General features: G+C 45.0%; 1 protein-coding gene across 1 annotated transcript; it reads left to right on the forward strand.

Moving 5' to 3' along the window:
* Positions 1–23,767: 23,767 nt before the first annotated feature.
* Positions 23,768–30,416, forward strand: LOC140064455 (keratin, type I cytoskeletal 19-like). Its single transcript, XM_072111383.1, has 8 exons — positions 23,768–24,481; positions 25,837–25,919; positions 26,274–26,430; positions 26,514–26,675; positions 27,190–27,315; positions 28,753–28,973; positions 29,932–29,984; positions 30,221–30,416. Exons 1-8 carry the CDS (start codon positions 23,852–23,854, stop codon positions 30,238–30,240), a joined length of 1,452 nt encoding a protein of 483 aa, XP_071967484.1. The 5' UTR covers positions 23,768–23,851; the 3' UTR covers positions 30,241–30,416.
* The last annotated feature ends 41,673 nt before the right edge of the window (positions 30,417–72,089 follow it).

Genomic DNA, 72,089 nt, shown 5'->3' on the forward strand with positions numbered 1-72,089 from the left:
ATCTCGGATTCTGTGTTATCTACAGGTATTAGAGGGGAGATTATTCTCCTGACAGTGACACTAGAACTGTGTTTCTAGATGCCATGGTCACAAGTCACAGTGTCCCCTATAGTAGCCAAATCACATCCCCCACAGTAGCCAAGTCACAGTGTGGGCACATTGGCGCTCATTTACTTACCCGGTCCAGACGCGATCCTGCGTCGTGTTGTCCAACGAGGACTCGGGTCTGCCGGGATTCACTAAGGTTGTGCGCCCCATATCCAGCAGGTCCGCCGGAGTTCACCTTCTTCTTCCCGGTGCATGTAAGTGCTTGATCTTGCGACACAAATCGTTTTTTAAATTCTGTGTTTTTTCAGAATCCGTCGGGTTGTTCGATGGCCATGCCCCCCGTTTTCTGTCCCGTGAAAGCTGGCGCCGGTGCGCCAAAATCTCAGGGCAATTCGTTGCAAAACGAAAATATTTGGGAAACCCGACGAAAGTGCGGTGTTCGGACCCTCAGTAAATGAGCCCAGTGGGGCAGATTTACTTACCTGGCCCATTCACGATCGAGCGGCGCATTCTCTGCGGTGGATTCAGGTCTTCCGGCGATTCACTAAGGTAGTTCCTCCGACGTCCACCAGGTGGTGCTGCTGCGCTGAAGTTCCCCGAGGCCCGCCGGAATGCCCTGAAGTTCACCGGCCTATACCTGGTGAAGGTAAGCGCGAGTCCCGCGACACTTTTTTTTTTTTTAATGCGGCGGTTTATGCGAATCCATCGGGTTTCGTTTGGCCACGCCCCCCGATTTCCTTGCCACAATCCGATTGCGTGCGCCAAAATCCCGGGGCAATACAGGGAAAATCGCCGCAAATCGGAAATATTCGGCTAACACGTCGGGAAAACGCGAATCGGGCCCTTAGTAAATGACCCCCATTGTCTTCTATACCAGCCATATCAGACTGTCCCTCACAGTAGCCAATTCACATTTTCACTACAATAGCCAACTGATATTGCCCCCCACAATAGCCAGAGGTCACTTTGGCCCCCAAAGTAGTAAGTCACATTGCCCCAAGCCCCACTTCTTCTACGCCAGGTCTTGCCTGAATTTTCAGGCCTGCATGTTTGTAGGCCATAGATAGTGTGTAGGTGCTCCTCCATGACTACTTATCATGGAGATGGGGTGAAGGTGAAAATAAACTGCTAGTTACTACAAATAGTTAAGGAATTGTATGCAGAAAAACAGGCGTACAAGTCATGGTAAATTCCCCCCAGTGTTTTACTATTATTGAAAACTGTGGATTAGGACTGTACATGGTGCATGGTGGCTCAGTGGTTAGCACTACAGCCTTGCAGAGCTGAGTCCTGAGTTCAAGTTCAAACCAGGTCAACATCTGCAAAGAGTTTGTATGTTCTCTCTGTGTATGTGTGGGTTTTCTCCAGGTCCTCTGGTTTCCCCCCACACTCCAAAACATACTGGTAGGTTGCTTAGATTGTGAGCCCCATTGGGGACAGGGACTGATTTGGCAATCTCAGCGTAATCTGTGTGCACTATATAAATAAAGAATTATTATTATTAACTGACTGCTACATGTACAAATTATAAAAGGGAATGAGATATATGTAAAAAGTCATGCTTGGTCTGTGGTCTAAAGTATTCTGGAAATGAGTAGTAATAGGTTCATTAATTACACTTGGTAACCATTGCTGATGTCATTGTCAGTGCCGCTGGCAGAGCACATGGACGCGTCTTGTCACGTTCTGTTACCAGTGAAGAGTAGAAAGAAGAGGAGCTGAGTGGGGCATCAGAAGGTGAGTATGTAAATTTATTTTTTTATACAATATATGGCTGCAGTGCATTACATTACTGGGGGAGACTGCTGCATGTGGCATTACATTACTGGGGGAGGCTGCTGCATGGGGCATTACATTACTGGGGGAGACTGCTGCATGGGGCATTACATTACTGGGGGAGACTGCTGCATGGGGCGAAACATTACTGGGGGAGGCAGCTGCATGGGGCATTACATTACTGGGGGAGGCTGTTGCATGGGGCATAACATTACTGGGGGAGGATGCTGCATGGGGCATTACATTACTGGGGGAGGCTGCTGCATGGGGCGAAACAGTACTGGGGGAGACTGTTGCATGTGGTATTACTTTACTGGGGGAGACTGCTGTATCGGACATTACATTACTGGGGGAGACTGCTGCATGGGACATTACATTACTGGGGAGGCTGCTGCATGACACATTACATTACTATGGGAGGCTGCTGCATGTGGCATTACATTACTGGGGGAGGCTGCTGCATGATGCATTACATTACTGTGGGAGACTGCTGCATGGGGCATTATATTAGTGGGGAGGCTGCTGCATGTGGCATTACTTTACTGGGGGACACTGCTGCATGGGACATTACATTACAGGGGGAGACTGTTGCATGTGGCATTACATCACTGGGGGAGGCTGCTGCATGGGGCATTACATTACTCTGGGGAGACTGCTGCATGGGACATTACATTACAGGGGGAGACTGCTGCATGTGGCATTACATTACTGGGGGAGACTGCTTCTTGTGGCATTACATTACTGGGGGAGGCTGCTGCGCCTGCAATGGCATTACATTACTGGGGGAGGCTGCTGCATGGGGAAAAACATAAAATAACTGGGGGAGACTGCTGCATGTGGCATTACATTACTCTGGGGAGACTGCTTCTTGGGGCATTACATTACTGGGGGAGACTGCTGCATGGGGCATTACATTACTGGGGAGGCTGCTGCATGGGACATTACATTACTGTGGGAGGCTGCTGCATGTGGCATTACATTACTGGGGGAGGCTGCTGCATGATGCATTACATTACTGTGGGAGACTGCTGCATGGGGCATTACTTTACTGGGGGAGACTGCTGCATGGGACATTACATCACTGGGGGAGGCTGCTGCATGTGGCATTACATTACTCTGGGGAGACTGCTTCTTGTGGCATTACATTACTGGGGGAGACTGCTTCTTGGGGCATTACATTACTGGGGGAGACTGCTGCATGAGACATTACATTACTGTGGGAGGCTGCTGCATGTGGCATTACATTACTGGGGGAGGCTGCTGTATGATGCATTACATTACTGGGGGAGGCTGCTGCGCCTTCATGGCATTACATTACTGGGGGAGGCTGCTGCATGGGGAAAAACATATAAAGTAACTGGGGGAGACTGCTGCATGTGGCATTACATTACTCTGGGGAGACTGCTTCTTGGGGCATTACATTACTGGGGGAGACTGCTGCATGGGGCATTACATTACTGTGGGAGGCTGCTGCATGGGACATTACATTACTGTGGGAGACTGCTGTATGGGGCATTACATTACTGGGGGAGACTGCTGTATGGGGCATTACATTACTGGGGGAGGCCGCTGCATGTGGCATTACTTTACTGGGGGAGACTGCTGCATGGGACATTACATTACTTGGGGAGACTGCTTCATGGGACATTACATCACTGGGGTAGGCTGCTGCATGTGGCATTACATTACTGGGGGAGGCTGCTGCATGGGGCGATACAGTACTGAGGGAGACTGCTGCATGGTGAATAACCTTACTGGGGGAGACTGCTTTTTGGGGCATTACATTGCTGGGGAAGGCTGCTCCATGGGGCATTACATTACTGGGGGAGGCTGCTGCATGGGGAGAAACAGTACTGGGGGAGACTGCTGCATGTGGTATTACTTTACTGGGGGAGACTGCTGCATGGGACATTACATTACTGAGGGAGACTGCTGCATGGGACATTACATTACTGGGGGAGACTGCTGCATGAGACATTACATTACTGTGGGAGGCTGCTGCATGTGGCATTACATTACTGGGGGAGGCTGCTGTATGATGCATTACATTACTGTGGGAGACTGCTGCATGGGGCGATACAGTACTGAGGGAGACTGCTGCATGGTGAATAACCTTACTGGGGGAGACTGCTTCTTGGGGCATTACATTGCTGGGGGAGGCTGCTCCATGGGGCATTACATTACTGGGGGAGGCTGCTGCATGGGGAGAAACAGTACTGGGGGAGACTGCTGCATGTGGTATTACTTTACTGGGGGAGACTGCTGCATGGGACATTACATTACTGAGGGAGACTGCTGCATGGGACATTACATTACTGGCGGAGACTGCTGCATGAGACATTACATTACTGTGGGAGGCTGCTGCATGTGGCATTACATTACTGGGGGAGGCTGCTGTATGATGCATTACATTACTGTGGGAGACTGCTGCATGGGGCATTACATTAGTGGGGGAGGCTGCTGCATGGGACATAACATTACTGAGGGAGACTGCTGCATTGTGAATAACCTTACTGGGGGAGACTGCTTCTTTGGGCATTACATTACTGGGGAGGCTGCTGCATGGGACATTACATTACTGTGGGAGGCTGCTGCATGTGGCATTACATTACTGGGGGAGGCTGCTGCATGATGCATTACATTACTGGGGGAGACTGCTGTATGGGGCATTACATTACTGGGGGAGGCCGCTGCATGTGGCATTACTTTACTGGGGGAGACTGCTGCATGGGACATTACATTACTGGGGGAGACTGCTGCATGGGACATTACATTACTGGGGGAGACTGCTGCATGGGACATTACATCACTGGGGGAGGCTGCTGCATGTGGCATTACATTACTGGGGGAGGCTGCTGCATGGGGCGATACAGTACTGAGGGAGACTGCTGCATGGTGAATTACCTTACTGGGGGAGACTGCTTCTTGGGGCATTACATTGCTGGGGGAGGCTACTCCATGGGGCATTACATTACTGGGGGAGGCTGCTGCATGGGGCGAAACAGTACTGGGGGAGACTGCTGCATGTGGTATTACTTTACTGGGGGAGACTGCTGCATGGGACATTACATTACTGAGGGAGACTGCTGCATGGGACATTACATTACTGGCGGAGACTGCTGCATGAGACATTACATTACTGTGGGAGGCTGCTGCATGTGGCATTACATTACTGGGGGAGGCTGCTGTATGATGCATTACATTACTGTGGGAGACTGCTGCATGGGGCATTACATTAGTGGGGGAGGCTGCTGCATGGGACATAACATTACTGAGGGAGACTGCTGCATTGTGAATAACCTTACTGGGGGAGACTGCTTCTTTGGGCATTACATTACTGGGGAGGCTGCTGCATGGGACATTACATTACTGTGGGAGGCTGCTGCATGTGGCATTACATTACTGGGGGAGGCTGCTGCATGATGCATTACATTACTGGGGGAGACTGCTGTATGGGGCATTACATTACTGGGGGAGGCCGCTGCATGTGGCATTACTTTACTGGGGGAGACTGCTGCATGGGACATTACATTACTGGGGGAGACTGCTGCATGGGACATTACATTACTGGGGGAGACTGCTGCATGGGACATTACATCACTGGGGGAGGCTGCTGCATGTGGCATTACATTACTGGGGGAGGCTGCTGCATGGGGCGATACAGTACTGAGGGAGACTGCTGCATGGTGAATTACCTTACTGGGGGAGACTGCTTCTTGGGGCATTACATTGCTGGGGGAGGCTACTCCATGGGGCATTACATTACTGGGGGAGGCTGCTGCATGGGGCGAAACAGTACTGGGGGAGACTGCTGCATGTGGTATTACTTTACTGGGGGAGACTGCTGCATGGGACATTACATTACTGGGGGAGACTGCTGCATGAGACATTACATTACTGTGGGAGGCTGCTGCATGTGGCATTACATTACAGGGGGAGACTGTTGCATGTGGCATTACATTACTGGGGGAGACTGCTGCATGGGGCATTACATTACTGGGGAGGCTGCTGCATGGGACATTACATTACTGTGGGAGGCTGCTGCATGTGGCATTACATTACTGGGGGAGGCTGCTGCATGATGCATTACATTACTGTGGGAGACTGCTGCATGGGGCATTACTTTACTGGGGGACACTGCTGCATGGGACATTACGTCACTGGGGGAGGCTGCTGCATGTGGCATTACATTACTCTGGGGAGACTGCTTCTTGTGGCATTACATTACTGGGGGAGATTGCTTCTTGGGGCATTACATTACTGGGGGAGACTGCTGCATGAGACATTACATTACTGTGGGAGGCTGCTGCATGTGGCATTACATTACTGGGGGAGGCTGCTGTATGATGCATTACAATACTAGGGGAGGCTGCTAAGCCTTCATGGCATTACATTACTGGGGGAGGCTGCTGCATGGGGAAAAACATATAAAGTCACTGGGGGAGACTGCTGCATGTGGCATTACATTACTCTGGGGAGACTGCTTCTTGGGGCATTACATTACTGGGGGAGACTGCTGCATGGGGCATTACATTACTGGGGAGGCTGCTGCATGGGACATTACATTACTGTGGGAGGCTGCTGCATGTGGCATTACATTACTGGGGGAGGCTGCTGCATGATGCATTACATTACTGGGGGAGACTGCTGTATGGGGCATTACATTACTGGGGGAGGCCGCTGCATGTGGCATTACTTTACTGGGGGAGACTGCTGCATGGGACATTACATTACTGGTGGAGACTGCTGCATGGGACATTACATCACTGGGGGAGGCTGCGGCATGTGGCATGACATTACTGGGGGAGGCTGCTGCATGGGGCGATACAGTACTGAGGGAGACTGCTGCATGGTGAATAACCTTACTGGGGGAGACTGCTTCTTGGGGCATTACATTGCTGGGGGAGGCTACTCCATGGGGCATTACATTACTGGGGGAGGCTGCTGCATGGGGCGAAACAGTACTGGGGGAGACTGCTGCATGTGGTATTACTTTACTGGGGGAGACTGCTGCATGGGACATTACATTACTGAGGGAGACTGCTGCATGGGACATTACATTACTGGGGGAGAGTGCTGCATGAGACATTACATTACTGTGGGAGGCTGCTGCATGTGGCATGACATTACAGGGGGAGACTGTTGCATGTGGCATTACATCACTGGCGGAGGCTGCTGCATGTGGCATTACATTACTCTGGGGAGACTGCTGCATGGGACATTACATTACAGGGGGAGACTGCTGCATGTGGCATTACATTACTGGGGGAGACTGTTGCATGGGGCATTACATTACTGGGGAGGCTGCTGCATGGGACATTACATTACTGTGGGAGGCTGCTGCATGTGGCATTACATTACTGGGGGAGGCTGCTGCATGATGCATTACATTGCTGTGGGAGACTGCTGCATGGGGCATTACTTTACTGGGGGACACTGCTGCATGGGACATTACATCACTGGGGGAGGCTGCTGCATGTGGCATTACATTACTCTGGGGAGACTGCTTCTTGTGGCATTACATTACTGGGGGAGACTGCTTCTTGGGGCATTACATTACTGGGGGAGACTGCTGCATGAGACATTACATTACTGTGGGAGGCTGCTGCATGTGGCATTACATTACTGGGGGAGGCTGCTGTATGATGCATTACATTACTGGGGGAGGCTGCTACGCCTTCATGGCATTACATTACTGGGGGAGGCTGCTGCATGGGGAAAAACATATAAAGTCACTGGGGGAGACTGCTGCATGTGGCATTACATTACTCTGGGGAGACTGCTTCTTGGGGCATTACATTACTGGGGGAGACTGCTGCATGGGGCATTACATTACTGGGGAGGCTGCTGCATGGGACATTACATTACTGTGGGAGACTGCTGTATGGGGCATTACATTACTGGGGGAGACTGCTGTATGGGGCATTACATTACTGGGGGAGGCCGCTGCATGTGGCATTACTTTACTGGGGGAGACTGCTGCATGGGACATTACATTACTGGGGGAGACTGCTTCATGGGACATTACATCACTGGGGTAGGCTGCTGCATGTGGCATTACATTACTGGGGGAGGCTGCTGCATGGGGCGATACAGTACTGAGGGAGACTGCTGCATGGTGAATAACCTTACTGGGGGAGACTGCTTCTTGGGGCATTACATTGCTGGGGGAGGCTGCTCCATGGGGCATTACATTACTGGGGGAGGCTGCTGCATGGGGAGAAACAGTAGTGGGGGAGACTGCTGCATGTGGTATTACTTTACTGGGGGAGACTGCTGCATGGGACATTACATTACTGAGGGAGACTGCTGCATGGGACATTACATTACTGGGGGAGAATGCTGCATGAGACATTACATTACTGTGGGAGGCTGCTGCATGTGGCATTACATTACTGGGGGAGGCTGCTGTATGATGCATTACATTACTGTGGGAGACTGCTGCATGGGGCATTACATTAGTGGGGGAGGCTGCTGCATGGGACATAACATTACTGAGGGAGACTGCTGCATTGTGAATAACCTTACTGGGGGAGACTGCTTCTTTGGGCATTACATTACTGGGGAGGCTGCTGCATGGGACATTACATTACTGTGGGAGGCTGCTGCATGTGGCATTACATTACTGGGGGAGACTGCTGTATGGGGCATTACATTACTGGGGGAGGCCGCTGCATGTGGCATTACTTTACTGGGGGAGACTGCTGCATGGGACATTACATTTTTGGGGGAGACTGCTGCATGGGACATTACATTACAGGGGGAGACTGTTGCATGTGGCATTACATTACTGGGGGAGACTGCTTCTTGTGGCATTACATTACTGGGGGAGACTGCTTCTTGGGGCATTACATTACTGGGGGAGACTGCTGCATGAGACAATACATTACTGTGGGAGGCTGCTGCATGTGGCATTACATTACTGGGGGAGGCTGCTGTATGATGCATTACATTACTGGGGGAGGCTGCTACGCCTTCATGGCATTACATTACTGGGGGAGGCTGCTGCATGGGGAAAAACATATAAAGTCACTGGGGGAGACTGCTGCATGTGGCATTACATTACTCTGGGGAGACTGCTTCTTGGGGCATTCCATTACTGGGGGAGACTGCTGCATGGGGCATTACATTACTGGGGAGGCTGCTGCATGGGACATTACATTACTGTGGGAGACTGCTGTATGGGGCATTACATTACTGGGGGAGACTGCTGTATGGGGCATTACATTACTGGGGGGGCCGCTGCATGTGGCATTACTTTACTGGGGGAGACTGCTGCATGGGACATTACATTACTGGGGGAGACTGCTTCATGGGACATTACATCACTGGGGTAGGCTGCTGCATGTGGCATTTCATTACTGGGGGAGGCTGCTGCATGGGGCGATACAGTACTGAGGGAGACTGCTGCATGGTGAATAACCTTACTGGGGGAGACTGCTTCTTGGGGCATTACATTGCTGGGGGAGGCTGCTCCATGGGGCATTACATTACTGGGGGAGGCTGCTGCATGGGGAGAAACAGTACTGGGGGAGACTGCTGCATGTGGTATTACTTTACTGGGGGAGACTGCTGCATGGGACATTACATTACTGAGGGAGACTGCTGCATGGGATATTACATTACTGGGGGAGACTGCTGCATGAGACATTACATTACTGTGGGAGGCTGCTGCATGTGGCATTACATTATTGGGGGAGGCTGCTGTATGATGCATTACATTACTGTGGGAGACTGCTGCATGGGGCATTACATCAGTGGGGGAGGCTGCTGCATGGGACATAACATTACTGAGGGAGACTGCTGCATTGTGAATAAACTTACTGGGGGAGACTGCTTCTTTGGGCATTACATTACTGGGGAGGCTGCTGCATGGGACATTACATTACTGTGGGAGGCTGCTGCATGTGGCATTACATTACCGGGGGAGACTGCTGTATGGGGCATTACATTACTGGGGGAGGCCGCTGCATGTGGCATTACTTTACTGGGGGAGACTGCTGCATGGGACATTACATTACTGGGGGAGACTGCTGCATGGGACATTACATCACTGGGGGAGGCTGCTGCATGTGGCATTACATTACTGGGGGAGACTGCTGCATGGGGCGATACAGTACTGAGGGAGACTGCTGCATGGTGAATAACCTTATTGGGGGAGACTGCTTCTTGGGGCATTACATTGCTGGGGGAGGCTACTCCATGGGGCATTACATTACTGGGGGAGGCTGCTGCATGGGGCGAAACAGTACTAGGGGAGACTGCTGCATGTGGTATTACTTTACTGGGGGAGACTGCTGCATGGGACATTACGTTACTGAGGGAGACTGCTGCATGGAACATTACATTACTGGGGGAGACTGCTGCATGAGACATTACATTACTGTGGGAGGTTGCTGCATGTGGCATTACATTACTGGGGGAGGCTGCTGTATGATGCATTACATTACTGTGGGGACTGCTGCATGGGGCATTACATTAGTGGGGGAGGCTGCTGCATGGGACATAACATTACTGAGGGAGACTGCTGCATTGTGAATTACCTTACTGGGGGAGACTGCTTCTTTGGGCATTACATTACTGAGGGAGACTGCTGCATGGTGAATAACCTTACTGGGGGAGACTACTTCTTGGGACATTACATTACTGGGGGAGAATGCTGCATGGGACATTACATTACCGGGGGAGGCTGCTGCATGGGACATTGCATCACTGGGGGAGGCTGCTGCATGTGGCATTACATTACTGGGGGAGACTGCGGCATGTGGCATTACATAACTCTGGGGAGACTGCTTCTTGGGGCATTACATTACTGGGGGAGACTGCAGCATGGGGCATTACATTACTGGGGGAGGCAGCTGTGCCTGCATGGCATTACATTACTGGGGGAGGCTGCTGCATGGGGAAAAACATATAAAATTACTAGGGGAGACTGCTGCATGTGGCATTACATTACTCTGGGGAGACTGCTTCTTGGGGCACTACATTACTGGGGGAGACTGCTGCATGGGGCAATACATTACTGGGGGAGACTGCTTCTTGGGGCATTACATTACTGGGGGAGGCTGCTTTGCCTGCATGGCATTACATTACTGGGGGAGGCTGCTGTATGATGCATTACATTACTGTGGGAGACTGCTGCATGGGGCATTACATTAGTGGGGGAGGCTGCTGCATGGGACATAACATTACTGAGGGAGACTGCTGCATTGTGAACAACCTTACTGGGGGAGACTGCTTCTTTGGGCATTACATTACTGAGGGAGACTGCTGAATGGTGAATAACCTTACTGGGGGAGACTACTTCTTGGGACATTACATTACTGGGGGAGAATGCTGCATGGGACATTACATTACCAGGGGAGGCTGCTGCATGGGACATTACATCACTGGGGGAGGCTGCTGCATGTGGCATTACATTACTGGGGGAGGCTGCGGCATGTGGCATTACATAACTCTGGGGAGACTGCTTCTTGGGGCATTACATTACTGGGGGAGACTGCAGCATGGGGCATTACATTACTGGGGGAGGCAGCTGTGCCTGCATGGCATTACATTACTGGGGGCGGCTGCTGCATGGGGAAAACATATAAAATTACTAGGGGAGACTGCTGCATGTGGCATTACATTACTCTGGGGAGACTGCTTCTTGGGGCACTACATTACTGTGGGAGACTGCTGCATGGGGCATTACATTACTGGGGGAGACTGCTTCTTGGGGCATTACATTACTGGGGGAGGCTGCTTTGCCTGCATGGCATTACATTACTGGGGGAGGCTGCTGTATGATGCATTACATTACTGTGGGAGACTGCTGCATGGGGCATTACATTAGTGGGGGAGGCTCCTGCATGGGACATAACATTACTGAGGGAGACTGCTGCATTGTGAATAACCTTACTGGGGGAGACTGCTTCTTTGGGCATTACATTACTGAGGGAGACTGCTGCATGGTGAATAACCTTACTGGGGGAGACTACTTCTTGGGACATTACATTACTGGGGGAGAATGCTGCATGGGACATTACATTACCGGGGGAGGCTGCTGCATGGGACATTACATCACTGGGGGAGGCTGCTGCATGGGAAAAAACATATTAAATTACTAGGGGAGACTGCTGCATGTGGCATTACATTACTCAGGGGAGACTGCTTCTTGGGGCACTACATTACTGGGGGAGACTGCTGCATGGGGCATTACATTACTGGGGGAGACTGCTTCTTGGGGCATTACATTACTGGGGGAGGCTGCTTTGCCTGCACGGCATTACATTACTGGGGGAGGCTGCTGCATGTGGCATTACATTATTGGGGAGGCTGATGGGGCAATGCATTACTGGGGGAGGCTGCACAGGGCACAATATTACTTGGGGAAGCTGCAGGGCATTACTCAGGAGGCTTGGACCAATGCATTTCCCATACTAGTTTTATACTCGAGTCAAGAGGTTTTCCCAGTTATTTGTGGTAAAATTAGGGGCCTCGACTTATACTCGGGTCAGCTTATACTTGAATATATACAGTAGCAGCATGCTATACTTCCCTCCGGTCCAGCAGAGTACCCCCCATCACTGCTAGCCCCTGTGGGTATGCAGAGGTTCAGTGTGCTCCCACTACAGCCTAATACAGACCACAACTACAGGCGATAGTCTCTGAGATGTCACCACGCCTCTCCTAACCAACAGTGACAGGATGCTCCACACGTGACGGGAGAAAAGACCAATGTAAGTATAGGTCCTTTAATATTTTGACACCACTTGGGGTCCATAGTAAAAAAAATATATGACCCCAGACATCCCCTATAAAGCCACAACCTTTCATATTGTCACAATGCTGCCTCTCTACATCTCTGCCTCTGACTCCTAAACTGGAGACGTGAATAAACAATGGACCGGTCACACCTTCCTTATGTCATGGGTGTCATTCTTGCCTATTAGTATTAGACACTCCCTACCCACAGCTCAGAATGAGTAATTCTGTATAGAAACTGGATTATATCATTGAGTATACTGATAACACTATATATATATATATATACAGCATGAAGTGGAACGCACAAAAGCTTTAATGTAAAATGAACCGAAACCAGATCCAAACATGGCCTTTGGACCCATGCTGTGCTGATCCGTGTAGCATCCAGAAAAATAACCATATACTCCTTTTAAGGAGAACTGTCCCACATTTATCAAAAAAACTCTATGAAACTTATGAATTGTGCCGCACGTTCTTCATGAATCTGTCGTAAGACATGTAAGCAATTTTTTTATAAGCCATATAAGAGCTTGTTTTTGTCGGTTGAGTTGAATTTTTGACTCTTTGTTGAGGTATACATAATGGGGCACATTTACTTACCTGTCCACGTTGCGATCCCTGATCCGGAATCTCAGACAAACATGGATTGTGCCGCCATTCACTGCGAGTGTGCACCCAATATCGTGCATGTGTTGCTTCCCCGCTCAGGTCCGCCGGAGTTCACCTTCTTCTTCCTGGTGTAAGTAAGTGCTTGGCTTGCGACACAATTTTAAAGTTAAATCCCGTGGTTTGTCCGAATCCGTTGGGTCGTCCAACGGCACCCCAACTCAATTTGTGTTGCATGAAAGCCGGCGCCAAAATCCGATCATGTGCGACACATGGCCCTTCTAAATCGCTGTCCCCCGCGATCCCCGAAAAGTCAGAAAACCCGACAGAAATGTGGCCTCAGGACCCTTAGTAAATAAAATGTATTGATGAACTTTTGATGAACCCAATGTATTGATGAACTTTTAGCAACCCTTATTTGTGGGGATAAGGAAAAATTCTGGTGTTCTTTGCAGTGGTTAAAGAAAATCTACCATCAAAATCAAGCATAATAAGCCAAAGACCATTACTTATAGATCCAGGCAACATGACTGTGGTAATCTTCTAATATTTGTTATCCATGACCTCATTTCTTCTGAAATTAACTTTTATTATTATTCTAATGAGACGCTCTGGTGGGGAAGGGGGGTTTCCTAAACTCCTCCGTGCTGTAGCTTCACAGGCTGTTACATTGAGCAGAACATATCTCTCTCATCTTGCTCACCCTGTACACAGGCAGAGGGAGGAGGGGGAGAACATTGGGTTGGGTGAAAATTTTTCTGCTCATTGTAACAGCCTGTGAAACTACAGCACGGAGAGGCTCTGGTAACGACTCCAGAGCCCTTCAGGCACATAAGCATAATTTAAAGTTGATTTTAGAAGGGAGGATGTCATACATAACAAATATAAGAAGATTACCACAGTCACAGTACCTGGATCTATGAGTAAGTGTCTCTGGTTTATCCTGCTCGATTTTGATGGTAGATTTCCTTTAATCACAAACCAGTGGTTAGACACAACGGGGTACATCTGCTAAGGGTCCGCAGACCGCATTTTCGTAGGGTTTCACGACTACTTTTGTTTTGCGGCGCATTTCACAGGGGTTTTTGGTGCATGCGCTCTGCAATGTAATGTGTGAGTCTTTATCAGGGCAGTACATGTAGAACCAGTGTTGGACCGGGGTTCATTAGGCCCGTCAGAAAAAATAATCTAGGGGCGCACTCTTATTCTTATCCCAACGTAATAGACCTTAGCAGCCTCCAAATTGGGTGGTTTTCTGCTGGACCTCCTGGGTTTCATGTTACTCTGGTGTGCCAGTCCGCCACTGTGTAGAACTGCGATCAGGCAAACACAGCATACTCATTACAATCTTTTACATATATATAGGGGCTTATTTACGAAGGGTCCTGCGGCCGCATTTTTGTCGGTTTTCATTACTTTTCGGAGATCGCTGGCAATTGTGTCGCACGCGATCGTTTTGTGCCGCAATCGTGCCGACTTTCACGCAACACAAATCGGGCAGTCCAGTTTGGGGATCGCGCAGGGATCGGGTAAGCAAATGTGCCCCATAGTTTTTTCTTATATTGCACATACACATTTGGAAACCTTCAGGCAATTGGATTCACTCTAACCAGCAACCACTGTTTACCCATCGATCACTCTGATTTTCACATACAATGAAAGGTCCTTACATTTTGGATATTAATGGGCAAGATTGGCCAATATGTTTCCCAATAAGATGCCCTTTATTTCACATAAATGTTAATTACCTGGCAACTATCAGTTTTTGGATGTCTCCAATTTTTGTGTCCACATTATTGCTCTTGATTTAGAAGTACGTAGGTTACTCAGGTGCCCACTGGATTATGTAAAAAGTAACAGGGTGGAGGTTAAAGGACATCTACCACCGGGATGGAGATGAGCCTAAGAGGCACCAGGCAATCCATTAACATCTATTGAACCTGGAGCTCCTCAGGCTCATTTGTATAATTTTTCAAATTTTTTTTTCATAAAAACAAGGGCATTTCAAGCTAAAAGAAGAACATATACTACCAGAGGGAGCACACACCAGTATGTCAGTGTGATTGGTTTACAATCCTTCATCCGGGTGGTAGATGTCCTTTAATGTGCACATTAGGAATTCAGGGGGCATCATTTGCCCATATGGTTCCTAATACTTTTAAGACCAAAATAAATATTGCCATACTATCCATCCAAAAAGCTCATAATTATTACCCTATAAAAATGATTACGTATTTTTTCTAGTTTTGCTTACATGAAGCGCATTGCTGCATATATTACCGCACTGAGTACATCAATAAATGACAATCATCTCTCTATGCTGCAATTAGTGGTGATTGAAATATTCCTTATAAAATAGATGACAGCTGAAAATAGCTGATTCTTTGATTTAATAAAAATCTAAACTCAGATTGTTTAGACATGTTGTTGAGTCATAGACCATCCATGGTGCAAGAGAACACTGTAAGCCTTAAACATCTGCCCCTGGGAGCTCATCTCTCCTATGGCATAAAGAGCGTGACTCACAGGGATGATTCTGTGTCCTGTCAATTAATTCATCTTCTAAAATACTTGCACTGGCATCTCATCCCTGACACCTCGGTGCTAGCGTCATACAAGAAACTAATGGATTCATTTAGGGTATATCCATCACCCTGACTATCTCCAGTAAGGTTCCTATCAACTTGTAAGGATTTTAGAGCCAAAGGTACAGGTCTCTCTCCTGGTGTTACTTAGTCTCAATTTCTATTATATGATGGCCAACCGATGTAAAGATAAGCTGAGAGAACAGTTTTAACAAAGGTCCTTTCAGAGTTGACAAAAAAGCAAATTCATGAGGAATGTGATATGGATCTATTGAGAAATGGGCAGCAACTATGGGAAAACCTTAGGCTCTACCTATCAGTGGATTAAAACAAAAAAAATGGAATCAAGAGATAAGTTAAAGGCAAAGGTAAAGGTCCTTTATAGAGATCAGCCAGGTCCGGCACCAGCACTGGGCATACCTAGGCAAGTGCCGGGGCCCAGAGCTGCTGGGGGGCCCACATAAAGCTGTACATAAGGATCCATGGGGGGGGGGATCATATAGAAAAACCATGAGGGGGCTGTTTGGGATAATAAACTAGGGAATATTTTAGAGAACAGGGGACTGTTTTAGTTACTGAATTTTTAATGCCTCCACTTGAGTTTGCTGCAAGGGGACCCACTGATGCTCTGCTGCCCAGGGGCCTACTGAAACCTGAAGCCGACATTGTGATTATTCAAACTTTTTTTGTTAGTGCCATGGCTGAAAGTTTTGGCCGTTGTGATGTGCCACTATGGTTTAGTAGCAGGGCCCTTTACTCTGTAATATAAAGATTATTTTTTTGTTAATATCATCAAGCTGGATTAAGGTTGGTGGGGCCAGTGGCCACAAAATCTGGTGGAAGCCCCCACTGAATGTAGCATACATACATGTCCTAATGCACACTATTCACTAGTCATGTGACCCTGGGAGCGTGGCTTCACTGAAGGGACAGGGCCTCCTGCTCACTATCCACTAGTCATGCGACCCTGGGAGTGTGCCACGGCGCATCGCTCACAGTTGACCCTCTCTTTAAGAGCGATTCATGTTGGCTGTAAGCTGACTATTTCTGTTAGCGATGTGCAGCCATAGGGCCGCCTCCCACAAGAATAAGATTTTGCTGCTGGTGGAAGACCCCTTTGTTGGAATTTGGTGAGGGCCCAGGGCCACACACTGGGAGCCCACCCAATAACCGGGCCCTGATTATTGTTTTTAGTTTTCTATTGATGTAAGCAACTGAGGGTTTGCCATGACTTTGGATTTTTTTTGGAGGGGGATGAATGAAAATAATGACAAAAGTGTGTTATTGTAGTATCATTATGGGGCTTCACTTTAACAATTTGGACATAAAACAATTCTTGTAATTTAAAATATTTCGTATACCATAGTATGTATTAGGTCTTATTTTGTTGCAGGACAAACTATAGTTTTTATTGGTTTTAATTTTGCGAACATATGACTTACTAATTGCTTTTTAATTGTGAGGTAAGATGGATAAAATCAGCAATTATTTTATAGTATACCGTAATTAAAAATTCATGATTGTTATTAAAGTTTTACAACATTCACTGTGCGGGTTGGTTAACAAGAAAACAGTATTAATTATGTGCGTTTATTTATATACTGATTCAGGATGATGTTTGGTCATTTTTATAAAATATATTTTTATATTATAGTTCTGCTAAGGGATTTAAGGCTGCGATATCTTGATTCCTTCTATACAACACTACACTATGATGACTGTAAGGAGTTACATGGCCACTATGGCAAGTCCCACTACAGATGGAACCATTAATGTATACAAGCTTCCCATATGTCCCTGGTGTCACTGTTGTAGATGTATAGTGTTTGGTGTTAAGGATTTAAAGATGATCAAAATTATATACAATATTATCAGTTTTTTTTACAAACATTCCCTGCTAGTACTGGAATATCAGTGGTGTAACAAGACTCCAGTGGGCCCAGGTGCAAACTATGGATGGGGATCCAATATATCTTAATCAGTAATGCTGCATCCGTCCCCCACACTGTACTTTACTCATATGTCATTTATATACTGCACACACATATACACACTATATACAGGTGGTTCCCTACTGAAGGACACCCGACTTACAGATGACCTCTAGCTACAGACTAAGCTCTGTTGTCAGGCTCCAGGGTTACCAGACCCACTGGACCACCGCAGACAATGACGTAAGCCAACACCTGGGACCGGAGTCTAAGAGGCACCCGGTTTTCACCAGAGCCCGTTGCAAAGCGGGTTGGACTTGCTGCAGCAGGGTACCACCAGGTTGTTTCACAGGTGCGACTTTGTCTGTGGTGGCAGCCAAGGAGAGGTACAGAAACAAAAGGCAGATTCGTGGTCGGGGACAGGCTGGAGGTCAGGACACGTGGGAACAGGTCCGGGGTCACAACGGGAAATCAATACGCTGGTGCAAGGCAAGGAAACAAGCTTTCTCGACGGCATAGTGCATGAAGATCCAGTAGGGAATGCTGGGAGGGACCGGCTTTTAAACAATTTCCAGGGGACGGGGATCAGTGGTGCAATGGTCCTTTAAAACTTCGAGTGCCGGCGCGCACGTCCCCGCCTCCTAGGGTGAATGCAGTAACAGGAGTGTGGACATGTGCGTGGTGCCAGTGGGCAGTGAAGGGCACGAGTGGGCCAGCGACCCGCTACATAGGTCGCGGCAGCACCCGTGACACCTCTGACCTCTGGTTAACCTCTCTGGATGCTTCTCTTTAGTTCCAGGCTGCAATGATCAGCTGTAAGGTGTCTGTAATGAAGTTTTGTTGATAATCCTTGTTCCCATTACAGCAAAACATTTTTAAAACCTAATTGTCACTGGGACAAAATTTTGCCTGGACAATTATAAAATATACAGTTCCAACTTACATACAAATTCAACTTAAGAACAAACCTACAGAACCTATCCTGTACGTAACCCGGAGACTCCCTGTATACATTACATACACATATACATCATACTTATGAGATATATATGCCATATGTATGCTACACATAATCATACATAAATATACTATAAAAGTTTTACCATACATACTAACACATATCCTTTATATTCATACATCCATGTAGCATCCATACAGCAATGAGATCTCCTAATGAATGTATGTACAGCAAAGGCACCCCTGAATAATTAATATTAGTGATGTCACAGAACAGAGATAAAGAACATTATACTACAGTAGTAGACTTGAAGGTCCTCAGAAGTGGATGTACCCTTCATCTGTGTTGGTCTAATACATTTGTCTGTAGCTGTCACAGTAGTATACCTGGAGCAGATACATACTCATCTGATCCTACAAGTAGAATAATGCTCAGACTGTGAGAACATACATTAACCAAAGTATTGGGGATCCTAGATGCCATGAAAATGCAGATTTATGAGTTCTGTGATGTATCTTATAACACAAAAGAATAGTATGATATGGTTTATATATGATAATTCACAACACTGTCCTCTTGGAGACCTCACAGTTCTTGAGGGAAGAAGCCAAATTGAGGTTCTATCAAAGAAAATCAGAGGTTTGGGTGTAGAAATTCCTTTAGGTTGATGCAACATGATTAATGCTCGTCCAGCTGCCAGACACACACCTGTGGGGAACCTCTCCCTCATTGTCTTCAGTTTTGCTAAAGCCTGTCAACTCTTCCTCAACATGGGAACACAAATTGGGTGAAAGAGAGCTTTAGGGTAAACCCAGTCCTATTGTGTAGCAGAATTTCCATCTTGAGAGCACTCATCATTCTCAGAGCTACTGTTTATTTTGTTAATGTACCAAGATAATGTTAAACTGATATGTATTTCACTACATGAGAAGATCACAGTAACAAATATAGGCTTTTAATGGGAACGATAATCCATTGTTGTGAAGGCATCTCAAAAACTTCTGGTGGAGAAGATGAGGGTGCGGTAATGATGAGGTAAGAGCATAGGGAAGTTTGGATGCAAAGGACTAGCACTTCAGTTCAGATATAAAAAGAGTCCAACAACATAACAAACATGGGGTCATCCTGGCAATCTTCTAAACCACCGTCAGTAGCCGACTTCATAGGAACATTCTTGTATTTCTTAATGTTTTAATCTACTTTAGTTTAGCCAAAAAGAGCAGTCACCTGGCTCATTTCCATTTAATTGTCTGTGGTGATAATTCTGGTGCATATATTCAGGATGGATGGGGCCAACCTAAGCAAGGAACCCATAGCTACCATAGAAGTTAAACATGCTGAATCCAAATATTAACATTTCCGTACATTTATCTTTGTCACTTTCCATATTACCTGTGTAGATATTATTCCAAAAATTTTGAGGGAGAACCTTAATATTAGATTGGAAATTCCTACTTTTGGTTGGGGAGTTGTCATCAAACCTTCTTCAATAATTTGTCCGTTGTCCAGGAGTGTAACTAGAATGTGTGTGAATATACTATAATATATTTATTGCCCCACCAAACCAACTATTGCTCCCACAAAGCATGTGAAACTTTCTGGATACATATACTTATCTTTTCCCATTACAATGCAGCAGTTCTTTCTTCTTCTCTGCTGCTGCTGCTATATGGCACGCATCATCACATCCCACATTCAAGCCGCAGCAGAGGCTCATTGATGGAGAAGAGGGCTTATGGCCACAGCTGCTGAGCTGTCTGGGACCAACACTGTGCAGGCCACGTGGCTGCCACTAAGGCAGAAGTTCTGCCAAGGAGCAGCATTTTAATACTGTGCACTTTTTATGGGATTTGTCTTTGTAGCTATTATATCAAGCAGAATGAACAGTATTGCAACACAATGGCCTCATTGACAGTCGTCTGACCACAGTCAACTCAGCACAGGATAGATACAAGGAAGGTCTGGGCTTAGGATGGGCTGAGAAGAAATGTTCTTTGTACCCATCAAAAGCAGGAATAAGAACTTCGGCCCCTTTCACACAAACATTTTTACAGTCTATTTTCTCGTACCTCTATTTGTAGATAACCTAGGTCTCTGATTTTTTTGTTTTTAGCCTTCCCTGTGTCTGTGAGTCTCAAGTTTTTTATTTGCATTCTGGTAAAAATGTTTCTGTGGACCACATTTCCAGAAAATCATCATCATCCTCAAAAATGGAAGATGTGAATGACATATTGATGACACTCGGACCTCTTGGACACTTGCGCAAGGGAAGAGAAAACAGGCTGAAAATAGATGAAAAACAGAATGTAAAAATGGATCTACAAGCCCTAGTTTGTGAACAGAGAGAAAAAAAGCACTATGTCAAGGGGGTTTTAGGGTCACATATATACTGTACGAAGTTTGTTTGTAGCTTTGGATGTGTATAAAGTATAAGTCAACCAGGCAAGTTGATGCCTTGTCTTTTAAGGTTCAAGCTTCAAGATGTGCCATAGTTAATACTTCCATGCATCATTCGATAGGATAACCAGAGCTTTCACCGCACATTATCCATGTGCTTCCTCCTATTCATGGTGAACGTAATGTGAAATGAGATGAAAGAAGGAAATTATCTGATTATGACACTTAGTAACAGCCAGGAGGCAAATAAGAGACTGAAAGTCTTGTTCCTTCTTATAGCTGAAGAATTCCAAGATTAAATTTAGGAAGAATAGACACCCTGCCCTGCTGCAGTGACAATTGTAGAGAAGGAGGTACCCAACCTATGGATCTTCAGTTCTGGCAGGACATCACTATGTGACATCCCTGATAAAGACTCTGTTATTGTCAAACATTTGTTACCGGGTCTCATTTACTTGAGAAATCAGTATGTGTAGGTCACAGAATGAGGAAATAAGGGAAGGTTCACACTACCATCTGCACTATTCTGATCTGTCACAACAACAGATATTTCTTTAGTATCAGCCCTGGTAGACTTAACACATCAGGCCCCTTTCATCTCCCATTGGATTCTCCAAACGGGACATCTTTACTTAAAGGGAACCTGTCATCAGAAATTGACCTACCTAGCCATTACTAATATGTTGTGAAGCAGATTAACACCTACCAGATCAGGTTTATTTCATGGTCCAGTGTGGTGGCATCATTCAGAAAATCAACTTTGAAGTGAGATGTAGATTGTTTGTAAAAAGTCATGGAGATGGAGAGCTCAGCATTGATGTCAAGCTCTCCTCATCCGAGATCTGGAGATCTGGTCTGTGACTTGTCTGGATGCAAGACCATCAATTAAAGTAAAAAGGGCTTTCTGTAGTGAGGAAAGCTTGTTGTAAACGCGTTACACTCTCAGTCTCCTTGACTTTATATAGCCAAATTACATCTCACATAGAAGTTTTGTTTTTGGACGATGCCACCGTGCTGTCCCATGGAATAGACATTATTGAGAAGCTGTTCAGCTGCTTGATGACACATTGATAATGGTTTATTATGTCAATTTCTGCTGACAGTTTCCCTGTCAGGTAATCTGGATCTCTTCTTTTTTTTACATTTTGCTGATGAACAGATTCCCATTGTTCGCTGACATTATCATAATGGTATAATTGATAGTGTATTCTTTTTGGATGGAGTGGTTCCATGTAGAGCAGTTATGGAGATTACTATAGGTGATACCACTGTATGGTGGAATTTTTACACCCTGTACTCACTGATAAGTAAACACTTTGTGCTACAGATTTTTTACATTACACAACTGTATTTTGGTAAAAAAAAATACCTCTATCTATGATTTGTACCTGTTGTGAATGCCTATTATACTAAAAACATGGAAAAAAAAGCCCAATGGAGCATCCAGTGTAAAACACTTTGTTTGGTCTGACTGTAATCTTCCAAATTCCAAAAAGAGTTAGTAACAAAAGCTAACAATAGAGGAGGTCTGTAAAAGCTGTAATGCTAGCCATGGACCACCATTATTCAGAAATGAGGTATAGAAGTTAGTGCAGTATACACTTCTTACATGACAAGGAAATCAACTGGTCCGGTATGGTGAATATAATGCTATGTGTTGGACAAATAGAACTGATTTGCTATGTTCAGTCCAATTGAGTAGAGAGTAGTTTTCAAAATGCTAGCTGACACATGGACTCAGTTTCCCAATGCAAACGTGGTTATGTGAATGTAACCTTAGTTTGGAGAACCACTTACATCATCAAGGTACAAAGGACCTTGTTCATGTGACTGATCCCTGGTAAATCCATTGTCTCCTTATTGGATTTACCATTGACTCCTTATTATTTCTCAGTGAAAACATTTGAATTAAACTAATTCTTCAGTTTTATTCTCATGAAAGTAAGTTGTCTGGACTCCAAATTATAACGTAGTTATATTAGTTAGTTGAAATAAGACATATGTCCATCTAGTTTAAACAAGGAGTATATGGGAACATCAGTCTGTGTGTGGGTACAGAAATTGCATGGATTGTCTACTTTGGACATTTCTTTTTTTTTTTTTGGTTGAAAAGGTCCTTGGTTGATAAACTGATGCTTGGACTCCATCAAAGACCATCTGTAGTATAAAGGGGGAAAATTAAGTATTACACGGTTTCTATTCAATTTGATGTAATGCATGTTGTGATGCATGGATATTCTGGGTTCTCTGAAAGGCCAACTACTTAATGTCATGAAAAAGCTAGGAGCAATTACTGTCATATGCATATAATAGTGTATGCCTAATAACAGTGCACCTACTATATAAATGTATACATCTGGATCTACAAAATGTAAAACTTTTTAGACTGCATGAGCTTATTCCGCTCTCTGCTAAATTACTGATGTGGGTGGATTGATTCCTCTGAAAAGTTCAGTGAGATGTCATTGTCTGATACATACCTGAAGGCATCCTCCCTGCCTAAATTATAGGTTTGTGAACATAAACAAAAGAAAAAAAAACATTGACTGTGAAAGTTGTGTGTCAACTGTATCCAAGAAGGAAAATAATGCCGAAAAAAACAGGAGTGTAATCAATCCATTATTGGCATGTATTCACTCCTGGCAGACACGTAGTGAATATTAATTAGGTTCTGAAAGGTGACACCCATTAAAAAGTATTTATAAGGAGACTAGTAGGGTGCAGGATAAGCACCTTCAGTACTAGAACAGGCTTTGCTAGTGACTAGCTGATTGGCTTGAGATCATCTCCACCTTGTCAACATGGCTTATCAATCTTCATCATCTTCTTATAGGGCATCAACTGGGTCTGTAGCTGGTGGAAGAGGAGTTGGCTCAAGGAATTCTGTGTCTTTTTCTAAATATGCTGCAAGTGGAGTAGGAGGAAATTATGGTGGCAATCTAGGGTTCTCCCAGGTTGGAGATTTTGGTGGCAACTTAGGTGCTGGTTTTGATGGTGGTTTTGGTGCAGCAGGAGCTGGCTTTGGAGGTGCAGCAGGAGCTGGCTATGGTGGTGGAGCTGGCTATGGTGGTGGAGCTGGATTTGGAAGTGGAGCAGGCTTTGGTAGTGGAGCTGGCTTTGGTGGAGGATCTGGCTTTGGTAGCGGAGCAGGCTTTGGTAGTGGAGCTGGCTTTGGAGGAGGATCTGGCTTTGGTGCTAGCTTCAACCAAGGGGGTGGATTTGGAGATGGCCTTCTTTCTGGAAATGAGAAGATGACCATGCAGAACCTAAATGACCGTTTGGCCAACTATCTAGACAAGGTGCGCGCATTGGAAGACTCTAATGCAGTACTGGAGAAGAAGATTCGGGAATGGTATGATAAGCAGAGCCCCGTTAGTAAGGAAGCAGACTATAGTCAATACTATAAGATCATTGCAGATCTGCGTGCTAAGGTATGGCTTCTGGTTAACCTTGTAATATCTGGTTTTTGTTGAATTTTCATGTCATGTATGTATAATGTACTGATTATATGTAGGTAAAGAAACATAATACTGTATATTGTATACATAGTAGGTGTAGCTTAGTTCCACATTTAGCATACAATAAATGTGCAATGGCAGAAAATGTCCTAGATGAGCTTTTAGACAGCAGTGAATAGGTTAAACACAGAGTTGTTATGCTTATGATTTCATGCTTATAATTAATAATGATCCTGGGAGCTAATAACTCTTTCATTGCTGCATCACTATGTTGTTGTCTATAATACATTAACGTAAAATTGAAAAATGTGGTCGACTCTCATGGTCAATGACCATCATTATATTTTAGTGGTTATTGTGGGTCAAAATAGCAAGAGCTGTAATAGTAAAAGCTTTGATAGATACTGGCATTTGCTGGAACCCTTTTACATCTTTAGTGAGTCTTAGTAATGTAGTTTGGAATACCGTAATCTAACTGATCAGAGCCATCATTTACAAACCCTCGAAGGAACAAAGTTAAATACAGACATTGTTAATAGAACATAAAGAGTCCACACCTTTGTATATATTAACTGCAACAGTCTGAAACAAGATGGAACACAGCCTAATATGGCAGATAACATTTCATACTTGCAGGTTGCAGTATCAAACACACCTTGTTTAAATGCATTGCGATAGGTTAGTACTCAAGTGCCATGTTTTTATGTAGATTTTTAACCTTACTTATGTGCTTGGGTTAACCTCTTTACTAAGAAGCCTCTTCAGGTTTATATCACCAATAAGTAAGGGGTTGGGACTCGCCCCTTACTCTCTATGGGCTCTCTTTTTATGAAAATAGGGGTGTCTAAGCACTTTAAGTGGATTATTAAATTGTGCCTATTTAAGGCTGCAGCTAGGGTTAATATTCCCCTGCCGATTTCCTCTGCCTTGATGAGGTTGTTTCGATTAGGGCAGGAACTAAAAGAAAGAAGAATCTAGGCTCAGTTGATTGACTGTGGTTTACAATTTTCATAGTACGAAATAAAGTCCTACTAAGTCAAGGTATAAAGTGTTATAGTTGCAGAATACAAATAAAAAATACGATGAAATATGACACTGGACTTCTGGTCCATGATATAGAAGAGAATAAGGCTGATCGTTTGACAAGCTGTAACTCATTCCCTTAAGGCAGTAAAATGGTATAGCAGTTACAGGCAATCTAGATAAGCATAAGCATCCTAAGAACTTTTTTCCATGAAAGAGATCATTGTATAAAAAGTAGTTGTAGTAGGTTGTCCTAAAATAAGTACTCACATTTGTAATAATGGTTATTATTCATCAATCTACAGATTCTTGCTGCCCAAATTGATAACCACAAAGTGATCTTGGCCATAGACAACACCAGACTAACCACAGATGACTTCAGATTGAAGTAAGTTCCTAAGGGATCATGTTCTCCTGGACATCATGGTGTGAAGCTTGTTGGCATTTGAAAGATCTTTCATTTGAAATCTTATTTAAAGTTTTCATTACCTCCCTTTCAATTTGTCAGAAGGAATAGCTTTAAATATAAGCTAAGCTAAGATCAGATATACATCTATATATTTTGGTTTAACCAAGCTCCAAGCAAGGTTATGACTCCGGCTTATCTAATGCACAGCTCCAGCGCCCAAAATTTGCATGGGTGACTTTTTGGGCAGATTCATCCCTCTGTTAAGCTCTGCTATAGATTAGAAATACCTGTTGTACTTGTAAATCCCTTCTCAACTCATATGTTTGTTTGCAGGTATGAAAATGAACTGGCTCTCCGCCAGAGTGTGGAAGCTGATATCAATGGCCTCCGCAGGGTCCTTGATGAGCTGACCTTGTCCAAGGCTGACCTTGAGAGCCAGATTGAAAGCTTGACTGAAGAACTGGCCTACTTGAAGAAGAACCATGAGGAGGTGGGATCATGTACATTTACCACATTTGTTTTTCTATGTAAACATGTAAACCAATTTATGGAATTTATATAATTATCTTGTAGGAGATGAAGGGATTGCACGGTCAAGTCAGTGGAACCGTCAATGTGGAGATGAACGCTGCTCCTGGCATTGACCTGAGCAAGACTCTAGCTGACATGAGGGCTGATTACGAGAAGTTGGCTGCTAAATATCAACAAGAAGCAGAAGAAAGATTCCAGGCCCAGGTGCGTTTAAAGAATTGTATAGTCTTGATTGTATGGTGACCATGTGCTACCACTCAGCCACAGTACTATACTAAACTACCCAACCCAAACATTGAGAAAAGTAGGCCATATCTAAATAATTTTACAGACCTGGCTGTTTTTCAATAGACTGTTGTCGGTTGTTTTGAGTGATACAATAGTCATGTAAACAACGTTGAGCCAAAATTGTTCATTTCCGTAAACTTTTATCATCATCTCTCATTAGTGGCTTTCTTTATCTATTACAATTGACTGAAAAGTTAAATAAAATATATAATTTATGATAAATATTTACATTACAATTACAATTTTAAGTGATTTTGACACAAGTTGATGAACAATTATTAAAAGCTGCATATCAAGTTTATCATTCTCTATAGATGGAAATAGCAACCTCAAAGTCTTTTGTTATAATATTATAATAATTTCTACTTGTCTTCATCCATGAACAGTGCAGATTGCTAATAATTCTCCTGTGTGCTTCTGTTTGTTTTAGACCAGGGAATTACAAGCACAGGTTGTCACCGGAAGTCAAGAGGTCCAAACTTCTAAATCAGAAATCACAAGCCTGAAGCACACTCTACAGAGTCTAGAGATAGAGTTGCAGTCTCAGCTCAGTATGGTAAGGGACCGGAGCCTGTGACAACGACTTCCTACATGAAATTAGCCAAAATCTATGATATGACCTATACCTGTAGCAGGTAGAAGTTACACAAAGACCCGGGTGCATCTACCGGGGACATATCCATAATTTGACATCTTTCCAATAAAGCACTACACAATAGTGTCATAGAATGCTTCACCATCACTTTAAAATGCACATGGGCAAGAAACAAGAAGGAAAAGTGGAAAGGCAGAGTGGGTGACAGTAACCAGGTAGGGAGAAGGGAAGTGAAAATCACTTGTTTTGGCACCCTTGGCTATTGCAGGTGGCAAGGAGTGGGGTGACCATGGCTAATCCTTTGTGGGTCTGTTCCTCATCTAATTGAGGCAGGTTAAATATGTGAAACAAAGCCAGTAGCGTGGAGGGGTTGTCAAAGGATGGCGGTTGTGGATGTACAGAATGGACTCGCCATGACAGAGGGGGTAACACTCCGGATTACAGGGCCACATACAAAATTTAAGGAGACCTATCCAAAAAATAAAATGTAGCTTAAAGATGTTTGCCCAAAGAAACTTCTCAAATTTCAATTCCCTAGTAATGTTAACCCCTTACTTTACAATTTTACTCCACCCTTACAATTACAGTTTTATTGTTGTTTTAGCTCCTATCACTTAGTGATGGTCAGAGTGTGGGAGGGGACTCTCTAAGGAGGCAATTTATGATCCCTCTTGTTCTGTGAAATGCTGACAATGTGGTTAGATTTTCAGGGTACAGGCTTAAATACGTTCATTTAGCTTCTAAACATTCACTAGTATCTGACAAAATAGAAAAAGAGAGATGAGATACTTAAGAGATAAGAGAGGATGAGATCCATGAGATGGATAAAACGCAATGACACTCTCAGCTCAGCTAACTCACCTTTAACACACAGAGAGTCAGCTTTGCTTTATACCTCCCTCCTCGATAAAGACGTTATTTGTCTGTAGCTAGTAGAGTAAGTCTCTGCACTCTGCTTGCTGGCAGGAAGTGCCTCTGTCTGAGCTGGTCTTATAATTCAAGGGGGAGGGGCAGGAGGCAGAGAGCACTGCAGTGGGCAGACAAGAGAAGCTATTCATGAGAAGATCTTACCATAGTCAGAAGATTTACGGTCAGATCCAGGGACAACCAAATTGTGTACAGCAGGACTGATAGAGGCAGGTTAGACTTATATCTGTGAAATGCCGTATTTTTGTTAATAACAGTGAATTAAAGAATGTGTTATTTTGTTAAATTTAAGAATCTTGTCTTCATGGGAATAGCCCTTTAAGGGTTAGGCTCGCCAACTGTTGAATTGTGAATAAATGCAACTGAAGCTATAACTTACAAAGGTCAAACTTTAAACTATTGGATCATTTTTAGAAGATATTGCTATTATAAAATGTTATTCTGTTAACCAACCATTTTCGTCATATGCAGAAAGCAGCACTCGAGTCCTCATTGGCAGAAACAGAAGGCCGCTACTGTGCACAGCTGTCACAACTCCAGGAAGTTATAGCCAAGGTCCAGTGTGAGCTCCAAGACATCAGGAACCAGCTGGAACTCCAGAGCAGCGAATATAAGATGCTTCTGGATGTGAAGACCCGCCTGGAACAAGAGATTGCCAAATACAGAGACTTGTTGGATGGACAAGACATGATGTGAGTCATTGAAGACAAGGAGCAAATGTTTTTCTAATGTTAGCAATGGATTCATCTTTGATCCTATACTAGCCACCATATTGGGGTCTACAGGTGCCTATAGCTTACTTTAGCTTGGGAATGGTAGAAATCAAAGATAAATAATTTAACACTAAAGCCTACAAATTGTTAATTTAGACCAGTTTAAAGTAAATTTACCATCAAAATCAAGTATGATAAATCAGGGACACTTACTCATAGATCCACTGTGATAGGCACTGTGACTTTGGTAATCTTCTTATATTTGTTATCCTTGGCCTCCTTCCTTCTAAAATCCTCTTTTAAAATTGTGCTACCCCCCTTCCTCTGACTGATGTTATCATACACAGTAGGAGGGGGAAGTTCTCCTACACAGTGTAACAGCCTATGAAGCTGCAGCATGGATGGGATCTGTAACAACCCCAGGAGCCCTTCAGCATCATTAGCATAATTTTAAAAGTTTATTTTAGAAGGAAGGAGGCCATGGATAACAAATATAAGAAGATTATCACAGTCACTGTACGTGGATCTATAAGTACCGGAAGATTTTGATGGTAGATTTCCTTTAAACCCAGAAAGATGCGACTGATGTAACCTTTCTCCTGTACACATTCTCCGTAGAACCAGCAAAAATGTATGTGCAACTAGGACCTAAAACAAGTAGCAGTTTAATGATTTCATAAAGTACAGTATACGGACGAGGAAAGAAGCAAATTTACCTAACCTGATCCATTTATATATGTGCTCACTGGCTCATCCTTCAGTCTTTCTCCTATATCTTACCCTATAGTCTGAGCAGAACATCAGTACCAGCCCAGTCTCTATTAAGCACTAATATAGAATTTGTGTTATAGAAACAATGTATACATCTGATGTATAATAACTATACAATATACATTTTCCATGTACATGAATGTAACAATAATTTTTTGTGTTCTAGGATCCCTGCAGGAAGATCTTCATCAACTACAGTCACAACCACATCCACTTCATGTGAGTAACACTCCATAGTCATTGCATATAGCATTTATGGACAGCAGTAATGGTTCTCTATAGGTACCAAAAATGTTCTTTCTTAAAGGGGGTTTCAAATTTTAGAAAAAAAGGTTTTTCCATATATTTCTATGTGTTGTCAGGATCTTATTAAGTGACTGGGGCACAATACAATATAAACTGTGCAAATGTATATAATAACAAGGGATAACTGAACTCCTTTTTTTTCACCACAGCTACCACAAGAGTGCGCTGATCCTGAACCCACAGAACGCAGCCACCTCATGGCGTTGTCACATGGCCTGTTTTATACTGTATCCTCTCTGTGTACCCCCCCCCCCCCCTATGTCTCTTCACATGCAAGGACACTAGTTACAAGGTGTTTCTCCGGCTTTTATGGTGGTCAATAAATCTTTTCTTTTCTGCAAGGTACTCTTGTCTCTTATGTATTATTCTTCATTCACTTCTCAGATGAATTGTTTCTCGAGTTATATCTTGCTATTTCAGCACTAGCCTTGCAGTTGAAGGGGTATTTTCATATTTAATATCTACAACATATCCACAGACTGTGACCTCAACACATTCGGGCACATTTACTAAGGGTCAGAACAGCGCATTTTCGACGGGTTTTGCATTTTTTCGTTTTGCGCTGAATTGCCCCGGGTTTTTGGCGCATGCGATCGGATTGTGGCACATGTGCGCTGGCCTGCATAAAACACAAATCAGGGGGGTGCGTGGACGTCAGACAACCCGACTGATTCGAACAAACCGCGGAATTTAAAAAGCAAATTGTGTCGCAAGATCAGCACTTACATGCACCGGGAAGATGAAGGTGAACTCCAAGCTCGGGAAGCGACACATGCAGGAAATTGGACACATGATCTTAGTGAATCGCGGCAGACCCGAATCCTCGTCGGACAACGCACAGTGGAGATTACGACGGGACGGGTAAGTAAATGTGCCCCATTGAGGGTGATTTATTACCTGTGTCATTGAACACAACTTTGATGTTTCCGATTAGTTGTCAGCTTCTACACTGCAATAGAGTAATGTGGCGCACTGAAGTAACTTATTTGGTGCAGTACTATATTTTTTGCACAATGTCATATGAAATGAGATGGAAGTTCTGGATTGTTGGTGTTTAAGCCAGTAAGCCGCATTGAATTCCCCGCATTGTTTTACTCAAATGTGTAACAACTGAGTACAGATATTGCACCTATATCAACCTCCTGTATATATATCAGGAAAGCAAAAAAATCCTAGGCGTGGCCCATTTAATAAACAAAAAGAAAAAAGTAGCAGCACTCCAAGGATTTCAATAACCAAATGTTAAGATGCTTTATTCCACATGCCGACAGGCAATGTATAGGCTGTTTGTGAGCCAAAAAGTTGACTGTCCTATATCCTCCGAAAAGTGATAATAAACATTAATAATCCAGTTTTTAATGCCGGTAGTAAAGACAGATTATTCCTTTAATATTTATATGACAAAGTATGCCACGTCCTGGAGCTTGCATGTACCTCTACATAAGATCAGCAGAGAAGGGGAAGATGCTTTCCCACCAGTCCAGTTAGAAAGTAACAACCCTACTCAGTTGGGAGAATCAGTCAATAGCATGATTGAGGCTGATCCTCCATCCAGGATGTGGACAAAGTTCCACCTTGGTGAGCACCTTCAGAGGATTCAAGAAGAAAGGTATCCACGTATAGTAGTGTTAGTGTAGTTGTATCTATGGTGTAATGTGTGTTCTTCACAGGTGTATCAAGCTGTGAGAGTAACCTGAGTAGAAAGTTGGTGAAAATACATAGAAAACTGTACATTATGTATGACTACCTAAAGGGGTTCACCTAAACCCTATTCATAGGTAATGTCATAAATTATAGGACATTTTTGTTTTGACGCCATGGGGGGAGACTGATGCAGCAGCTTGTGTACCCTTGTCTCAATCTCCTCTTGTCAACACTCATCCAGCTCCCTCCCCACTTCCTGTGGATTGAGCAGGGGGGGGGGGTAGTGGAGTAGAGGAAGAATGCATGAGGAGACTGAGACACAGGCTGCAGCCACCCCTCCACCCAGAACTCACTATATGCCGCTTGCAGAGATCCAGGTAATGTAAAATAAATTATTATAAATTACTAAAATGATTCAAAATTCTGAAAAAGGCATTTTAAAAAACAGCATAGCATAAGCTATTGGAATCAGTCACTAGTAAAAATTGGCATTCCTGGGGACATGTTCGCTTTAACTGTATGACTTGTCAAAGTCAAAAGTTTACATACACTGAGATTACAATGCCTTTAACCCCTCAGTTACCACCCATATGCGTTTCTACGTTAGACACTAAGGGGCCTTGGGCTAGGCCGAAGAGTTTCTCTGTCGGCCTATCCTAAGTTCTGTACGGGCCCCCCGTGCAGGGAGGAGTGGCTTCCTACTTGCTATTTTGAACAGTTTAAGGGTTGAAGTTAATAGAACAGGGTGGACTGTAGGGACCTGTAGACCAGCACCCTCAAAACCGATGCTCTTGACCCGGGGGATTTGCTATGCTCCAAAAACAAATCTTTATTGAACGACAGGGACCATTAAATTGTTGTGGGTATGTGGGTAGGCCACAGCATTTATTTTTTGGAAAAAACCTTAGTTCATAAATAACAAAACATTTAAAGTGCAAAACAGTTGAAAAACAAGAAAAAACTATTCTTCGTAGAAAAAACCTTCGCCCGAAATGTCGGCTGCTGGACGGCAGACGTCATGTGGGGGCCTTCCTTTTGCCTACAGGCATGTGAAACTCCGCCACAGGAGCAGCCGCTTTAAAAATTTTATTAACGCCGGCTGCGACCCCCCACATATGCCAAAGCCATAGCTTTCTCCGCCAACTTCTGAAGGCCCAACAAAAAAATATCCATACCGATAGCATTCAGATGAACTCCGTCCCCAATTAACAAATGCCGGTTGTCCCCTTCCAAGTCTTTATGCCGAAAAGACACTCCTCCTAGCGAAGCTACATGTTTTGAAATCCTAATATTTAGGATTTTCCTGGCCCTTTCAATTCCTTCGTGATCCCTGGCTCCTCTCCAGTGGCATCGGGGTATAAGCTCAGACCACGCCAAAGACATTGACCTAAATAGCGAAGGGAAGCGAGAGAGGTCCTGCTTCATAAGGGAGATCAATTCCCCTACTTTTACCCGGCCGAGGTCATTACCTCCAGCATGCAAAATGACGACTGCCTGTTCCTGACAGTTTCTACTGATCTCTGCTACCTCTGCCAGGACCTGTGACCACATCATGCCGCGAGTGCCAGTGCACCTTTGAATTAGATAGGCCTAAATTCCGTCCGCATGGCCGCACCGCAGCTCTCCGCTCCGCCCAATGAATATATGAGTGGCCCACTATCCAAACATGCCTGACAGCACCTGAAAAGAGGAAGGCTAATTAAAACAAGGGGTTTAAGCCGAATGTAGAATTTAAAGCAATCGGATTTCCAACGGCCGAGTGATTTTATGGGATCGGAACTCATTCCACAAGAGTGGGCGGTAGTCGCCGTACCAATGCGGAATGAGTGGGTTCCGAATTCTTTTGGGTCCAAGCCTAAAAGGGTGAGAGTTTTTTTGAAAACAGAATAAAATTGGAAACGTGTAAGAGGGGCACCCGATTTGTGTACTAGGAAATTATTTGAACCCGCTGGGCGAAGCTGCGCAAAATTCCATACATGGAAGACGGGGCAGGGGTCAGAACCCAAAGGCAAGATGGACAACCAAGTGCTTCTGCCAAATATGTCTGTTTTGGAGTAGCAAATGCGTATTTTAATGGAGGATGGGGAGGGAATAACGTCCGACTGAAGTAACCCACCCTTTTTAGTGCTGCTAAAGGGGACTAACTCGCCGATACGAAGGGCCCCGAAAAAAGATATGGAGAAAGCCGCTTTGAATAAGGAAGCCTCAAAGGCTGAGCTGCAAACCCCATCCAAAGCCCCGATGATCCGTTTTAGCAGGGGAAATGATACCGGTCTACGGGAATCTTGTGTTGACCCCATCCGTTTCTATCCTTTTAAGCAAATCACAGGGTGAAATCAAAATTATTTAAAACCTAACTTTTATTATCCTTAATAAAAAACGTGTCCTAAAAACCAAACTTAAGGACCAAAATACGGCAAGTTAAACAATAATTGCCATAAACACTGGCCATCCAATCCACTTATCCACTCTACTTATTAGAGCTGGAACCAAACAGGGAAAGTATGAAACGGTCTTACCAGTGGCTGAGTCGTATACAGATGCAGGAGCAGGGTCAGGAGAGGACAGAGGTGGACCCCAGGTCAGGAACAGATGACAGCACTGCACCTAGAAGTCCCTATTGCTGTCTCTCCCTATACCCAGTAAATTAGCTCCTGCCCTAACAAGGGCAGTCCCAAGGTCGCCCTATCCTAGGGGTTAACCCTGGTAAGCCCTTATATGTTCCCGACGCGTTTCTGGAACCTGGGATGTCCAAGGTCCGTCATCAGGGGAAATGCAGCTTTTGTAAAAGTAGATCCAAAGTAGGGCCTGATGATTGCTTCACTACTTGTATCTACGGCGTGCACATGGACAGTGGTCCCTAGAGTTGGTATAGTGCCGCCGCAAGTTTGGGATGCATCGCATTATATCTGGGTTAAGGGTGAATGAGGTGGCCAATGGGAGGGGGGGGGAGGGGGCGCCGCGCCGCCCAATGCATAGCGGCTACCCAATACATACCCAGGTGAGGATCATCAAGTCCTTTGCTCCCCGTTAGGTCCCACCTTTTCCCGAAAACAATACAGTAGCCGGTAGTACTCAAATGGTAACCGGTTGTGGCCGCCTGCAGCCCGGAATGGCCGCAAACCGGAAGTGTTAACAGCGTCACTTCCGGTTGTGCGTCACAGGTGGAACGCATCGGGGGCGTCGTGGAACGCAAGACCGGAAGTGACGTATCCTCGGTCTAATACAGCCCACGGCTCGCCCCATATGGACATCAGACCTATCGTTAGGTATCTCAATGGGACTAGGTCTCAGTCGCCGCCTCCTAGTTGCCATAGCGGCAGAGGAAACCCTAAGTCATAAGAAAAAATGGCTAAATTGTACTGATAATTGACAACTTGGACCAATGTTTTGATAGTAGGGATAAAAAATTCATTTTTAGGCTTACCCAGTGCAGTAGTGCACATTAATCATGGGTAAGTATCCCTACAATACAAAATATACACATAAAAAACAAAAGAACAATTCGGGTAAATATGGCAGAATAAAGAGGTCAATGTCAGAGAGTATTGTAAATCAAGTAAGCGTTGCGTCATAGTGAACGAGTATACCTTAATGACCAAATGAAATCATCATGAAATGAAACTCGTAAACGTTAGATTTTCATTGAGGCCATTTGGGGCTATTGTGTTACATCTATAAATCCATCTTGTTTCTCGCTGGAGGATCATCTTATCCCAGTCCCCACCCCTCGGGTTGGGTCTAACGGTATCGATCCCCATAAACTTGCAAGACAATTGCAGCCACACAATCAACAGCCCCAAATCCCAGATAATCAACCTCTCCTCACACCCACTCACAGCTGATGAAATGTGCCTCTTGAGTAAAGGTCTGTCATATGTACCCGAGAGGGGGAACGATAATTTTGAAACTGTGAAGGATCTCTACTTATTTGCAAGAAAACTAAAATGGCATAAGTACCATAAAAGGAGTGATGCCAAGACAAGTAGAGAACTTGGCATCCCCATTGACCTGTTACCAGACGTACGACTCCTTTTTGGACTTCAACATGACGACACTTTAAGTGGGAAGGGTCCATTCACCACATTAAAGTTGAGAAACACACAGCTCCCCCCACTTGGAGACACCTCTCCAATAGACGTGTTCGTGAATCTGGTGGAGAATGAGCTTAGAAACCTGTGTCCCACCTCGAGATGTCGTAACTTAAATAAGTCCGAACTATCGGCACTTCGTAAATTAGAAGCTGACACATCCCGGGTAATCAAGCCCTCCGACAAGGGGGGGAATGTGGTTATCATGGATGTAGATAACTATATCAACATGTGTAAAGACCTTCTAAAAGATAGAGACACATATTAAGTCTTAACATCTAACCCCACGAAAGATTTCTCTTCTGCATTAAAGCGAATTCTTGATGCGGCTCTTGCTGATGAGCTAATCAGTAGGAATGAACTGAATTTCCTCTTACCTAAGTTCCCCAGATTAGCTACCTTTTACTCACTACCAAAAATCCACAAAGGGACCCATCCTCTACGAGGTAGACCCATAGTTTCAGGGATTGACAGTCTGGTCCAAAATCTGGGCCTCTATTTGGACGAGATCCTGAGGAACTTCGTTACCTCATTGCCATCATACACGAGAGACACACTGGATCTATTGAAGCGCCTCGAAGACATCTCCATCGAGCCAGGCCATTTTTTGGCTTCTATTGATGTTGAGGCATTATATTCCTCAATCCCTCATGAGGTCGGATTGAGGGCGGTGTCGCACTTCCTCGATTCAAGGGGGGTACAGTACCGTGCCCACAACTCAGTAATACTGGCCCTTCTAGACTTCTCCCTCAAACATAACTTTTTCCTCTTTGACCGGAAATTTTACCACCAGCTCAGGGGCACGGCAATGGGGTGGCCTTGTGCCCCCACGTATGCCAATTTGCTCCTGGGCTGGTGGGAGGAGAAGATAGTCTTTCGGGTATCAGAAATTGACATCACTGATGGTATTGAGTTGTGGGCACGGTATATAGATGATATATTCATCATCTGGAGCCGTCCTAGGGATGAGTTTGTTGATTTTGTGGGTAGACTCAACACCAATGACATTGGATTACATTTCACATTTGAAATCCAAGCAAATGAGCTCCCATTCTTGGACGTCCTGATAAAGAAGAACGATATGGGGACTCTTGAAACGACAGTGTTTAGGAAGCCCACTGCTACAAACGCCCTACTTAGATGGCAAAGTAGTCACCCCCTTCCCTTACGTAGAGGGATACCTAAGGGCCAATATCTTAGATTGAGACGAAATTGCTCTGATGTAGTAGAATTTAAGAAGCAAGCTGGAGAACTGAGGAATAGATTCCTAGAGAGAGGTTTCCCGGATACCATCTTGCGTAGGGCCTACCAAGACGCCCTAGGTAGAGACCGACATTCCCTGCTCAACAACAAGCAGGAAGTGGCATCGCCAGATGGAAAGGTAAACAACACACCAATTCGTATGATTACCACCTACAATAGGGATTCGGGTCGTATACGAGATATCCTGGATAAGCATTGGTTTATCCTGGCTATGGACCCGGACATCAAGGAGGTGGTTGGTGGGGCACCACACATTACTTACAGAAGGGGTCAGTCCCTTAAGGATCGCCTGGTGAAGAGTCACTTTACCAATAAACCACAGGACACATGGCTGATCTTGGGAACAAAGGGCTGCTACAAGTGCAGCGGCTGTGTCGCTTGCCCAGCAATCCAGGTCGGCAAGTCCTTTGTGGCCAATGTCACCGGCCAAACCTTTGAGATCAGAACTATGATCAATTGTCGGTCGACGGGAGTAATCTATCGTGCTGAATGTAAGTGCGGCCTAGAATACATTGGAAAAACAAGACGACAATTACGTAAACGGATCGGTGATCACCTTGGTGACATACGTCACAACAGGGACACCCCGGTGGCCCGTCACATGAATTCATGCCATGGGGGTAACATCGAAGAAATCAAGTTTATGGGGATCGATACCGTTAGACCCAACCCGAGGGGTGGCGACTGGGATAAGATGATCCTCCAGCGAGAAACAAGATGGATTTATAGATGTAACACAATAGCCCCAAATGGCCTCAATGAAAATCTAACGTTTACGAGTTTCATTTCATGATGATTTCATTTGGTCATTAAGGTATACTCGTTCACTATGACGCAACGCTTACTTGATTTACAATACTCTCTGACATTGACCTCTTTATTCTGCCATATTTACCCGAATTGTTCTTTTGTTTTTTATGTGTATATTTTGTATTGTAGGGATACTTACCCATGATTAATGTGCACTACTGCACTGGGTAAGCCTAAAAATGAATTTTTTATCCCTACTATCAAAACATTGGTCCAAGTTGTCAATTATCAGTACAATTTAGCCATTTTTTCTTATGACTTAGGGTTTCCTCTGCCGCTATGGCAACTAGGAGGCGGCGACTGAGACCTAGTCCCATTGAGATACCTAACGATAGGTCTGATGTCCATATGGGGCGAGCCGTGGGATGTATTAGACCGAGGATACGTCACTTCCGGTCTTGCGTTCCACGACGCCCCCGATGCGTTCCACCTGTGACGCACAACCGGAAGTGACGCTGTTAACACTTCCGGTTTGCGGCTATTCCGGGCTGCAGGCGGCCACAACCGGTTACCATTTGAGTACTACCGGCTACTGTATTGTTTTCGGGAAAAGGTGGGACCTAACGGGGAGCAAAGGACTTGATGATCCTCACCTGGGTATGTATTGGGTAGCCGCTATGCATTGGGCGGCGCGGCGCCCCCTCCCCCCCCCCTCCCATTGGCCACCTCATTCACCCTTAACCCAGATATAATGGGATGCATCCCAAACTTGCGGCGGCACTATACCAACTCTAGGGACCACTGTCCATGTGCACGCCGTAGATACAAGTAGTGATGCAATCATCAGGCCCTACTTTGGATCTACTTTTACAAAAGCTGCATTTCCCCTGATGACGGACCTTGGACATCCCAGGTTCCAGAAACGCGTCGGGAACATATAAGGGCTTACCAGGGTTAACCCCTAGGATAGGGCGACCTTGGGACTGCCCTTGTTAGGGCAGGAGCTAATTTACTGGGTATAGGGAGAGACAGCAATAGGGACTTCTAGGTGCAGTGCTGTCATCTGTTCCTGACCTGGGGTCCACCTCTGTCCTCTCCTGACCCTGCTCCTGCATCTGTATACGACTCAGCCACTGGTAAGACCGTTTCATACTTTCCCTGTTTGGTTCCAGCTCTAATAAGTAGAGTGGATAAGTGGATTGGATGGCCAGTGTTTATGGCAATTATTGTTTAACTTGCCGTATTTTGGTCCTTAAGTTTGGTTTTTAGGACACGTTTTTTTATTAAGGATAATAAAAGTTAGGTTTTAAATAATTTTGATTTCACCCTGTGATTTGCTAATTTAGATACCTCTTGGTGATTTATAGTGTATCCTTGATATTCTCTAGGTAACACGACACATAGTCTTTTTCACAGCAAACAACTGCTGCAAGATTTGATTCTGTTCTATCCTTTTAACAATTGTTTTAACAGGAATGATTTTGTAATTTCTGGGCAGTCATGCAAATTTAACATGAACACTAACCCCGCTAAACTAACTTTTGCCTTGTGAAATGAAGCACCTTGATTTTTTAAAGAGGCTAGCCAATCAAGAGTGTAATTGAGGAGGAGGGATTTCTTCGCGGGTATGGTACCGCCAGAGTGATTAACCACTGGTTCCAAGCTGCTGAATATTTTTGCCACGTTGCTTTGGATAAAGACTTCCTCATCAGTTGTACAAGCTGTTCCCGATCAGCTTCCATAAGTGCTGCGGGAAATCCGTCCCTACCTCGTCTGGTGACCCGTGGAGCTCCCTGAATAACTGAAATTGGGAACAAGACAGGGCATTAGCCATGTCGTTCGCCGCATCAGAGACATGCCTTGCTCTGAGCCAAATATTCGTTTGTAGGCATCTAAGGACTAAGTGACGGAGCAACGCAAGCACCGGATAAGAGGGTGAGGAAAGGCTGTTAAGGGCCTGTACTACCGCCTTATTATCAGACCACAGACGAATCCGATTGTTTGCCAAGAGAGGGGCCCAAAGATCTAAGGCTACCACTACTGGGAAAAGCTGCAGGAGAGTTAAGTTATTCGTACCTCCTAATTGTAACCATTCTGTGGGCCAAGAACCCCTGCACCATTTTTTACCATAGTTGGCAGCAAAACCGTGGGAGGGGCAAGAAAAGACAAAAAGGTTTAGGGAAGGGCTATCGACCTCTATCTCTTGAAGGATGCCAAAACCGTTAAAATCCTGGAGGAACACCTGCCAGACTGAGAGGTCCTCCTTCAGGGGGTTGGTAACTCTAATAAAATGATTAGGGTTTTGGGTGCCTTTTGTGGCTAGGGACAGCCTCCGGGAGAAGGCGCGGCCCATGGGTATAACTTTGCAAGTAAAGTTCAGCAGGTCCAGGAGGACCTGAAACTGGTGCAGGGTTGCTTTCTTTTTACGTACAATTGATTCAATCTCCAGACGGAGACAGGATACTTTCTCCTCAGGTAATTTGAACGTTATTTCCAAGGTATTTAATTCAATACCCAAGAAAGACAAAGCGGTTACTGGGCCGACTGTTTTGTCGGGACACCAATAAACTTAGTCAGGGATGTAAAAGTCTCAAGTAAAAGAGAGCAAGTATTGGAGTCCCGTTGACCAACAAACAAAAAATCGTCCAGGTAGTGCGTTGTGGAGTAAATTCCTGTTTCGTATCCCAAGAGCCATTCCAAAACTGCCCAGCAGATGGAAACAATCGGGGTGTACTGGGAGCAATCTGAATGCGGACTCGATATCCGATTTTGCCAGTAAGGCTCCTGGGCCAGCCTGTCTAACCAAGCTAACCGCCCTATCAAAAGAAAACATACGAAACCACTGCATCCTCCTTTGATATAGCGTCGTTAACTGATGATCCCTTGGGAAATTAAAGGTGATGGATCAGTCTAAATTTGCCGGGCTCCTTTTTGGGTACGAGGCCAAGGGGTAAAATACGTAAATTGTGATATGGGGGTTCTGAAAAAGGGCATGCCATCCTACCTAAATTAACTTCCTTGTGAACTTTTTTCAATGCTAACTTGGGATTTTCACGAACTGAGATTAAATTGCCGCATTTGAAGACCGCTGAAGAAGGCTGATGGGGGATGTAAAACCCGTAGAGAAAACCATCCTCAAGAAGCTTTGCTTCCTGTCTCTTTGGGTAGAGCTTTAGGGGCCTAGCAGAAGGGCGTTCACCGGCGTTCTCGGATTGGGAGGGGGCGGTATTACCTTTGTTACGTCTGAAGCAATGCATGGCTGAATGATTGCCCCCACAGATAGAACATTCGTGCCTAAATTTGCACGAGGAGTGCACGAGTATCTGCAGTGACCCTCATTGTAGAGCCAGCATGCATCGGTAGGTTTTTATGACGCAGGGGCAAGCTGATGCGATGACCCTGCGGAGAGCCCGAGAAAGGGGCATTGCGTGCGCTGCACTAGTATGAGCGGAAGCCACACGTCAGTGGCTCTGGAAGCCCATCCTATGCTAGGGTTGAGTGGGAGGATACAACGAAATTCTTTGTCGTAGCGCCACCGGGCCGATCCACCGTGAAGTTTAAAAGCGCTGATTATTGTGTCTAAGTACACAAACAGGTCAGGTGCGGTGGCTGGGGATTTTTGGGTTATGATGTAACCTAAGATTGAAAACGCCTGGAGCCAATTATTTAGGGTTCTAGACGCTTTGAGCTTTTTGTCAGACCCCTTTTCAAATGAACGTTCTTTGTCGACCGTGATATGATCGACATTTAACAGGGACCATATGAAAAGGATCTACAACTTTTACAACAACATATGACAATAGATAACAACAAAAATTTGACTCCTGTTGAAATTCGAGCATTGTCAGATCTCAAAGCGAATCCATATATTTCAATTCGACCATCAGACAAAGGAGGTACAGTGGTGGTTTTGGACAAAGAGTTGTACAGACAACAAGCCTATAATATGCTACAAGATACGTCCACTTACCGTCCTCTGAAATCCGATCCCACCACCCACATCAAATCCGTTCTGATCCACATCATCTCGGAAGGTCTACAATCGGGTTTTTCAATAAACATATGGCAGATTTTCTTTTACCAGAGAATTTTTCATGTCCTTATTTTTACATGCTACCTAAGATGCATAAGAATTGTCGCATGCACCAATTCTTTATTGGAAAGACTGAGTTGTTGGCTTGACAGCCTCCTCCAACCACTAGTCACCCGTCTACCAGGTTATGTTAAGGACACTAAATCCATCCTCGAAGCCATGGACTCCTTATCATGGACTCATTCAGATTCGTGGCTTTCCTGTGATGTCACCTTGTTATATACGAGTATCCCCCATCATCTCGCAGCCGAGGCGGTTTCTCATCATCTTCGAAAATACAGTTCTTACAGCATGGGACTTCAACTGTTCATAGTCCAAGTTCTTATGTTTTTATTGCAAAACAATTTCTTTATTTTTGATGACAATTTTTTTCTACAGGTCTCCGGCTGCCCTATGGGTGGACGTTTTTCTCCCTCCCTGGCCAACATCTTTATGGCGACATGGGAGGAGAAGCACTTATTTAATGACACTAATCCTTTTATTCATAATATAAAATGGTAAGGCAGATATATAGATTGACTGTCTCCTAGTGTGGACAGGCACACGGGAGGCAGTCATTCAGTTCATTTCATATATCAACTGTAATTCCTTCAACTTGCATTTTACACATGAATTTAATGATGTCTCTATTTCATTTTTGGATGTGTATCTATTGGGCGACATTTCCCAGGGAGTTATTCAGACTAGCTTATATCGTAAGCCTAATAGTGGCAACACTACCCTGAGAGCAGAAAGCTGTCACCCTCGCCACACCATTAGAAATCTCCCTATTGGGGAATACATCCGTGCCAAAAGAGCATCATCTACTGATACTGCCTACCAATCTGAATGCCATACCATGACCTCTAGGCTATTACAAAGAGGCTATTCCTCTGCCATCTGTGATCGCGCTAAACGAATTGTTAACCTTCAACCGCGTTCACACTACCTAAAAGCCAAAACGCATACCAATTCATCCATTTATGCCAGTCGTCCTGTTTTCAGCACTCAATTTTCTACCCAGTTTTCCCAGGTTACTGCCATTATAAGAAAACACTTACCTATTCTGGAAACAGACGCAACCCTTAAAACCATATTATCTAATGGCATCACCTGTGTGTCCAGACGTGCCCCCACCTTATCCTCCACCATATCACCCAATTTTTTCACGAATACCAATCCTGCTTCTACTTGGCTAGCATACAAAGGGAGCTTTTGTTGTGGCGGCTCCCGCTGTAATATTTGTAAATTCATGTGTAAATCATCCTCCTTTTGCTCCACTGTGAATAACAAATCTTTCAAAATCACTCGTCACCTTAACTGTGAGAGTACCTTCGTTGTTTACCTAGCTGAATGTGCCACCTGCAAAGTACAATATGTCGGATGTACCTTCAGGAAGCTGAAGGATCGGATATCCGAACATATCACGGGGGCTAACCCTAAAACTTTGGCGAGCACCTGTAACATTACAGGGCTGTCCAAGCACTTCAGAGACACACATGGTGGTAACATGTCCAGCCTCAAGATCATTGCTATAGATCACATTCCAGTTAATAAAAGAGGCGGTGACAGAATTCAACCTGAGGCAGCAGGTGAAGATCTTCATTCTCCTTCCGTTGTCTTCAGCGAGGCCGTTGCCGAAGGTCACTGTTCGTGGGTGTTAGACTGGAGAGAAGCTGGAAGCAATGGTCTGTTCATAGATGCTCTTGGAGATCGGTAGCTAGAAGCTCTTCTGGAACGCTTGGGCTGGTAGCGAGACGATCCATGCCGGCGATGTGCATCCCGGGAATGATGAGTCTGCTCGTGAAAGCGCGCCGCATAGCGGCCGCTTGAACCTGACGAGGAGGAGCTCTGGTATCCGTCATAGCGGTAACGGTGACGTATTCTGCGGCTGTGACCTGCGGAGGAGAGCTCAGAGCCAGTATCGACCCTATGACTGTGGCATGGCCTCTGAGGGGTAAAGGAGCTGCCGTGACGGTCCCTAGGGGATGTACGCCTGGAATCCCTGTGAACTGCAGCCAGGAGAGGTGTAACATCAACATAATGGTGGGTGGCATGAAATGTGTTAGGAAGCTGGGGGGAGGGGGACCTGCTTAGGGATGGAGAACCGTGCGGGTGGGTAGGCCGTTGGGCCTGGAGTAGGGGAGGTTCAGGTTGAGGAGCATGTTGCCTGCCCTGGGTGAGGGCCCAGGATGCCTCTTGGATTGGGAAAGGGGGGGTGTGAGACCGGGACCTGCTGACGGGGAAGGGGATGGGGGGTGCAAGCTTGTGGCCTGCCCTTGGGGGGGAAGCTGGGGGCCTGTTGGAGGCCTGAGGCCTGCACCTGGGGGAGGGGGGGGGGAGGCTTGAGAGCTGTTCCAGGCCTGAGGCCTAGCCGAGGCCAGGGTGTGGGATTTGGCCTGGGGCCTGGTCGGGGTGGGTGATAAATTGAGGCCAAGGCTTGAGGCCTGCCCGAGGCCTGAGGCCTACCTGAGGCCTCAGGCCTGCCCGAGACCGGGGCATGGCCCGTGGCCCGGCCGGGAGCATCGCCGGGGGCGGGGAATTGCTCCATGCCGGAGGCCTGGTAGGGGCCAGTAAATTAATTGAGGCCGAGGCCTGAGGCCCACCCGAGGCCTCAGGCCTGGCCGCGATCGGGGCATTGCGCGTGGCCTTAGGCCCGGCCGGGATCATCGCCGGTGGCATGGGATTGCTCCGGGGAGGGCGATTACACAAGGCCGGAGGCCTGGTCGGGGCTGGGGGCCTGGACGGAGCCATGGGCCTGGTCGGGGCAGGTGGATTACTAGAGGCCGCGGCCTGAGGCCTAGCCGAGGCCTTAGGCCTCTGGAGGTGGGGGGGGGGGGCGGGCCGGGGAAAGTGGCGCATCGCTGCGCCGCTTACCTGGGGAAGCGTCGGGGTCCGTCCCATGCTGTTCCCTTGTGGTCTTCGGCCTTGTTGCTGGACTCAGCGCCGGGGTTGCAGTCTTCTTCTTGTGTGCCGGGCCGCGCCGCCTGCTGGATGGTGGAGATCCCGGGCTGAGACGGTCTGGTGGTCGGATTCTTCGCACGGGCCTCCCGCGCTTGGCATCCAGCTGCTCCTCTTCTTCTCCAGGGGCTGGCACACTGCAGGGGATCACTTCTTCATCTTCAGACGGAGATACTTCTATGATGTGAGGTGAGGAGCACTGGGTGGGCTGGATGGACTGGGTAGCGGCCGGTATATCGGATGCGTGGTCTTCTGGTGCGTGCTGCAGGAGAGGGGCTGATGCAGCCGCGCGTTTCTGAAGCAGGGCATCAAGCCATGCATACCCCTCAGAATCCACTCTTTCCAGCACCTGGGCCTCCAAAGATGCCATCTTGAGGGTAGGCAAAAAGAGCGCACTGATAGGAGGGTCCTGACTTCTCGCCGCTTGGTCCAGGCAGAAGGAAAGAGGACCCCCCCACGTGCCCCCAATGCTTTTAAAACCACGGGGCGGGCTCTGCAAGCCGGCCCCCCACCTCCTTTAGTTACTGCCCAAAAAAGAGGGGCCAATCGCCTCCTTCTGCATCCATTAAAATTAAATAAAATCCCCCTACAGTCCCCCGCCCCTTCTATATTTGATTTGGGGCTAGTGATTATGTGGGGGTTTTATTCACAGAACTTCCAAAACCCCTTTAGAAATGCGTTCAAAGCGTTCTAAAGTTATAACCGGATAAAGTGACACATGCTGGTTTTGCAAAATAGGCCTTTGCAAATCTAAATATAATTTTGGTAAACCTAATTAACCCAAAATGGGAAAGGTTTATTCTGATTTCATGTTAGATAGAGAGAAAGAGCTGCATATGTGCCTTTTTATGTAGTGTATGTAATCTTCTAATTTCAGCTGTACTACGGACAGCCCTGAGGTCCTCTAGTGGTGGCTCCCAGACATGACATATGACAATAACTTTCAATACAAATTCAAAGGAATTTGCAGACATGTAACTACTATTGTTTGAGTATATGGCATTTACTTACTTATAAGTAAGTACTTATATTTATCACTGTATTTATTTATTATTATAGGATTGGGCAACTAACAATTCTTGATCTATAGTAGCAGCATATTGGGTCTTATAGATGCAAAACCAATTGAGAAATCCAGATTGATGTCATGAGTGAAGTATGTTGCAGCCAATACCTGTACATCATGGGTGGTAATACCCAGGATACATAATGGAGCACATTTACTTACCTGGTCCCTGCGCGATCCCCGAGGTGCGTTGTCCGCCGGAATCCACATCTGTGCGATTCACTAAAATTGTGCGCCCGAGTTCCTGCATGCATGGCTTCCCCCCTGAGGTCCGCCGGAGTTCACCTTCTTCCTGGTGCATGTAAGTGCGTGTCTTGCAACACAAATTGCTTTGTTAAATCCCATGCCCCCTCACCATTCCTCACACTCCCCTCACTGTATAAGGACCCCCTTACAATATTCCCTGATGTGACCCACTATTTACTGACGGGGCTTTCTGGGAGGTATGCAACACCTGTTACTGTCCTCTGCTTTGTGACACACAAAGGTGAAGTGTATTTAGCACCACACCCAGTATAATGCCCCGTGTGTGCCTAGCCACCCAAATATTGCTTCCGAGTTCATGTTCTCTAAATTCCCCCTACATGTTAGAATACTTCTTTGTGGCCACCACAAGGCATAATGGGGCACATTTACTAAGAACAGTGCAGTCTCTACTATGTGCAGTAGCCCTTAGTAAATGTGTCCCAATGGCACTGGCGGCTTCCTCCTTCACCATTGTGTTTAATTAAGGTCAGACAAACCACGTGCTGTGGGACAGCATCCAAAATCTAGGACGGTAGCTATAGGGGAGTAGAGATGTCATTTGCACACGGACCATATGCACATAAGAAGATACCGGCACTATGAGGAGAGACTCGCTTTAGATTTTGCAGTGGATTCAAGTAACCCCTCTGCTGAAACTCTCTCTGACTGTATATGGAGATTCCCAGACAGTTGTGCAGTTCTTCTTTTCACCTGGGGAGGGGGCTCTAGCAGAGCAAGTCTTCTCATTCCTGCTCTGTGATGTGAGATGCTTGGAATGTGGGAGCCTCAGCTTGCAATGAACTTTTAACTACATGGGTCAGAGGGTTTATTGTGTCAGAAAAGCTTTACTTACTTGTTGTCAAGGGAGGGATGTGCCCTCTATAAACCTTATAGATCACCAAGGGTGTGCTTCACACCCCTATGCCATACATTAACTGGGGAACCTTGAATTTACTAAGCTTCACCTCCTGCGTCACTGTTACAAGTCCCTGGACTCTCAGTGTTATAGATAGGAGAGTGCAGTCCCCTGTATTATAAGTGACGCAGGGTAGGTAGTGGACCTGATGAAAATATTGTGTCATATATGATGTTTTCACTAATATATAGGGATGATTCATTTCAATTTGTTGCCCATTACCTATCCATTACCTTCAGCTTTGCATCCATTGTTAGGCTACATTCACACGATGTATGCCCGCCGTACGTAGCACGGTGGGCATACATTGGCGCCAGGAGAGGAGGAGGGGGAGAAAGCCGCTTACCCCGCCCCTCTCCAAAGAGTAACATAGAGCCCGGAATGGGCTACGGAACGTTAAGGTGCAGTATGTGTGCGTCCCTGTACCGCTCCCGTACGGCTCCGTGAGGCCATTGCGGTGTATGGGGGACGTGTATACGTGTGGCCTTACCCTTGACAACTGTATGTGTTATTAAACCATGGAGGGATTGCCCATCACATAAACCTTGGTCATACCTTTCACCTGTAGTTTTTATAGTCTGCTCGACATTGAACTTGAGTAAAGGAAAAGTTCCCCTAAGCCATAACTATGATTTATGAAAAGCAAAAGGATCTATATGATGAAGTGTGGGACGTCATTAGCTCAGTGTAAGAGGTGACTTCTTATTAATGGTTTACTAAAAAAACATAAAATACGTGCAGCCGGTTGTGTTAGCGAGATATTACCTCCAGGGCTGTCTCATATCCATTAACAGAAGTACAGTATAGTTCCCACAATCCAGTATCCTGTAGTTCATAACATTTGATAATCCATTAAAAAGTGACTTTCCTAAAAGCAACAGCCCCTTCATCTATGGAGGGGTTACAGTGCATATTTCCTGCAAGTTTGTGCAGCAAGATTTGGCTTGTATTGTATTGTATTAAAGTCAGATGAAATTACATATTTAGGTTTTGGCTTGATCTTAAGTGAAGATATCCTGGTGATACGTCCCCTTTAATTTCCCCAGTGTATGACTTCGAATAAGTGATTTATAGACTCTTCTTCTTCTTGTGAATCTTTGCGCCTTCATGCAACATTCTTACTAATCAAAACTAAAAATACTTTCTACATGACATTTTCTCTTGCCTTAAGTCCTGCATTTTCTGCTGAATGCTGTTTAAAATGCTCCTTTCAGGACATAAGCTGTTGTAAGGGAGTGCCTGAAAACACAAGTTTCTACGAGTGTAGGAAAGACAAGTATGAATACTATGCGCCCTCTGTTATTGTGACAATGTTTATTCTCTGTATAGTAGTAGGTGCGGTGCACTGAGCTGTATAACAGTACAACAACAATAAACTTATATCTAGGGGCATATATAATCTGCTTAATGGGGTCACAGGAGTCATGGCCATATATATTGTAGCTGGTCTGTATATTGAAAAAGTTATCACCGGTAACGCTATGTGCACCCTGTACGTATGGAGAGTTATTACAGGTCACAGTATGGAGCCATAGCCTATTTTTAGTGGAGTAGACCTTGGGCAAAATATTTTGCACCACCATCCAACTCAGAATCCCAGATTCCATCTCACCCAAAATTATGCTTGCTTTCCATGAATTGACACATTGGGGGAGATTCATTTTGCCTTCTTTGACAGTTTCCTAGTGGAGAAGGCACCTGAATCCCCCCCCCCCCCCCCCCTTGGGTGTGTGTAGGTAGGGAGTGGGGCTTGGACTACAGCAAAAAAAAACACCAGTTCAGACCTGGTCTACAGGTTTGTGTCCATATCCACTAAAAGGTCGTTGCCTCTTTGTGGATATGGGTTCCAGAGCACAGGGGGAGGGCGGGGGTTGCGGATGGAAGGGAATTTTAAGACTAGTGTACAAAATGCCAATCTAATGAATTCCCTCCATTTTTGTTTTAATTAAGAAGTTGAGAACTTGTGTCTACACAGTTATAAATTGTCTAACTCTGACTTTAGGCTGAGATCCCATTACCTCTTTTGGCAGATAGCTGCCTCAAACTCCAAACCAAAAAAAGCCCCTCTGCATCTGCAGGAGAAAGTGAAGACATATCCACATGTGGCCATACACCAAAGTTTCCACGCAGCTTCTGCCACTAAAACTGTGTTTTAATTTTACATTGCATTAAAAAGAGGCTGCCTCTGTCTGGAAATTAATAGGAAGCAGATTTTTTAAAATGTGAATTTTTGGTGGGTAAATCCACGACAAAAACGTTGTGTGAATGTACCTTCACACATGCACACACGAAATAATTGGCAATTGACATATAACTTACCAATTCTCATCTCAGGCGACATTTATGCAGGGGTATAGCTAGGATTGAATAGCAAACATATGCTCACTCCCCCCTTGCCAGTCCAGAACTATATGTTGGATGCCCACTTAAAATGTCCCCTTTCTCTAGGTCCAAACGTATGCTGTTGTTTCTCAAGCACCACACTTATGGACTACTTTTTGTAGCCTCCCACCATCTTATGTTCCCTTTTCTGAATTCTGTAGCCCTCAGCTTTATGTTCTCCAATGTGATCCACCCCCCAATTTATGCTTTCATGTTTGTAGCCCCCCATCCCAATTTATGTCCCTGTTTCTGCAGCCCCACCTCACACCATTTTTGCTTTAAAGAACATCTACCACCAGGATGAAGATTTGTAAACCAAGTATACTTACATCTTGGTGTGTCCTCCATCTGGCAAGATCAACGCTTCTTGATGCTTCTTATATCCTCGTTTTTAGGAAATAAAGGTTTTATAAATTATGTAAATGAGCCTGAGGGGCTCAAGGCTCCAGTGACATCTATGGTGCTGGAGCCGCTTAGGTTAATTTGGTTAACAACCCTTCACCCTAATGGTAGATGTCCTTTAAGTAATAGAATAGGAAATAATCCCATGTCCTTGCTCCCACAAAGCTGTCTGGCTTCTTGTTTTGTCCCCGTTGTGTATAGCTCTGCATTTGGGATGTGCAATGATGTCTGCTGGGCTTTGATGCACTTAGCAGTGGCAGAGGATACCAATGACTCCCTGAATCACCATTGTATTCTCCTCTAGCTGAATCTGAAGGGTGCAGATAGAGTGGTCAGCCGCTGAGATGCCTGAGAGCCCCCACTGCGTGAGCCCCATAGTTGCCAGTATGGCTGATATGGTGGTAGTTCTGCCAGTGCATCTGTGGCTAGTGCATCTGTGGCTAGTGCATCTGTGGCTAGAGTCGGGAGACATTCATACACATAAAGTGGCTGAAATAAGCAGGTTCAGCGTACATCTAATGCATGTGGAATGTTAGGTCTTTTTGTGGGTGTTATGGGGAAGTAAACAATAAAGATTTACTTTAGTTGAATCATAAATTTCCCACCCAAAATAAACACAGACCTAGATGGCTACCAGCACCTCCTCCGCCCACTCAGGGCATTGAAAGGTTTCCTCAACATTGACCACACCTGAATCATTCTGCGATATTGACATTATTAAAAAGAACCTCTCTTTAAGAACCCCCCTCCACATTGTACAAGCATTGTCCCCTCCTGTGCCCCCCCCCCCTTAATCCACATAGTTACGCAAAGTATTGTCAGAAGACAACCTAAGATCTCTTTGCTTGCAAGTTGTCTGAACTTCTATATGACCCACTAATAATCTAGAATAATTTATAATCTGGCACTAGTCATTTAAGGGTTACAGGTCATTTATTGTACGTTATATTCTATTTTCCTCCTTCCTCTATTGAAAGTGTTAACAAGCTAAGAACTAACTTTGAATGGCATTGCCAAATAAGGAAGGCTGGCAAGAGCTCCTTGTGTCTTTTTGGCAAAGGTCTCAGACACAGAATCTTAAGCAATACTGCTAGACATGAGACACACATTTTATCTTGGCTGCGACAACATAGGAGAAGAGATTGGGGAATGATTAACCCAAAATAAAGCTGACACACGCAGCAAGGAGACCATGAACCCAGCCCGCAGGAGAAGCTGGCACTGGAGACCTAACGTGTATTACAGTATCAATCATTTCTAGATAAAAGTAAATAGACCTGTTACAAGATGGGCTGGCAGTAATAGATCAAAAGGTTCTGCTCCGCTGGTTAAAAACAGAAAATTCCTTCAACAACAAAAACTACATTATGCATTAAAATATATGTGTGTTAACAAAACCAGCAGAATACCTGTCCATAGATTGTGTGCTGTAATCTCCTGAGGCTCATATAAGAGAATTTAATATCAAACAGTATGTTTTTATTATCTTTCATAAAAAACCTAGGGATAGGCAACTATATGAAAAATAGGGGTAGTAGAATTTCCATTTAAAAAGAATGAGTTCTAGGATTTAGGCTACTGGCTGACAACTGTCTTGCATAGGTATTTTACCCAAGAAAACTGGTGTAAAGCAGAAGATTGTCAAGCCCATGCCAGTACTTTACCTGCAGGCACATGAAGGCACCCACTATTGTCAGGTAGCATGTCACAGGTTGGGTTATCCTTTATTGTAACTGATATGTCCATAGATGTCTGGTCATTTGTCCTGGATTTGTCAAGTAATCAAATCCTCACCCAATCATTGCTTCTAGGTCAGTATCCCAACAGGCACTTCTGCAGTAGGAAGATAACTTTTGTAACGGCCCGGCTGACAAGTTACATTACGAAATCTATTCGCTTCCAATGTCATTCAGCTGCAGCAGAAGTGTGGCCAGTCAATCCTACAATCTGCGTAGTTCCATAGGAAGTTGCCTTTACAAACATGTTCTTTACCCTCAATGATAGATATATTCTTTCACCTTGTAATGTTGCCATCTACTGTCCATATTTGGTATTGCAGCGGCATTACATCTGCCTGGGAAGGAAAGGTTTACATTCTGACCTATAGGATGTCATGTTTATTACATCTGTAAGAAGGTCCCTGGTTGAATAAGTTCTGAACTCTCTGCCCCAGGTGAAGTTTATATTAACTCCCCGGTGGCTGGAAAGTTCAAGATAAGATTTGGAGAGAGTTCTTATTGAGACTAAGTGGAGACCCAGTAATGAGCACTTGTGTCTGAGACCTGCTGTCCAGACACCTGGCTATAGATAAGGCCTGAGACTCTGAGTCCTTCCAGAGACTACCTTAAAGCACTGTTATAGCAGCTCCTCCTCTCTCCAGCCTATGAGGCTATGAGCAACCTTTGCCACGTACACCAACCAGCAACTTTAAATCAGTGGTACTCTTACCTTGGCCTGTTTCCTTTGCCGTGCTCTGGAGTAAAGGAACCATGAGATAATGTTTACATCCATTGTCTCAGTGTGATCCCTGGCACCCCCATACCATCACAGGGCTCCCCTCTACCATCTACCTGGGCATCCTCACATACGTATACATAGGGAGTGCCCCAGGGAGAACTGTCTTCATTCATCAGCAGCATCTCCCTCCTTTTCTGGCAAACCACCTGGTGGGCACCTGCCCGGTGGGGATGAGGCCTGTTACACCTGTATCAAGTGACTGCGACCCAGTAGAGTACTAGACCGCAATAAAGCCTGCCACCAGGTACCATGGGAATCCAGCTGCCCCCAAGCCTAAAACATCAGGCCCCGGTGGGGGATGTTGCACTTGTTCACTTAGAGTTGGCACAACATGGTTCCTGGTATCTATTGCAGAAAGGACACATCCATGCAAGTTGTCTGTGAGGATCCTAAATGGACTTATCAGGTTATTGAATCATTACCCAGCTAGGAGACTACTGCTTTTTTGCCCTTTCACCTAAAGGTCATGTCATGTAACAGAGTTTCTTTGTCAATGACTGGTATCTTCTGGTTCCTTTGATCAATTGCGGCAGACACTTCCTGGTTTCAATACGAAAATTGATCTGCCTATAGCTGACTATAGAAGCAATATTTTGCACACAAACCACTTCTAGGCAAAGGATAAGAAAATATACTCAATGTTATCACTTATTACACTGTCCTGATAGGGAGTAACCTGATAACAGGTAAAAGGAGTGAGTAAGCATTGGTTGTGTGATACGTCCCACCACCGATCAATAGTTCTGTATTGGAAACAGATTGTCTGTATGTAAATATTTGTAGAGGAGATGCAGTGCACGCCCTTAGTAGTAATACTTGTTTTATGGTATAAAACCTGATGTGAAATCAAATCAAGTTAGGTCATTTTATTTTATATATTAAAACGTATCTAAATAAAAAATAAAGGATACAATATAAGATGCATTTCCATATTGAATCAATGCCTGATTTGGCAACCAACTAAGATATAGGGGCTTATTTATCACGACCTCTGTGCCACGTCAGTGGCGCAGAAACCCTGAAATAATCGCAAATGCTAGCTTATTGCTAGCACTTGCGATTATTTGCCCCAATCCTCCAACGTCACCCCAGTTACTGTCCCCACACCGGCGCATTCACTGCCGCTCGCGGCTTTTCACATGTGAAAAGTCGCCGGCTGCATTTATTTCTATGTCAGGCCCTGCCTGGTGTAGAATAAATGCTGCAAAGCCTCGGCCTGATACATCAAAAGGCAGAAGCTGCGAATATGCTAGTCAAGTGCTAGACTGCGCTAAAGCTTGCCACTCAGGTACCAGGGGAATCCAGCTGCCCCAAGCCATTAGGTCAGTCCATGATGAGAGGACGTGGCATAAGGACTTAGATCAATTGATGGACATCTTTCTATTTTCAACCTTGTTAACTATGTAACTACAGGGAACCATTTAGAATTACTCAAGATAGAAACATAAAATCTAGTAAATGTCTAGATGCTATTTTCAAAGAGAGCTGAAGGCCAGCAATCAGAAAACAATGGGGCAGATTTACTTACCTGGTCCATTCGCGATCCAGCGGCGCGTTCTCTGTGGAGGATTCGGGTCTTCCGGCGATTCACTAAGGTAGTTCCCCCGATGTCCACTAGGTGTCGGTGCTGCGCTGAATTCCGTTGGAGTTCACTGAAGTTCACCAAGCCAGGCCGGGTGCAGGAAAGTGCGTGTCAAGCGACACATTTTTTAAAAAAAATGCGGCGATTTCTCCAAATCAGACGGGTTTTTCCGACGGTCACGCCCCCCGATTTCTGTCGCCACAATCCGATCGTGTGCACCAAAATCCCGGGGCAATTCAGGGAAAATCGGCGCAAAACGGTAAAATTAGGGTAACCAGACGTAAAAAACGCGATTCGGGCCCTTAGTAAATGACCCCCAATGTTAATATCAAAATCCCTTCCTCATCCAATCCCTACCCTTCCTTGGTTGAACTTGATGGACAATTGTCTTTTTTCAACCGTATAAACTATGAATACTAAACTATGACCCTACATAAGACTAATTTAAGATTGCAGACCTGATCTACAAAATAAATATAAATTCCCTATATTAATACCAGTCCACTTAAGTATATTCAGAGCCAGCCCTTTACTGTTCAATGCAGTAATAGTTGCAGCACAGGCGGAACACGTGGGGATTCCTCCTTAGGCTACATTCACACTAACGTATGGGGGACGTATGTACGGCCGACGTATATACGGCCGATATACGTCCCCCATACACTTCTATGGGCGCACGGCACCCTACGGGAGCGGTACGGTGCTGCACACGTGCAGCACCGTACCGTTCCGTACCCGGGAAAAAGATAGGACCTGTCCTATCTTTTCCCGTAATACGGCGCCGTGCGCCATAGGTTGCTATGGAGAGGGGCGGGGGTGAGCTGCGCTCACCTCCTCCTCCTCTCCCCGTACACTGCCGTTGCCCGCTACGGTACGGTACAGGCGGGCAACGGCAGTGTGAATATAGCCTTAGTTCCCGGCTTTCTTTGACCAACCAACTATGTAGATAACAATGGATTCTTTTGCCCTTATAACTATTATTTGATTTATACTATTGGAATATGAACTTATTTATCTATTTTTTACCTCATTTTTTGACACAGGCTCTATTCTGTACCTAATCACTGTTTTATCTGATTGACTTATATGCCGGGACTAATGCTTTGTCTTTTGTTGTATGCACCATGAGTGCTTTTTAATGGTTTTTAATCATGTTTATGAGTTGCTTAATAAAGATATATGAATTTGTATCATGGACACCCCCTTGTATCTATTCTTTGTTCTAAGATTTATAACGGGTGTTACCCAACTACTCCTTTGGCCCTTCTTTTTCTATTGCAGCTTAGACTCATGCTATAGCGACCCTCTGTGGTCAAAAGCCTGCTACATTGAATGAGAGGTAAATCTTTAGAAAAATAAAACTTTCAGCTGATTTTTTTGCTTGGATGTATTCAAGCTTCAAAGGAAACCTTTATCAAGAACAGACACAATAAACCTTACTTGCTCCAACCTTTTTCTGCCATTGTCTATGTCGGCATTGCCTACCGCCACCTGACTCTGCCCATCCCTGCTTTGCTCCACCCATTGCGGGGTTAAGATCTGCAGTTTCTCACACAGCACCCACTGCTGAATACACCATACAGTGAGAGAGCCAGCATTCTGGTAGGGACTGGATGAGGACAGGGAGAGGACATCCTGGCTGCTCATGTTGAGAGATGAAGAGACACTGAGCTGTCAATCATAAGGAGGCGTGGTTTACTGGCATCCTGGAGTAAACATGACGCTTCTACTCAGAATTTGACTCTTTGTCTACTCAGAAAAATAGCTGTAATCTAGGTACAGTGCCTCAGTGGCAGGTAATTTTAGGTGCTATGTGGAGGACTTTTACCAGCAGGTATTACTGGTGTGGGGGTACAATTTTCATTGCATTTCGATTGGATAGGTGGTAAATCTCAGACTACAGGAACACACTTATTACTAAAATTTGGGTCAGACACCCATTCAAAACAAGATATTTTTCTACTATGTTAGCAATTTGTACTGAGAGTCCTTTCAGGGTGTCAACAAGATTAATTGCTTTTTCCTATACAAGGGCTGCTCTAAAGTCAATGTTTACATGAAACAAATATCAAAATGTACTTGTTATTTCAAGTAAAATATTGTACGAAAATAGTCAAAGGCCATACTAGGACAGACTTCCCCATTGTTTCCTATGGAGGGAGGTAAGTATTACTTATGTGTGACACAGCATGCCTTGCCCGATTCTAAAGTCTTTTTAGCAGGTATAACGTTCAACTCTCTTCGGACAGCCCGCTTTAGACGTCTTTAGACATCGCTGCAGTTTTCTACGGATAGCCGCAGGAGCAGGACCGGGTCTTTGGGCATCAAAGATCCTAGGGAGAAGGGAGATGCAGTTTATTACAGCTTCTTCCTTCTCTGCCCCTCACAGTATCGCACGTGGTGCATAGAGGAGTGGAGCTGGCAGTCACGTGACCACCAGGTCTAAAGAGGTTAACCAGAGCTGCTGGGTCTCATCATTGTAAATGGAAAAAAAATGGAAAAGAAAAAAACTGTGAAAATGTCCCCCAGCGATCTTTTATGACCTCATGGGAGACATATATAGTAAAAACACACACACAAAAAAAATATGAAAAAATATGTATAAAAATACATTCGCAGTTCCCCATATAATCCCCCCACTACATTACAAAAAACATCGCCATAGTCGCCCCGTTTGCCCAAGACTATACATATTATATATCAAAATGACCGAATTCATTAATAATGTTCATTTTGAGTTAATTTTAAAATGTAAAAAATATGTACTATAAATTATATAACAAAGCCTTTTTTCCACTTTTAGTTTCCAAAAAAACTAAAAATAAAAACATTTTATATTGCGTTTTAACTAGCTCTATGTGTCCTGAAAAAATTTTAATCTAGCATGCAAAAAAAAAAGTTATGGCCCTTAAATTGCTGCATGCTAATATTTGCTATAAATGCCCGCTCACTAGAGCCGCATCACTAAGGGGTTAATAACCATGTGTAGTCAGTGACTAAAATCCTGGTGAATCCTCACAGTGAGGTTCCTGAGCAGCCACCATAACACTGTGAAGAGGAGCTGAGAATAAAGACCCAGAGGTCCAGCTATGGGTGAGTGGGGTGGAAGGTGTAGAAAACATGCGAGGCTCTTGGAAGAAATCCAAGTTATAAAGAAAATTCCCCTTTCCTGTGTATAAGTAAAGTTCAAAAGTTTCTTGTACACAGCAATCTGACATAAACCCATAGGAAGTTACTATTGTTATAGTTACTGTCATCACTGCTATTAATCCTGCTGTAAATGAGGACCCATGGAGTAACAGGGGAGATCTATGGAAAGTGGCTGTTTTGACGTTCTATGACAGGTCTAGATGGGGCAAGTGGTGGTCCCTTTCCACAGGATAGGTAGCGATAAGACAGAAAAGTCCAAAAAAATACACAGGTTGGTATGTACGCGCTGCCCCTACAGCTAGAATATAATGTAGATGTAGACTCCAAAAAGTGTAGGAAGTTTTTTAATTATTTATTTTTTCAATGGCGGACGACGCGTTTCAAGGACGTATTGTCCTCTTCATCAGGTCCATAAGCATATTACACTAAAAAGACATCGAACAAGATAGGGGGTGGGGGAGGTGGTACAAATAAATAAAATAAATAAATACGTACAAAAATTCAAGAATATGTACAAAAATTCATAAAATACATAAAATTCAGCAAAGTGCATAGAGACTTAAAAATTCAGCAAAATTCATAGAGACTTTGTAATATATGTATCTAATTATACACAAGTGGTAAAGTACATAGTGATGATGTTAGACAGATCTGGAAAGTGTAGCTGTCATGGATGACAGCGGGTACGGACTAGAATGATTAGGTATGGACAAAGAGGATTACCTGAATATAATGCTTTGGGGTGTAACAGAAAGGAGTACTGTTTGATCAAGTGGAAAAATGTTGCAAGCCTGCATGGGATAAAGGAAAAGAAATAAAAGAATGGAGTGTGTGTGTGTGTGTGTGTGTGTGGGGGGGGGGGTTAGGGGTTGGCTGGGGGGAGGGGTAAACGTACCTGCAGAGTGATGGAGCAGGATAAAGGGGCAGCGCCGCTAGCTGTTGGCAGGATAGATATCTGTGGGTAGTAAAAGGATGATGGGAATAAGTAGGGGTGGATGGGAGGAGGTAGAAGGGAGAGCGAGGAGATGGGGGTCCGTGTGGACCGGTACTTACAGTTGTCTGGAGAGACGTGCGCGCTGCCAGCAGGGATGCAATAGCAGTGCAGGGAATACGGCGGGGTTTTTAAAATGGTGCCCAAAAGTGGCGCATGCGCAGAGAGGAGCGCCCGATTTTGGCGCATGCACAGTAATCTTTATGGAATAGAGCCTAAACGGATGGCAGTGGGGGGAGGGCGGGGAACGGGGAGGTATAGGTGGGTATGGGGAAGGTTATAAGAGCAGAATGTGTAGATGGGTAAGATGGGAAAAGGGGGTAAGGGGCAGAGTATATTGATGGGTGTATGGTTGGAAAATACATAAAAAGAGGCATATACAATAAATACATTGAGTCTGATGTTTTTATGGTGAAAATGGTGATAACAGCAATATATGTATGGCTACACTTTTGGCATCAACATAATAAAATAGATTAATAATAATAATTTAATAATTCTTTTATTTATAAAGCGCACACAGATTACGCAGTGCTGCACAAAGCATGACAAATCGGTCCCTGTCCCCAATGAGGCTCACAATGTAAACAATCTACCAGTATGTTTTGGATTGGTTTAAGAATAATAAAGACAGTATTAGTATTGAAAATTCATAAAAAAACATCATAGTACTGTAGACTGTAATGGATGATGATCGAAACAGTAGCAAAGGGAAACATGTAGAACAATATAAAATATAGAACAATACAATTAACAGGAGAACAACAGAACTGCTATCGGCCAAGAACCAACATTCAGTTAAGTTGCAATTTAAAGAGAACCTGTCAAACAGATTTGGGACCCTAAACCAAGTGCAGATCCAAATGATTTAGGGTCTCAAACCAAACTGTATCATGTCTCTACGTGGGCCCTATGAAAAAAAAATTCACAATTCACAATAACATTTCTTATGTGTATCAAGAGCCCTACCAGGTTCTTAAAGGAAATCTACCACCAGGATGGAGGATTGTAGACCAAGCACACTTACATGCTGGTGTAAGTCCCCTCTGGTGGTATCCACTCTTTTTTTTAGCTTCTTATATACTGGTCTTTACAAAAAACAGGCTTTTAAAAGTATGCAAATGAGCTTGAGAGGCTCCAGTCTCCATACATGTTAATGGAGCCTGGAGCCCCTCGGTCTCATTTGCATAATTTCTAAAGTCTTTTTTTCTTAAAAAAAGAGCATTGGATGCTTAAAGAAGAGTGTATCCTGCCAAAGGGAGCACACACCAGTATGTTAGTGTTCTTGGTTTACAATCCTTCATCCTGGTGGTAGATGTCCTTTAAATGGATTTTTTTTCTCATTTCACTCCTACCTTTCTCTCTTCTTATACTATATCTTTTACCTCCTATTTCTATTTACGTCTGTTTCTGTCTCATCACTCTTACATTTCCCTGCTAACAGTTTTCCCTGTTCTACCACTGTTATTTTCTCTTCACTACATGGTCCGACTTTTCCCTCTTTCAATATGTGCCCACCTTACATTTCTCTATGTACCGACATGATTGGGACCCTCTGTCTCATCGCTGGTTCATTCCCAGCATTTTCTGGTCGTGCTCTTATTTATTTTATCTTTATTATATCAAGTTAGCTTTATCTCTGATAAGAAAAACTTTATAAACTCTTAAATCTTGATTTTTTTCCGTACCATTTTTCATATTTTTATGCAGTCAGGGAAAACAAAGACTTTTTCCATGCTCTGCTTGCAGGAAGCAAAACAATGTGCTTCCTGAATATTGGGAAGGCATTTTCTTTCATATACATGAAACTTCCTTGCAGGATTCTCTGGAGGCATCAGTGTGTGTATCTGCGATCACCTGCTTCCCTGGAATCACTGTGCATTGTGATTCAGGTTTATTTTTCAGGCACATTCCCATTTTATAAAGCTGCTCATCCAAATGCATTGTGGCATAGAATCTCCAAGACACAGCCTTTAGATACAGTTTATCTATAGACCTAATTGCAACTTAAAGGGGTTGTTCACTTTACCTTATGTTTTTTTATAATGAATAAAATCTCATCACTGAGACCCCCACTGATCAGCAATTTAGGCCCTATTTTGTGGATAAGGCCTAACTTTTGTTCATGGAAAAACCCCTTTAAAGTCCTGGAATGGATTTGGGTCATGGACAGTTAAGATCACATGACCCTCTATTTTTGGGCTTACAGTTCTCATCTGTGGATCACACAGTTGGAAAGCTCCTGCATGGCGACTCTCTGTCTGCCCCTGAAATAGAAAGTGCACCTTACAATACGTTCCTTTATATAAATCAATGAGAATATCCTTGGCTGATTCAATCAGTTTCAGTTGTCAAACAATCTATTGCCGTAGGGAAGGAAAGTAAGAAGACAATGATGTATTTTTTCACAGTGGATTAACAGTAAGACCCATCCCAAGTCATAAATAAGGACATGCAATCATCTCTGGATTTCTACCTTGCTCAGCCGGTTTGTCTGTGAATGAAACAGGTGCTGGACTGTATGTCAACAAACTGAGCTGAATATATTCTTTTAATATCACCCCACATTGGTCCAGCTAAGGGCCACAAAATCTTACATTTTATGTTTAGCTGCAGGGAACCAAATATAAACTCTACCTGGCACTCAGGCTGATTCCCCTAATACTATGTACATATACTGTCAGCCATGTTTTCAGCCGGTTGTTATTTACCCCGACTCCTCTGTAGAGTACCTGACGATTCTCCACTGGGCCCAAACTGAAACATAATAGTCTAGCAGAAGACTAACCCATTCCAAGGTGACTACGTACTAAAGCACAGGTCCTGTGTAACTAAAGGTTGGTCCTTAGGCTCATCAACCCTGGCTGACCCGATGTACTGCTGCCCGATACCGCTCCTCAGTCAAATAAAAATTCGATGTCAATGTAATGAATTACGCAGTGTACACATAGGAGCACATTTACTTACCTGTCCCTGGCGCGTTCCCCTAAGTGCATTGTTTGAGCGGAATGCACTCTGCTGCGATTCACTAAGAACATGCGTCCGATATCCTGCATGTGTCGGTTCCCCGATCAGGTCCCCCGGAGTCCACCATCTTCTTCCTGGTGCATGTAAGTGCTTGTTCTTGCGACACAATTTAAATGTTAGATCCCGCACTCAGTCAGAATCAGTCCGATTTTGTCGCATGGAAGTCGGCGCCACTGCGCCAAAATCCGATTGTGTGCGACACAGTCCCCTGGACCCTTAATAAATAAGCCCCATAGTGCTACTAATCTTAAAAATAATTAAAAAAGTAAAAGTCAACCTATTTAATCCACTGGATTGTAGTCTATGACCCCTATAATACTGCTCGGGCTAGGAGATTATTGTTCTTATCTTTTTTCTTATCTTATCATGTTGGTGTTAGTTATGGCTCTGAGATAAGTAGATGCAATATGTGAATCTTTATGAAAGTATATTTATATTGGCCAATAATCTATAGAATTTATATTGCATTTTCCATCTAACAGTTTATAGTGATCTCTACTTCTCCACCCAAATCATAAAACATGAAGTTGCTGTTTAGATAACCCCTTTTTAAAAAACACAAAAAAAAATTGCTAATATTCTATATTCTTTTCCAATGGTCATGGGTAGAGATGAGCGAGCACTAAAATGCTCGGGTACTCGTTATTCGAGACGAACTTTACCCGATGCTCGAGTGCTCGTCTCGAAAAACGAGCCCCATTGAAGTCAATGGGAGACTCGAGCATTTTTCAAGGGGACCAAGGCTCTGCACAGGGAAGCTTGGCCAAACACCTGGGAACCTCAGAAAAGGATGGAAACACCACGGAAATGGACAGGAAACAGCAGGGGCAGCATGCATGGATGCCTCTGAGGCTGCTTAATCGCACCATTATGCCAAAATTATGGGCAACAGCATGGCCATGACAGAGTGACAGAATGAAGCTAGATAGCATCTAAAACATCCAATAATTGACCCTGACACTATAGGGGACGGCATGCAGAGGCAGCGGCAGCAGTGGCAGGCTAGAGAGTCTCATGGCGACATACCCTAAATGGACTCAGGCTTCAAACCAATGGGCGGCAGAGAGGAACCAAAGGAGGTGAGCAAGAAGCGCTGAAATTATTTCCTCTGTGAACAAAAGGTTGACGGTATATTTAGTCGATAACACAGCATGGTGGCGACATAGTGACCAAGTTCCATAACGTATCTGGTGAAACACCCGAAAAATGAGCCTGACACAGCTCGTTTGATAAGGGGACGACATTTGGAGGCAGCCATGGAGAGGACTTCCATGATTAAGAGCGACAGTATGGGGCATCCATATTGCGCTTCTATGATTGCAACTTCAGGTCTCCAGCATGGCGGCGACAGATGGGCCGAGTTCCACTATGTATCTGGTGAAACACCTGAAAATTCTGCCTGACACAGCTCGTTTGATAAGGGGACGATGTATGGAGGCAGTGAACTAGTAGTAGATTAAAGGTGCTGCAGTTAAAACTATGTTAGTTGGATCTTGGGATGGAGCTGGCGCTCCGCTGCTAGGCGAGCTTTCGCCAATCCAAGCCCCTGTCTCTAGGCTACTCCCCAAACAGCACTTCTAAGAACCTTTTGTATAAGATCAAGTGTAGTAGCGTTCTTATAAGTTTGGGATCTGGCGGGTGAGGGGAATGTAAACAGATGCGCAAGAAGCGCTGAAATAATATCGGTTAATCATAAAAGTTTGCCAGTATATTTTGTGGATAACACAGCAGGGTGGCGACAAAGTTAACAACTTTGATGTGGAATCCATGAAAACAACCCAAATTTCTGCCTGAAACACCTCGTTTGATAAGGGGACGATGTATGGAGGCAGCTATATGGACGACTTTTGGAGGTAGCAATGGAGACAACGTGTGGAGGCTGCTATGGAGACAATTTAATTTGGATAGTGCCTGTATGTGGCAGTCCAAAAAAGTTTTCAAACCAGAGGAGCAGGTAGGTGGCCCTCCAGAAAAATGGAATAGATTGAGTGCCTGTATGTGGCAGTCCAAAAAAGTTTTCAAACCAGAGGAGCAGGTAGGTGGCCCTCCAGAAAAATGAAATAGATTGAGTGCCTGTATGTGGCAGTCCAAAAAAGTTTTCAAACCAGAGGAGCAGGTAGGTGGCCCTCCAGAAAAATTGAATAGATTGAGTGCCTGTATGTGGCAGTCCAAAAAAGTTTTCAAACCAGAGGAGCAGGTAGGTGGCCCTCCAGAAAAATGGAATAGATTGAGTGCCTGTATGTGGCAGTCCCAAAAAGTTTTCAAACCAGAGGAGCAGGTAGGTGGCCCTCCAGAAAAATGAAATAGATTGAGTGCCTGTATGTGGCAGTCCAAAAAAGTTTTCAAACCAGAGGAGCAGGTAGGTGGCCCTCCAGAAAAATTGAATAGATTGAGTGCCTGTATGTGGCACTCCCAAAAATTGTTTAAAACAGAGGACCGGGTAGGTGGCCCTCCAGAAAAATTAAATGCATAAAGTACTATAGCTAGAGCCAGTGGGCCCTGTCAAAAAATAGCCAGTTTCCTCTGCTTTAGTGTACAAAGAGGAGGAGAAGGAGGAAAATGAGGAGGAGGAAGAGTGCATAAATTATTCAGGTTGAGCTTCCTTCACCTGGTGGAGATTGGAAATTATGAGAAATCCAGGCTTTATTCATCTTAATAAGCGTCAGCCTGTCAGCGCTGTCAGTCGACAGGCGTGTACGCTTATCGGTGATGGTGCCACCAGCTGCACTGAAAACCCGCTCGGACAAGACGCTAGCGGCAGGGCAGGCAAGAACCTCCAAGGCGAACAGCGCCAGTTCGTGCCACATGTCCAGCTTTGAAACCCAGTAGTTGTAGGGAGCTCTGTGATCATTTAGGACGATGGTATGGTCAGCTACGTACTCCCTCACCATCTTTCTGTAAAGATCAGCCCTACTCTGCCGAGACTGGGGACAGGTGACAGTGTCTTGCTGGGGTGACATAAAGCTGGCAAAAGCCTTGTAAAGCGTACCCTTGCCAGTGCTGGACAAGCTGCCTGCTCGCCTACTCTCCCTCGCTACTTGTCCCGCAGAACTACGCACTCTGCCGCTAGCGCTGTCAGAAGGGAAATACTGTTTCAGCTTGTGCACCAGGGCCTGCTGGTATTCATGCATTCTCACACTCCTTTCCTCTCCAGGGATGAGAGTGGAAAGATTTTGCTTGTACCGTGGGTCCAGGAGAGTGAATACCCAGTAATCGGTGCTGGAATAAATTCTTTGAACGCGAGGGTCACGGGATAGGCAGCCTAGCATGAAATCTGCCATATGCGCCAGAGTCCCAACGCGCAAGAATTCACTCCCCTCACTGGCCTGACTGCCCATTTCCTCCTCCTCCAACTCCTCCAACTCCTCTTCTTCTGCCCATACACGCTGAACAGTGAAGGTCTGAGCAATGCTCCCCTCTTGTGTCTCGCCAACATTCTCCTCCTCTTCCTCCTCATCCTCCTCCACCTCCTCCGATATGCGCTGAGAAACAGACCTGAGGGTGCTTTGGCTATCAACAAGGGAATCTTCTTCCCCCGTCTCTTGTGACGAGCGCAAAGCTTCCGACTTAATGCTGATCAGAGAGTTTTTCAACAGGCCAAGCAGCGGGATGGTGAGGCTGATGATGGCGGGATCGCCACTGACCATCTGTGTTGACTCCTCAAAGTTACTCAGCACCTGACAGATATCAGACATCCACGTCCACTCCTCATTGTAGACTTGAGGAAGCTGACTGACCTGACTACCAGTTCTGGTGGAAGTTGACATCTGGCAGTCTACAATCGCTCTGCGCTGCTGGTAAACTCTGGATAACATGGTTAATGTTGAATTCCACCTCGTGGGCACGTCGCACAACAGTCGGTGAGCGGGCAGTTGGAGGCGGCGCTGCGCTGCCCTGAGAGTGGCAGCATCTGTGCTGGACTTCCTGAAATGCGCACAGATGCGGCGCACCTTCGTGAGCAATCTGACAGATTGGGGTATGTCTTGAGGAAACGCTGAAGATTTAACACATGGGCCAGGCATGGCACATGTGTCAGTCTGCCGAGTTGCAGAGCCGCCACCAGGTTACGGCCGTTGTCACACACAACCATGCCTGGCTTCAGGTTCAGCGGTGCCAGCCACAGATCAGTCTGCGCCGTGATGCCCTGTAATAGTTCTTGGGCGGTGTGCCTTTTATCGCCTAGGCTCAGCAGTGTGAGCACCGCCTGCTGTCGCTTAGCATGATGGCGCCATGCCCACGGATGGTAGTTCGAGGAGGAGGTGGAGGAGGGGTGGGAGGAGGAGGAGGCATAGTAGGCCTGAAACACCTGGACCGAGGTAGGCCCCGCAATCCTCGGCGTCGGCAGTATATGACCAGCCCCAGGGTCAGACTCGGTCCCAGCCTCCACCAAGTTAACCCAATGTGCCGTCAGCGATATATAGTGGCCCTGCCCGGCAGCACTCGTCCACGTGTCCGTGGTCAGGTGGACCTTGTCAGAAACGGCGTTGGTCAGGGCACGGATAATGTTGTCTGACACGTGCTGGTGCAGGGCTGGGAAGGCACATCGGGAAAAGTAGTGGCGGCTGGGGACCGAATACCGAGGGGCGGCCGCCGCCATGAGGTTGCGAAAGGCCTCGGTCTCTACTAGCCTATAGGGCAGCATCTCCAGGCTAAGCAATCTGGAGATGTGGACATTAAGGGCTTGGGCGTGCGGGTGGGTTGCACTATATTTTCTTTTCCGCTCCAGCGTCTGGGGTATGGAGAGCTGAACGCTGGTGGATGCTGTGGAGGATCGTGGAGGCGACGATGGGGTTTTTGTGCCAGGGTCCTGGGCAGGGGGCTGAGTATCAGCTGACACAGGGGAAGGAGCAGTGGTGTGCACGGCCGGAGGTGAACGGGCTTGGTGCCACTGATTCGGGTGTTTAGCATTTATATGCCTGCGCATACTGGTGGTAGTTAAGCTAGTAGTGGTGGAACCCCTGCTGATCTTGGTTTGGCAAAGGTTGCACACCACAGTCCGTCGGTCATCCGGTGTTTCCTTAAAGAACCTCCAGACTTCTGAAAATCTAGCCCTCGCCGCGGGAGCCCTCGCCACGGGAGCTTCACTACGTGACACATTTGGCGCTGATGCACCTGCTCTGGCCCTGCCACCCCGTCTGGCCCCACAACTGCCTCTTCCAACCTGTTCTGCTATAGGACTCTCCTCCGTCTCAGAAGCACTGTGTTCACCCGGCCTCTCAACCCAGCTTGGGTCTGTCACCTCATCATCCTCCGATCCCTCAGTCTGCTCCCCCCTCGGACTTCCTGCCCTGACAACAACTTAACCACTGTCTGACAACCGTGTCTCCTCATCGTCGGACACCTCTTTACACACTTCTTCCACTACGTCAAGAAGGTCATCATCACCCACAGACTGCGACTGGTGGAAAACCTGGGCATCGGAAAATTGCTCAGCAGCAACCGGACAAGTGGTTTGTGACTGTGGGAAGGGTCCAGAAAACAGTTCCTCAGAGTATGCCGGTTCAAATGCCAAATTTTCCTGGGAGGGGGCAGACTGGGGGGGGGAGGAGGCTGAGGTGCAGGAGCTGGAGGAGTGCCGATTTCGGTGACATGGGTGGACTGCGTGGAAGACTGACTGGTGGACAAATTGCTCGAAGCATTGTCGGCAATCCACGACATCACCTGTTCGCACTGTTCTGGCCTCAACAGTGCTCTACCACGAGTCCCAGTAACTTCAGACATGAACCTAGGGAGTGTAGCTCTGCGGCGTTCCCCTGCTCCCTCACCAGCAGGTGGTGTCTCACCCCACCCAGGACCACGGCCTCTGACCCCTGCAGTAGATGGACGCCCACGTCCCCGCCCTCGTCCACGTCCTCTACCCCTAGCCCTCGGGTTAAACATTTTGAAACTGAAAGTTATATAACTTTAATTTTTTTTTTAACTTTTTTTTGTGTTTTTTTGTGTTTTTTAGTTTTTTTTTGTGTTTTTTAGTTTTTAAAACGAAACAATGCTATCCTATTGCTATGGCTATTTTCTAGCCAAGTATGAAAGCACACTGCTATGCCAGATGAGATGACTCTGAGTTATGAAAAAATAAACGTAAAATAAAAAGGAAATGGCAGACTGTGCCTAATTGAAATCCAACCCCTAATAAATTATCCCACTTCGGTCTTTGCGATGGATATGTGCGTCACTAAGCGCTAAACACAGCGGTCGCAAGTCTCACTCCAAATTCCTCACAATTGGCTAGTATATGCACTGCAGCAAGGACAGCCACCAGCAGATCAACCAGAAATAAAATATATATAACGCTATTGTAGGCGTAAGTAAGCCGTTTGGATTCTCCTTTGGCTATTTTCTAGCCAAGTATGAAAGCACACTGATGAGATGACACTGAGTTATGAAAAAATAAACGTAAAATAAAAAGGAAATGGCAGACTGTGCCTAATTGAAATCCAACCCCTAATAAATTTTCCCACTTCGGTCTTTGCGATGGATATGTGCGTCACTAAGCGTTAAACACAGCGGTCGCAAGTCTCACTCCAAATTCCTCACAATTGGCTAGTATATGCACTGCAGCAAGGACAGCCACCAGCAGATCAACCAGAAATAAAATATATATAACGCTATTGTAGGCGTAAGTAAGCCGTTTGGATTCTCCTTTGGCTATTTTCTAGCCAAGTATGAAAGCACACTGATGAGATGACGCTGAGTTATGAAAAAATAAACGTAAAATAAAAAGAAACTGCCAGACTGTGCCTAATTGAAATCCAACCCCTAATAAATTATCCCACTTCGGTCTTTGCGATGGATATGTGCGTCACTAAGCGCTAAACACAGCGGTAGCAAGTCTCACTCCAAATTCCTCACAATTGGCTAGTATATGCACTGCAGCAAGGACAGCCACCAGCAGATCAACCAGAAATAAAATATATATAACGCTATTGTAGGCGTAAGTAAGCCGTTTGGATTCTCCTTTGGCTATTTTCTAGCCAAGTATGAAAGCACACTGATGAGATGACGCTGAGTTATGAAAAAATAAACGTAAAATAAAAAGAAACTGCCAGACTGTGCCTAATTGAAATCCAACCCCTAATAAATTATCCCACTTCGGTCTTTGCGATGGATATGTGCGTCACTAAGCGCTAAACACAGCGGTCGCAAGTGTCACTCCAAATTCCTCACAATTGGCTAGTATATGCACTGCAGCAAGGACAGCCACCAGCAGATCAACCAGAAATAAAATATATATAACGCTATTGTAGGCGTAAGTAAGCCGTTTGGATTCTCCTTTGGCTATTTTCTAGCCAAGTATGAAAGCACACTGATGAGATGACGCTGAGTTATGAAAAAATAAACGTAAAATAAAAAGAAACTGCCAGACTGTGCCTAATTGAAATCCAACCCCTAATAAATTATCCCACTTCGGTCTTTGCGATGGATATGTGCGTCACTAAGCGCTAAACACAGCGGTCGCAAGTGTCACTCCAAATTCCTCACAATTGGCTAGTATATGCACTGCAGCAAGGACAGCCACCAGCAGATCAACCAGAAATAAAATATATATAACGCTATTGTAGGCGTAAGTAAGCCGTTTGGATTCTCCTTTGGCTATTTTCTAGCCAAGTATGAAAGCACACTGATGAGATGACGCTGAGTTATGAAAAAATAAACGTAAAATAAAAAGGAAATGGCAGACTGTGCCTAATTGAAATCCAACCCCTAATAAATTTTCCCACTTCGGTCTTTGCGATGGATATGTGCGTCACTAAGCGCTAAACACAGCGGTCGCAAGTCTCACTCCAAATTCCTCACAATTGGCTAGTATATGCACTGCAGCAAGGACAGCCACCAGCAGATCAACCAGAAATAAAATATATATAACGCTATTGTAGGCGTAAGTAAGCCGTTTGGATTCTCCTTTGGCTATTTTCTAGCCAAGTATGAAAGCACACTGATGAGATGACGCTGAGTTATGAAAAAATAAACGTAAAATAAAAAGGAACTGCCAGACTGTGCCTAATTGAAATCCAACCCCTAATAAATTATCCCACTTCGGTCTTTGCGATTGATATGTGCGTCACTAAGCGCTAAACACAGCGGTCGCAAGTGTCACTCCAAATTCCTCACAATTGGCTAGTATATGCACTGCAGCAAGGACAGCCACCAGCAGATCAACCAGAAATAAAATATATATAACGCTATTGTAGGCGTAAGTAAGCCGTTTGGATTCTCCTTTGGCTATTTTCTAGCCAAGTATGAAAGCACACTGATGAGATGACGCTGAGTTATGAAAAAATAAACGTAAAATAAAAAGAAACTGGCAGACTGTGCCTAATTGAAATCAAACCCCTAATAAATTTTCCCACTTTGGTGTTTGAGGTGGATATGTGTGTCACTAAGAGCTAAACACAACGGTAGCAAGTCCCCCTGCAAATTCTTCACAATATGGTACTAGCTGCACTACTAGTGCCAGCAAGCCCAGCCACAAGCAAACAAAAAAAAAAAGTATAACGTTATTGTAGCCCTAAGAAGGGCTGTTGGGTTCTTGTTGAACACTATTCTAATAGAACACCCTAACGCTTTCCCTGACCAGCAGCAGCTCTCTCCCTAGCGGCATCCAGACACAGAATGATCCGAGCAGCACGGGCAGCGGCTAGTCTATCCCAGGGTCACCTGATCTGGCCAGCCAACCACTGCTATCGACGTGTAAGGGTACCACGTCATGCTGGGTGGAGTGCAGAGTCTCCTGGCTTGTGATTGGCTCTGTTTCTGGCCGCCAAAAAGCAAAACGGCGGGAACTGCCATTTTCTCGAGCGGGCGAAGTATTCGTCCGAGCAACGAGCAGTTTCGAGTACGCTAATGCTCGAACGAGCATCAAGCTCGGACGAGTATGTTCGCTCATCTCTAGTCATGGGACATTGGGGTGGGGGTTGTTCATTATTGTTTCTACACTAAAAAATGCAGGATTTGTGCCCAAAAAAAGATCTAGAACGCCTTCCGACTAATTTATCAAGCCTATTAGGCCACTTTTTGGCCCTTCTCCAACTTACCCAACAAAGGGGTGTGGCCTATAGAAATGTGGTATAGCCCTATGGAAATTAGCCGTTTGGATTCTCCTTTGGCTATTTTCTAGCCAAGTATGAAAGCACACTGATGAGATGACGCTGAGTTATGAAAAAATAAACGTAAAATAAAAAGAAACTGCCAGACTGTGCCTAATTGAAATCCAACCCCTAATAAATTATCCCACTTCGGTCTTTGCGATGGATATGTGCGTCACTAAGCGCTAAACACAGCGGTCGCAAGTGTCACTCCAAATTCCTCACAATTGGCTAGTATATGCACTGCAGCAAGGACAGCCACCAGCAGATCAACCAGAAATAAAATATATATAACGCTATTGTAGGCGTAAGTAAGCCGTTTGGATTCTCCTTTGGCTATTTTCTAGCCAAGTATGAAAGCACACTGATGAGATGACGCTGAGTTATGAAAAAATAAACGTAAAATAAAAAGAAACTGCCAGACTGTGCCTAATTGAAATCCAACCCCTAATAAATTTTCCCACTTCGGTCTTTGCGATGGATATGTGCGTCACTAAGCGCTAAACACAGCGGTCGCAAGTCTCACTCCAAATTCCTCACAATTGGCTAGTATATGCACTGCAGCAAGGACAGCCACCAGCAGATCAACCAGAAATAAAATATATATAACGCTATTGTAGGCGTAAGTAAGCCGTTTGGATTCTCCTTTGGCTATTTTCTAGCCAAGTATGAAAGCACACTGATGAGATGACGCTGAGTTATGAAAAAATAAACGTAAAATAAAAAGGAACTGCCAGACTGTGCCTAATTGGGGGTTGTTCATTATTGTTTCTACACTAAAAAATGCAGGATTTGTGCCCAAAAAAAGATCTAGAACGCCTTCCGACTAATTTATCAAGCCTATTAGGCCACTTTTTGGCCCTTCTCCAACTTACCCAACAAAGGGGCGTGGCCTATAGAAATGTGGCATAGCCCTATGGAAATTAGTCCATGCGGTAAAAAAATTGAGAGGATGTACCACATTTTGCAAGTCTAAAAGTAGAACTTGAAATGAAAGTCTTACACTGGGACAGATTCAATCTCACAATGATGATTCAGCATCCCAGGTTCTGGCATGGCACTAGACTAGTGTTGTCAAGGTCTGCACTGTTGGAGCCTGCAACACATTAATGAATGCCCCCCATTGTCTTTTGTTCTTTCTATTATTTGCTATTGCACTTTAGGCGAATATAGCTGCAATACCTGACATAGCCTATGAACCAACATGACGCTGTTTCTTGAAAAAGAGCCGACCCTCATAATTTGTAGTTCATCTTAACCTCACTAATACTGAAGTTCTTCACAGCTGTTTCACCTCTCTTTACATTGTTCCCATCAAATGTTCTAAATACCAAACTTGTTACAAAAGCTAGTGAGAACTCGATGAAGTGCACAAAGAAACAACAACACAATATGCAGGTTTCACATTTTTCTCAGCCATGAGTAAGGGTGTAGTGTACGCCCGAAACGCGTAGGCCATTTGTCAGCATTCACACTCTCTATCAAGCAAGATGCTCTGTCTTTTTGTATGTACACCTTCCGTGTTATTTTAAAAAAAATTTTTTGGAATAAAGAGTTTTTGATGGTTTTATCCACACCTGGTGCGGCTTGCAACCTTTGTCTTCCTACTGAACGTCTACCCTTGTGGTCCCAGAGCAGCAGCCAGCACAGTGAACTTCAGACGGTGAGCGGAAAATTTAAAACTTTGTCTTTTGTTGTTCACATTTTTCTAAAAGAGCCTGTGTGTCGCTTAGAGATCTGACAGTAAGACCGGCATATTTATCTCAACAGGATAATCCTCTCCTTGGCAACACATACCAAGCCAATGCTGAGAGGCAGAGGTCGTAGGGAGGAACAAGGGTGGAACAGAATTTGGGATTGAGCCAGTTTCCTCCT

The sequence above is a fragment of the Engystomops pustulosus genome, chromosome 6, assembly GCF_040894005.1.
Source record: "Engystomops pustulosus chromosome 6, aEngPut4.maternal, whole genome shotgun sequence".
NCBI lineage: Eukaryota > Metazoa > Chordata > Amphibia > Anura > Leptodactylidae > Engystomops > Engystomops pustulosus.

What these genes read in the sequence shown, in the direction of transcription:
- LOC140064455 (XM_072111383.1), top strand. Translation starts at nt 23,852, where the DNA reads ATGGCTTATCAATCTTCATCATCTTCTTATAGGGCATCAACTGGGTCT. An exon ending in TGCAGTCTCAGCTCAGTATG is followed by an intron (nt 27,316 to 28,752) that starts GTAAGGGACCGG and finishes CGTCATATGCAG; the next exon opens with AAAGCAGCACTCGAGTCCTC. An exon ending in CACAACCACATCCACTTCAT is followed by an intron (nt 29,985 to 30,220) that starts GTGAGTAACACT and finishes TTTTCACCACAG; the next exon opens with CTACCACAAGAGTGCGCTGA.